The sequence below is a fragment of the Heteronotia binoei genome, chromosome 6 (genome assembly GCF_032191835.1).
Source record: "Heteronotia binoei isolate CCM8104 ecotype False Entrance Well chromosome 6, APGP_CSIRO_Hbin_v1, whole genome shotgun sequence".
Taxonomy (NCBI): Eukaryota; Metazoa; Chordata; class Lepidosauria; order Squamata; family Gekkonidae; genus Heteronotia; species Heteronotia binoei.
This window is the reverse complement of record NC_083228.1, coordinates 2,572,274-2,640,157: the sequence shown is the minus strand read 5'-3', so window position 1 is coordinate 2,640,157 and position 67,884 is coordinate 2,572,274. Positions and strand designations below refer to the sequence as shown.

The following is a 67,884-nucleotide window of genomic DNA, read 5'->3' as shown; positions in this document are numbered from 1 at the left end:
CCTCAACCCCCCCCCCCCGCCCCAGATATTATACCCAATATTTTGCCATTTCCTTTGCCCTGGTTAGTACTCGAATGGGAGACCACCAAAGAAGCCCAGAGGCTGCAGCAGTGGTCTGCACTCTGCCTTGAAACCCCTTTGCGGTTGCCACGTCGCCTGCAACTTGATGACATCAGGACTGGCCTTGAACTATCTGGCACCCGAGGCAGGGCCAACGTCTGGTGCCGCTTCCCCCCTGCACTGATAACCAGCTCCCAAAAACAGATGAATTGTGGGGGGAATGAAAACACAAAACTTGAAGTTGCTCCCTGGCCTGGTAGCCCAGCTGCAAGCCGGATCTTCTCAGATCTCAGGGCCTCAAGCTGAGACTGTGGAGTGCCTCTGCCAGCCTGAGTAGACAATGTGCTGGATATTCTTAGAGACAACTATTATTTGGCAGAGTTTGAAATTAGCAGCACAGCAAAGAATATGCAGAGAACATGTGTGTGTTTAAAAGAATATGATTGCTTTACTTAAAACTTCAAGGGAAGGGTAAACTGGGAAGAAAATAACTGACATGAACTTCCTACATCTTTGCAGCTAGAGAACAAAACTAGGTATGGCTCCTCTTCTCCAAACTTAGACAAAGAGGGGAAGAGAACCGTAAAATGCAGAATAGCCAAAGCATTGATTTCCAATCACAACACTCAATTCCAGGTGATTCAACTAAGACCTCCTACAGACTTTCATGGGCTTTATCTTTAGCTAACAAATAGGTTATAGTAAACTTCCTGTTGACTAACAAAACAAAAGTTAACTCTATGATTACTGAAATGTTGCTGACTTGCTAATTCCAACACAATATCTGAGACCCTGGAGAGCGGCTGCCAGCCTGAGTAGGCAACTCTGGCCTTGAGAAACTGGGGGCTAATTCAGTATCATAGGGTGCGGTCACATGTCACATTAAAAGCGGGTGTGTAGCGCTCAAATTTGAACCGCTGAATATTGATTCGATGCAGGGCTGTTCAGACCAGCATCCAAGAATGCGACTCATTCTGTTGTTGAGCGATCAGACATCCAATACTATCACGCTCTTTTCTTGGCGCATGCGTGATCAGGTGGTGATTTCTGGGAGGGGGGGTCCATTGAACATGCGCCCAACTGTTTGGAGGTGGGAAATCAAACCTTGCTTCAGAGGTGTGTGTGGGGGGAAAGTTTCTGGAATTAACGTTGCCGATTCAAACCAGGGGACTGCCAGGAATTACTTTCCTAGAAATTGGCAGTGACAATGATATCTGGAAATCCTCCACATTGAAAAAATAGATTTTTTTTCCTGTTCTGAATAGTGGGATAACGTTTACACCCTGATCCTGTGTTGATTGGAGAAGCAGAAGCATCACCTCAGATTCCCGGATAATCTGGCAATGCGCATGTCTGCTGGGGCTGGTGGGAGGGGCGGTAAACATTCCAAGGGGCAGTATCGCACGTGAGCTGTCCAAACAGGAAAAAAACGATCTTGTGCTACTTTTTTGAAAAAGGGTCGGACTTTCTGCACTATCAAATTAATGCGGCATTGAGCCGCAGCAAGCCGGGATGACCCTGGATGACGCTTGATTGCCAGATGTGGATGTCTGGACGAACATATTTAATCTGTCAGCGAGATGGAGCTGTGTCGCCACTAATGGTACGTCTGACTGTACCCATAGAATCGGAGTTGGAAGGGACCTCCAGAGTCATCTAGTCCAACCCCCTGTACAATGCAGGAAACTCACAAACACCTCCCCCTAAATTCACAGGAGCCTAATTGTTGTCAGATGGCCATCTAGCCTCTGTTGAAAAACCTCTAAGGAAGAAGAGCCCACCACCTCCCAAGGAGGAAGCCTGTTCCACTGAGGAACCACTCTAACTGTCAGGAAGTTCTTAATGTTGAGAACGAAACTCTTTTGATTTAACCAGGCAGCTTCATGTGTGTCTGATGGGGGGCGGGGGGGATCCACGATTGAAGTATTTATCCCATATTTGCATCACAAGTAGGGAAAGGAAACATCTGGGCGAGGGGAGGCCCTCTTCCAAGCCTTCCGTTTCTTTCACTATTTTTCTCTCAGCCCCACTTACCTTTGGTAGATGCTGGAAGAAATGGGGAGCAGCAAGGCAGGGAAGGGAGCAGGGCTTAGCCCCCCTCTCCTCCTGTACGCATTCTGCTTTGTTTAGAAATAGTCCACCCACCGAGGGGTGCCAGCCTCCAGGTGCGGCCTGGGGATCCCCCAGAATTACAGCCCATCCCCAGACTACAGAGATCAGTCCCTCTGGAGGAAATAGCTGCATTGGAGGGTGGACTCTGGGGCACTCTGCCCTCCCCAGGCTCCATCCCCAAGTCTCCAGGAATTTCCCAACCTGGACAATCCAACCCCGCCAATGGCCAGGCAACCTGGCAACCCCACCCCCACCCCCGTTTAAGCACGAATAAATAGATTCCTCTCTAATTGCATAAGTGTCCTCAAGTAAGACTACACAAATGTGTCAAAGGGGGTTGTGGAGGGAGGTTCTCTGTGAGGCGGGCGGGGCCTCGTCTAGGTACAGAGATGGCCGCATCGTCCTGCTAAATGGAAGTGGACATCTTACTCATCATTCTTTGTACCCTTCTGTCATCTTGCCTTGGCTTTGCTGAGCTCCTTCCTGTTTGGTGTAATGGTTAAGAGCGCAGACTCTTATCTGGGAGAACCAGGTTTGATTCCCCACTCCTCCACCTGCACCTGCTGGAATGGCCTTGGGTCAGCCATAGCTCTGGCAGAGTTTTCCTTGAAAGGGCAGCTTCTGGGAGAGCTCTCTCAGCCCCACCCACCTCACAAGGTGTCTGTTGTGGGGGGGGGGAGAAGATATAGGAGATTGTAAGTCACTCTGAGACTCTGATTCAGAGAGAAGGGCGGGCTATAAATCTGCGGTCTTTTTTTTCCTGCTCAACAGGTCAGATGAAACAAAACACATTTTCTCCAGTTCCAAATTTGGCAGGCAGGCTCCCTCGCTGCAGTGAGGCTAGGATGCCAAGGGGCGGGGGGGAGAGACAGTTTGGTCTCTCTTATCTGGGAAAACCGGGTTTGATTCCCCACTCCTCCACTTGCAGCTGCTGGAATGGCCTTGGGTCAGCCATAGCTTTCACAGGAGTTATCCTTGAAAGGGCAGTTGCTGTGAGAGTCCTCTCAGCCCCACCCACCTCACAGGGTGTCTGTTGTGGGGGAGGAAGGTAAAGGAGACTGTGAGCCACTCTGAGATTTGGAGTGGAAGGCAGGATATAAATCCAATATCATCATCATCTTCTTCTACTACTACTCTTGTTTGAGAAACTCCTGGAGATCATAGGGCCCAAACCTGGGGAGGGTGGGGTTTGGGGTGGGAGGTGAGAGGAGAGGAGAGGAGGGACCTCAGAGGGATAGAACGCCTCTAGTCTACCCTCCAAAGCAGCCATTTTCTCCAGGGAAATTGACCTATGTAATCTGGAGACCAGCTGTAAGTCCTGGATCTCCCTGGCCTTCACCAGCTGGAGGTTGGCAACCTTAGGTGGGGAGTTAATCTGGAAATGAAAAATGAACCAAATAACTAGACAGACAGGGCACACAACAACACATCTTCTAAAACCCAACCAAACAAGGGTCGTTTTGTAGAAAAATAGGTGGCGGAGCTCATTAGCATAATCCTTAGCATATCCCCCTCCCACCAAAAGCAACTGGATGCAAGAAAGGAGAGCCCTGGGCAAGCAAAACTTGCTTGGGCTGGCTAGAGATCCAGCCAACCCAAGCAGGCCTTTCTCACCTGGGGCTCTCCAGCGCCACCTCCCCCAGTCAAAAGGCCAGGAAGCCACTCGCTGCCCAAAATCACATAAGAAGTGAAGAAAGGGTGGTGCAGGCTTCTCCAGGGGTTAATGCTGGGGGTGTGGCAAAGTCCCTGGGGGCTGGCTGCCTGCTCTCCTAATCCAGGGATTGCTATGCAACCGCACCTCCATTCGATGGACAAGGTACGGTAGGTGGAGAGGAAGAGGGGGAACCCTCAGAAAGATTCAGGAGCTGTGCTACTGTGAGCTCCTGCTGAATCTGAGGCCTGCAACCAAGTATTGTCAACAGAAAACAGAGGAATAGCTGATGCCCTTGTTAATCTGCGGGGCTCTCCGAAGTACATTCAGCAGCAGCTGGTGAATATGATCTTGGCACAGCCCAGCTTGGCAGTTGGTGTCACAGCTGTTTCTTCCACAAAGAAAAGGGATGAAGGGGGGGGGGAATCTGCGGTGCACACAGGGGGTGGGGGTGGGATCAATATCTATTTATTTTTTATTTATTTATTTTATTCGATTTATATCCCACCCTACCCCACCGAGGTGGGCCCTGCCTGTCTTTCCTCTTGAAAGCCCCAGGAAGCTTCCTTCTAAAGGAGATCATGCTTTCCTTGTACCGAGAGACAGTTTGGTGTAGTGGTTAGGTGTGCAGACTCTTATCTGGGAGAACCGGGTTTGATTCCCCACTCCTCCACTTGCACCTGCTAGAATGGCCTTGGGTCAGTCACAAATTCTCACAGAGCTCTTCCTCTCAAGAGCAGTTTCTGTCAGAGCTCTCTCAGCCCCACCTACCTCACAGGGAGGGGAAGAGAAAGGAGACTGTAAGCTGCTCTGAAATGCCGAGTGAAGGGCAAGGGATGAATCCAATCTCTTCTCTCCTCTCTTCTTAAGGCCAGAGCAAATTATTACTGTGGAAATGTTTTTTCACTGTTAGCAAGGATGGCAGCCCCGGAAAGATGACATTGCAGTTATTTAAAGACGGAAGAGCTGTTGCTCATAATGGCGATGGCAAAGGCCTCCAAGCCCGGCAAGCCAATTAGAGAGCTGCCTTAAAGTGCAGTCAACACCCACAGGCTGCGATTCCAGGAGAGGCCACCTCTGCTCCCTGCTGCCCCCCCCCACACACACACCTGCCCACGCTAATGTGATTTACTCCTGTTTGCTGAGGGCAGTAACGGTTAATGTGGAAGAACAAGCCGTGTTTGGCTGAGGCAGTAGGGAATGCTGCCTTTTGTGAAAGCAGAGGGCACACGAGATTCACATTAGCAGACTCCGGCTTAATTGGGGAGAAGCTAATGGAGCTGCACTTCCCCTCCCCCCACCATCAGGGCACGTCAGCAATACCTGCAGAAGAAGGCCGAGGAACGTCATGATGACTTTGCAACTTGAGTCGCTCCACAGGATGTCTGCCAAAAGGACATCAGGACACCTCTCTGGCCACCTCTCTGCAACACTAACAATGCTGGCGAGTCTTCTGCTGCTGTTGAGCACCACAGCCTCCTGTGCTGCACTCATGGGCTTCCTCCTCCATTCATTTGTGCAGGGAGCTCTTCACAGGAATCCTGCCTAGCACTTACTGGCTGGTTGATTGATTGATTTACATAATCAAACAGTCCTGAAACATTTAGAAAGGATGGCTGTGATTACTAAGAGCCAGCATGGGTTTCTCAAGAACAAGTCATGTCAGACTAACTTGATCTCTTTTTTTCAGAAAGTGACTACCTTGCTGGACCAGGGGAATGCTCTAGACATCATTTATCTTGATTTCAGTAAGGCTTTTGTTTCCACATACTATCCTTGTTGACAAATTGGTAAAACGTGGTTTGGATCCTGTTACCGTTAGGTGGATCTGTAATTGGTTGACAGATCGCACCCAAAGAGTGCTTGTGAATGGTTCCTCATCCTCTTGGAGAAGACTGACAAGTGGAGTGCCTCAAGGATCTGTCCAGGGACCTGTTTTGTTCAACATCTTTATCAATTATTTGGATGAAGGAATAGAAGGAATGCTTATTAAATTTGCAGATTATATTAAATTGAGAGGGGTTGCAAATACAGTAGAAGACAGAAACAGGATGATCTTGACAGGCTGGAAAACTGGGCTAAAACCAATAAAATGAACATATATGAACATATGAAGCTGCCTTATACTGAATCAGACACTTGGTCCATCAAAGTCAGTATTATCTTCTCAGACTGGCAGAGGCTTTCCAGGGTCTCAAGCTGAGGTTTTTCACACCTATTTGCCTGGACCCTTTTTTGGAGATGCCGGGGATTGAACCTGGTACCTTCTGCTTCCCAAGCAGATGCTCTACCACTGAGCCACCGTCCCTCCCCTTTTAATAGGGATAAATGTAAAGTTCTGCATTTAGGTAGGAAAAATCCAATGCATGGTTATAAGATGGGAGAGACTTGTCTTAGCAGTAGTATGTGCGAAAAGGATCTAGGGGTCTTAGTGGACCATACGCTGAACATGAGTCAACAATGTGATGCAGTGGCTAAAAAGGCAAATGCAGTTTTGGACTGTATCAACAGTAGTGCCCAAATCATTTGAAGTGATGGTATCACTTTACTCTGCTCTGGTAAGACCTCATCTGGAGTATTGTGTTCAGTTTTGGGCATCACATTTTAAGAAGGATATAGACAAGCTGGAACAGGTCCAGAGGAGGGCGACGAAGATGGTGAGGGGTCTGGAGATCAAGTCCTATGAAGAAAGGTTGAAGGAGCTGGGGATGTTTAGCCTGGAGAGGAGGCGGCTGAAAGGTGATCTGATCACCATCAAGTACTTGAAGCGCTGTCATATGGTGTGGAATTTTTTTTCTGTGGCCCCAGAAGGTAGGACCAGAACTAACAGGTTGAAATTAAATCACAAGAGTATCCGGCTCAACATTAGGAAGAACTTCCTGACTGTTATTCCTCAGTGGAGCAGGCTTCCTCTTTGGGAGGTGGTGGGCTCTCCTTCCTTGGAGGTTTCTAAACAGAGGCTGGATGGCCATCTGACAGCAATGAAGATCCTGTGAATTTGGGGGGCGGTATTTGTGAGTTTCCTGCATTATGAAGGGAGTTGGACTAGATGACCCTGGAGGTCCCTTCCAACTCTATTATTCTAGGAAACAGAGAGAGGCTTTGGGAGAAGGGAAGGGTAAGGGAGGATGAGAGAAAATAGTTTGAGGGGGCTGCTACTGATGAAAAGGAGGTTTTGCAGGCCCTACCTAATTCCAAATTGGGCCCCAGACTACTATGATCACTAGAGCTGCAGAATGTAGGTAGGGACAGCAGAGGGGGTATCACTACAAGCCTGAAGTGTCAGGCATGTAGACAAAGCAGAAATCCACCCCTCCAACAACCCCCCCCCCCCCAGAGCAGGGGATTAAAGGAGAGGTACAGGGGAAAAGGAGAGGTCCTTGTTCAAGAGCCAAATGCAGTTTCAAAAAAACAGTTTGAAGTTCATTGCTATAGCGAAGAGATCTCACACAAACTAACTCGTAAGTCATTTATTTAAGCCAAATGATACAGGGAACTACACATAAATATGGTTGCCACTCTCCAGGTGGGTACAATAAGGGGAGTTGTACACAAATGGTAACCCAACAAGGCAACCAACCCACAAAAAAGCTGCAGTGTTACACGCACTTATTGACATATGCTATCATTATCACAAAAACAAGAAATTTATTAAGATATGACGACTCACTAGCCACCTTCAATTGAGCACCGTATATGGAGCCTAAGCCTCCAATGTTTCAAAAAGCTCAATGAAGATGTATAAAGTCCTTCAGCTTCTCCAAATGGAGTGTGTGTTGTTTCCACGAAGTTCACAAGAAGTCCCGAGTCTGGCTTTGGACGTACCAGCGCAACAGTACACGGGTAGGGATCTGTTTCTCGAATGCTTTGTCTGCACATGCGTACTACAGGGACTGATAAACCAGATATCTCAATCGTACAAACTTGCAAACAGTCAGTCATCAATGGCTGGCATTCCTTGTGATAATGATACCATGTGTCAATAAGTGCGTGTAACACTGTGCAGCTTTTTTGTGGGTTGTTTGCCTTAGGACTTTGTTGGGTTACCCTCCAGATGGGGCCTGGAAATCTACCACACTTAGAACTGATCTCCAGACTACAGAGCTCAGCTCCTCTGGGGGAATGATGGCTGTTTTGGAGGGGGTGAGGTGGGAATCCATGGTATTGTACCCTGCTGAAGCCCCTCTCCGAACCCTTCCCTTCCAGGCTCCACCCCCAAAGCCTCCAGGTATTTCCCAACCCAGAGCTGGCAACCCTACACATAAATGAAGATACATGTAGAAAATGAAGACATTAACAAAAAGTATTTCCTGCAAACGAAACATGCACTAGTGGTTTTATTCTGCACAGGGATCCCATGCTGGGGGAATCTTCCCTTTTGGAGCTTGAAAATCGCCCAGGGGGTTTCTGCAAATGCCCCCCCCTTTTTATACAGCTCAGGCCTTTCCTTTCCCTGTGGCCTCACAGGTCAGTCCTGCAAGCTGCTCCACGCAATCAGGGGCCCGAAAGGAACACATCAGCTGCAGAGCAAAAGAAGGGTCAGGACAACATTGCGAATACGAGGCGGCTTTATGCCTGCAGCTGTCTAGTCCCAGCAGCTAGAAGGCTCAGTCTTGCTGGGGGTGGGGAAGTTCAGAGCCTTTGGACGGGGCTGCCAAGTGGTTGGGGGCTTGGGGGGGGGGAAACTGCAAAGGCAGGGCATGCCCAAGTCAGCAAGTCTGTGTAGCTCTCAGCTGTCCTGCCATCAGGTATGACTGATGCTCTGCCTCCTAACTGGTTCCAGGTACAGAGAAGGGTACAGCTGATGTTTGCTCTTCCAGTCTAATCCCTGAGAATATTTTTTTAATATTAAAAAAAACATTTCCAGTTGTCGTTATAATTGTGGTGTTTCTGGTAGCAGGCAGGTAAGAGTCATGATACAAGCAAGATGTTCTCTAAGTGCCAACAGGTGTCTACTCAAAGATCTCCCCCTCCAAATCTCCAGTTGGCACAAGGGTGTTATCCCAAAGCTGCAGTACAGAATAAACCTGCATGGTCTTGGAAGAACTGCATTAGGAATGAACCAGACCGAAGAGAGGTTAATGAGGGTCTCATTACTTGAGTGGAAATGTGGGTTGAGGTTGCATTTCATGTCTTCCCTAATGAGAACTCAAGCCTGGAGGAGACCAGACCACTGCAGTGCACAACCTTTAGGCAGCAGCCTGGCCTCCTTCCCTATTTGTTCTACAGGTTAACTTCTTAAAGATTCTTGGGGATAACGACTGAAGGCAGCTTTGGAAATTCATGCTGCAGTGTTGATGCCTCCTGGTTAGAGCTGTAGCCTGGATTTTAATTTTAAAAAACTAAAGTAGTTGAATCAGTTTAAAAAAAAAAACAAAAAACCTTAAAGATTGTCTGCTTGATATGTTGTACTTGCACGACCTTTGTTTATACGAGAGGAGTTTAACATGTCTTAATCTAGCTTCTGACTGGCTTTCTTACCTTTTGCTAACTTCCATCACCTGCTGATGTCTGTGCCCTTCTCCTGTGTGTCAGTGATGCCCTTCTGGTGCCAGGGGCTGCACTGCCCAGAGGCAGAGACTAGCATAGTAGGTGGGGGCGTGGCGATTGAAGGAAGTCCTGTGGTTGCAATGTCTCCCTCAAGACCATTTGCTGCTAGTAGTATCTACATTCTTGCAGTTCCCTCTTATTGCTGTCTCTTTTCCTTGGCTTGTTTTAATGCATTACCAACTGCTGTTGTTTTTGGAAGATTTTCTAACATGCTGCATTGTCAAAGAAATTTTTCTGTGGTCCTGAGGTGCCACAAAACCCAGCACTCTTTTTCTTCTCATGCAAACTCTATGGCAGTGTAAGAGTGTCCCTGATAACTCCCTGTCTTTTAACTTTTCCCAACCACTTGGAGGACTCCCACTCACTCAGTCTTCTGTCTGGAAATGAAAATCACATCTCTCTGGCAGTTACCAAATATCTCTTAATTGCACTAAGAATCTGGGCTCATTAATTTGGTGCTTAGTGAAATATGCAGGGATTCTGTTGCTATTTTAATTCAATGTTTTAAATTATGTATTTAATATTTACCTTTTCCTAAAGTGCTAAATGTTTCTAATTTAACTTCTTATGTATTTCAACCATGATTATATTACTTTGTCTAAAAGCCTCTGTGCTATGTAGACTTTCTTGAATAAATGAATGCCCATCTGAAATGCAGACTCAGCAGAACTGGATTCAGCTGCAACGTCTGGGCTCAGCTAAGAAACTGGGCTGCTGCCTACCTTGGACCACTGGGTAATGGATCACAACAACAGCAAAAAGAAAATAAAATTCACATTTAGCATGACAAGAAAAAAAAAACACCGGTAAAACATCACAGGGTTAAACAAGACCCAGTTCAAAGTCCGAGCCCCTGTCCCTCGTTGGACACCACCCAAATTCCCTTAAGAAATACGTTTAAACAACCAAAACAAATCTTATAAAACAGACCAGGCAAGGACACTTTTGTGACATTTTATAAATACAATACTCAGGCAGACTTAAATATGTGCCAGCACACAGGACCTGTCCTGGAGAGGCATCACATCTTATTTTCCTCAAAGAGAATCTGAGCGTAGACGGTCATTGTCTGGATGCCTTTCTCCTTCTGGTAGGGCTTGATGAGTTCCAGTTCAGCATAGGTCAAATTCTCCTCTGCAATTCTGGGCTACAAAACAAAATTAGACAAGTGTCCATGTGCAGGAATTCGACAGGCTGCCTTTTTGCACACCCAAACATTAGCATGTGGACACACATAAAGCTGCCTTCTATTGAATCAGACCATCAAGGTCAGTCTTGTCTACTCAGACTAGCAGCAGCTCTCCAGGGTTTCAGGCAGTTGCTGTCTTTCACATTGCCTCCTACCTGGTCCTTTTAACTGGAGATGCCTGGGATTGAACCTGGGACATTCTGAGTGCCAAGCAGATGTTCTACCACTAAGCCACTGCCCCTCCCATGTGACTCAAGAATAACAGTAAGGCCTGCCTAAACTGCAGACCTTACAGACATGTCCCTCCCCCTCCCCTTTATAATGCCTTCACTTCTCCAACCAGTAACTACAGAAGAACCCGGTTTGAGGTGAAAGGAGATAATAAAACCAGAGCAAAAAACATTTCACAAGTTCAGAATAAAGCGAGATCACCCATGTACCTCCTTTAGGATCATGAATGAGAAAGAAGCACTAAATACAATGCAGCATTCCAGGACCAAGCAGGGGGATGCAACTGTGCAATTGGCTCACATGCCCAGTCCTGAACTTGCACCATACCAAGTGGCTTGTGGCAGTCTGGGATTGTAACATATATTTCATTTGTGAATTCATTCATACTAAACGACAGAAGGATTTGCTTGTCCTTCCTAGCAGAGAGATGGAGGACATTCTATACACATCTCACCACTAAGGAAATGTCCAGGTTACTTCTACATACTTTTCCTGGAAATTCTATCCATTGTGGAAGTGATTCTTGGAACCTGTGTAGTGGTACATAAGAAACTAAAAAGAGCCCTGCTGGATCAGACCAGGGAAGGTCCATCCAGTCCAGCCTCCTGTCTCATACAGCGGCCAGCCAGTTCCTCTGGAGGGCCAACCACAGGGCATGGAGCAAGGCCTTCCCCTGAGAAGAGCATCAGAAGAACCCTGCTGGATAAACAGATTGCTTACCTGCAGGCCTCTTATTCAGCAGGAGCTCACAGAAGCATAGCTCCTGAACCTTTCTGAGAGTTCCACCTCCTCCTTCTTACCTTGTCCATTGAATAGTAGGTGCAGCTGCATAACAATCCCTGGATGAGCTCCACCCCCTATTTTTCTACAAAACAACTCCTGCTTACCTGTAACTGATGATCTTTGTGGTCATCTGTGCATTCACACCTATGGGATATAGTCCACCTTCCTCGATCTCAGTTGTAAAGCCAAAAGGATTTTTATACCAATATGCTGTCGAAGGCTTTCATGTGCCACCAGTACGCTGATGACACCCAGCAATATCTACTCATGGATGGCCGGCCTGACTGTGTTCCAGAGAACCTGGACCTGGCATTACAAGCCGTGGCTAGATGGCTCAGGCTGAGTAGGTTGAAACTAAATCCAGCGAAGACAGAGGTCCTTTGCTTGGGTCGCCGTGGTCCAGGAGGGGAAATTCCCCTACCAGCTCTTGACGGTGTGCCACTGACAATGGCGCACAGGGTCAAGAGCTTGGGGGTACTACTGGAGCCTGCCTTAACCACGGAGGCCCAGGTAGCAGCCACTGCTAAGTCCGCATTTTTTCATCTTAGGCGGGCGAGGCAGTTGGCTCCTTTCCTGGAGCAGGACGATCTGGCAACAGTGATCCATGGAACGGTCTCCTCAAGGTTGGATTACTGTAATGCCCTCTACATGGGGCTGCCCCTGTGCCGAACCCAGAAGTTGCAGCTAGTGCAGAACGCCGCCGCTCGGCTGTTATTAGGGCTCCCTAGATGGGAGCACATTCAGCCGGGCCTCCGGGGACTGCACTGGCTGCCAATAATATACCGAGTCCGGTACAAGGTGCTGGTTATTACCTTTAAAGCCCTATATGGCCTAGGACCTGCCTACTTAGGGACCGTCTCTTCCCATATGCCCCCCAGAGAGTGCTGCGATCCAGCTCTAGAAATCTGCTTGTAATCCCTGGGCCAAAAGAGGCCCGGTTGAAGTCAACTAGGGACAGGGCCTTCTCGATCACAGCCCCTTGCTGGTGGAACCAGTTACCGGAAGAGGTCAGGGCCCTGCGGGACATTGGACAGTTCTGCAGGGCCTGTAAGACAGTCCTCTTCCGGTTGGCTTATAACTGACCGGCATTGAAACATTGAAATATTCTGATGGAAGACTATAAGATAGCACACTGAGACTGAATGATGTATTGATATATTAGTTGTTTTAATTATGTAAATTATTGTATTTTAATTCTTGAATTTTATTGTTAGAATTTTTATGTTGTGAACCGCCCTGAGCCCGCTTTGGTGGGGTAGAGCGGGATATAAATCAAATCAAATGAAATGAAATAGCCAGAGTTCATTAGTTGTTGTAGATTTTCCCGGCGGTTGTGTGGCCGTGGTCTTGGCTTTGTGAGACCTGATGTTTTGCCAGCAACTGTGACTGGCATCCTCAGAGAGGTATAACCCAGAAAACTGGAGTTCTTGGTTATACCTCTGAGGATGCCAGTCATGGTTGCTGGCAAAACGTCAGGTCTCATAATGCCAAGACCACGGCCATACAGCCCGGAAAAATCTACAACACCTAATGATTTCTGCACTCTTTCCGGTGTCATGCACAGGGGGTCTACCGCACATGTTCATTGGAATGGGCACGAGGACCCCAGTTCCTTCTGACTGCCAAAAGAAAACGCCAAGAAGAGGCCCAAGAGCATCATAGAACTGGAAGGGACCTCCAAGGTCATCTAGTCCAACTCCCTGCACAATGCAGGAAACTCACAAACACCTTCCCCTAAATTCACAGGATCTTCATTGCTGTCAGATGGCCATCTAGCCTCTGTTTAAAAACCTCCAACCACCTCCCACCACCTCCCAAGAAAGGCTGTTCCACTGAGGAATCACTCTAACGGTCAGGAAGTTCTTCCTAATGTTGAGTCAAAAACTCTTTTGATTTAATTTCAACCCATTGGTTCTGGTCCTGCCTTCTGAGGCCAGAAAACAATTCCACGCCATCCTCTATATTGGCGTTTCCCATTAGCAGGGTCACGACCCAGTGCCATGGAAGCCTCAGTACCAGGTCACAAGAAAAGCCCACCTCCAGAAAAGCCTGAGCTCTGCGTCCTTCCTTCCCAGTCTCTCTGTTGTGCAGAGAAAAGCTAGCCTTGAAGACTGACACAGGCTGCAAAGCATGAGACCTGTTTTGCTTCCTTCCTTCCTCTGTCTCTGTGTTGAGCAGAGAAAAGCTAGCCTTGAAGACTGACACAGGCTGCAAAGCCTGAGCTCCGTTTGGCTTCCTTCCTTCCCCTGTCTCTGTGTTGTGCAGTGAGGAGGTGGGCTGCCTCTCTTTCCTTCTACCCCCCTTCCAGTGTTTGAGAGAAAAGCTGGGAGTCCACTGGCATTTTAGATGCATGAAATGTTCTTCAAGGTATGAGCTTTCATGTGCCTTGCAGTATGTTCTTTTGGGGAGATTTCCCCAGGAGGCCTGGGCAGCAAAGAAGGAAGGATTTTTTTTTCAGGAGGGGCAGGGAGTGGGCATTCCAGTAGCTATTTTTTTTTTTTTTACCAAATGACCCCTGGGCAGAATTGTTGCTGGCTGGGGTTATCTGATGGCGAGTAAAGCTTCCCCCCCCCCTTTGTCTTTCTTTCTTTCTTTCTTTCTTTCTTTCTTTCTTTCTTTCTTTCTTTCTTTCTTTCTTTCTTTCTTTCTTTCTTTCTTTCTTTCTTTCTTTCTTTCTCTCTCTCTCTCTCTCTCTTTCTTTCTTTCTCTGCAAGTGATGCTCTGTCTGTATTCTTGGTGCTGGGGGTGGGAAGCAACAGTGAGAGGGCTTCTAGTGCCCTGGCCCCACTGGTGGACATTCTGGTGCTTTTTTGACATTGTGGGAGAAAATTTTGGACTGGATGGTCCACTGACCTGATCCAACATAGCTTCTCTTATGTTCTTTCTTTCCATGGTCGTTTTCGCACTTAGCGTTTGCTCCCCTTATTCCACGGCGCAATTATGTCCGGCTCATTTTCCTCGTTTTCGCACATGGACTCATTTGCGGAGTCACTTTCCATGAAGCCCCGGCTCAAATCGTTTTCCCACTGGCTTCGACTTGAGTTCGATGCCCTGTCAATCATTTTTTTTTTAAGCACAAGTCTGGTTGCGTAAGGACGTAATAACGTAACATCGAGCAGTCACAGCTGTTCCTTCCCCTTCTTTTCGTGGACAAACCGCATCACGTGTGCTGCTTCTGCTTATGGATTGGCTGCAGCTGTAGGATCCTCCATAGCCCTTTATGTATTAACAGAAGCATTCACAGTGGAGAATCCTAGCACTAGATTCCCCCCCCCCCCAAATTCTGAAGTTGCGAAATATCGCAATAACGAAGAGAGAGAAATCGAGGGGTTTGTGTGTGTGTGTGTGTGGCAGCTTCTTCCTTTCCCAGCCTCGCTCCCTCCCGGGTGGTGAAGCTGGGATTTCCTCCGCGCTCTTCCCCCTCCCCGGCTGGCGCTTGCAACAGGGACCTGACTGATTCCTGCCGCCAGAGCTCCCCCCCCGCCCCATTCTCTCCTTCCCCTTCTGTGGTGCGTGTGAAGAGCGAGCTTGCGTCTATTTTCTAACCGAGCGGAATGTAGCCAGGGAGAAGAATGCAGGACTCCAACTTCCCATTTTATACATGGCGATTTTGTGCAGGTCCAGAAATCCTGGTGGCACAGCTGAGGGAGGCATTGCCTTTTTAAAACACACACACATGAACGCTTTGGCCCGCGCCGGCACTAGATTTCCCCCCCACCCAACAATGTATAATGTAGTTGCGAGATAACGCAACAGCGAAATAACGCAACTAAAGTCAATAATAATAAAAAAAAATTCTAACGAAACCAATTGAAGTGGCAATTGAGGCTATTCCAGGAGGGTTTTTTTTTTCTATTTGTTAATTTTGAAATATCGCTATTACGCAAGAAATATGAAGTTTAAAAAAAAATGGCCGTGCGGGCACTTTTGGGAAGCGCCGTGAACGGCTGATGATTGGCCAAGGGGGTGGATGGGGTGGGAGGACGGAAAGGGAGAGGGTGACGCCCACAAAGCAGTCGATCCAGCGTGGATGGATTTCCCACAGCAAACTCCGAGGAGTGGATCCGGTGTGGATCCGGAGGTTTTCAAAAACTCCGGAAGCATGTTGAAAAACATACTCTGGCGTGAAACCCCTGAAGCGCTGGAGCAAACCGCAGCGCCGGAGCAACAGGTGCGAAAACCAGGAAAAGATCCGGAGGTAAATGGGGTGCTACGCCGGAGTAAACGCTAGTGCGAAAACGCTCCATGTGTTTCTTTCCATGTATTTAATTTTCTTCCCATTTCATTCTTTCTCTTTCCTTCCATTTTTACTGGATGAAATTTTCTGTTCATGTTCTGTTGTTGCAGACATAGGAGTTGGCACCCTCAGTTGTAGCCAGCTGGCCTTTCTATGAGATTTCTGTGTGAGTGAGCGAGAGTGAGAGGTGTGGGGCAGAAAGAGATTATTGGAGATTACTGCTGTATATCTCAACAGCACTGGAAGTGATGGTACTATGAACTTGGCACCATTTTACTGGTCCTGCTTTTAACAGCTGTCTGGGGAAGGAAGGTGGGTGGTGTTCTCAAAAAAGAACTGGAGGGATCCTCATGCCCGTTCCAGTGAGTATGCACAGTGGCACTGCAAAGGGCACAAAAACCCTTTTGGCTTTACAAATCAGGATCGGTGCAGGTGCACTATATCCCATGGGTGTGAAAGCACAGAGACAACAGAGGAGAGCCCTGCCATAACAAGGCAACAAAAATCTCCCCCTCTTTCTCTGCAGCAAGGCAAAAAGCTCATACCTTGAATAAAACTTCATTGGTCTTTAAAATGCTTTCTTTGTATCTCTCTGTGGGATTGAGGGAACTGGCAAAGGAAGCTCTGGCTCTTTTCCTCCTTCCCCGGGAGACAAGGAGAGGGAGGAGTCTCAGCCAATAGAAGAAAGAGAGGCTTGGTACAGTAACTTTGCTGTGCGAATGAGAGCCTGGCAAAGCAAGGTCTCCTCCCCACCTTCCTCCCCAAGACAGGAGCCTCAGCCAATGGAGAAAACAGAAGCTTTGCTCTGTAGCTCCTGTGTGATTGAACAAGCCTGACAAAGCGAGCTGAGATGCAGAAGGAAGCAAGAGAGGGAGAAAGAAGCAGGCAACTGAGTTGCTTGTGGGCCTGACAGGAGCCCTCCGGGGGCCTCATCCGTCCCCCGGGCTGCATGTTTGACACCTCTGGTTCAAACCATACTTGCGGTATACATCCACTATATTTTAATGCATTTCTGTATTCGTATTTGAACAGAGTAGACTTCAGCTTCTTTCTACAGGAAAATGTTGTCATTTTAATCCATGCTTTAGAGGAGACCAATGGAACATTACAACAGACTCTAATTGACACTGGAAAGGGCAACCACAGGGCATGGAGTAAGGTTGTGAAACTATTCACAATTAGGAGACCTAATGACATTGACATCAATCTCCAATTCTGATGTTTATTGCCTTTGCTGTTTTTCTGTCCAGTCAACCCAAACCGACGACTACCAGACCCCAGCTTGTGATTCTTTCAATCTGCTAAAAACATTTTCACCACTCTGCATACTAATTCACTGCCCGCTCTCTATATATGTGGGACTGCTAATGCCATCCCATACTATCGTCTGATGAAGCACACGGAAGCTTCCATTCTCACTAAAACTTTCTTGGTCTTCAAGGTGCTCCCGGACTCCAGCTTTGTTCTGCTGACCCAGGCCTTCGTGGGTGGTCTCCCATCCAAGCTGACCCTGCTGGGCTTCACAGATCTGACAAGATGGGGCTCGCCTGCGCCTTCCAGGGCAGAGCTGAGAAACAGAGGCAGTCGGCCTCTGTGCAAGGACCCTGGCATTCCTTGGTGGTCTCCTAACTGAGGCCGACACTGCTCGGCTTCTGAGATGGGATGAGATCAGGCTAGCTTGGGCCATCCGGGTCAGGGCTGGCTGCCCTCCCCTCCTGCTGCTGCTCATGTCTTCTCTACAAACATTCCTGGGAACGAGTGCACGGCTTCCCTTGGTTGCCAGTTGTCTGTGCCCAACTCCTCAATGCTCTTCTTCCCCTCCTCCATCTAGTAGACTGAAGACATTTCCCTGCTTCTGGGCTTTTTCAGACTTAAAAAATAGGGAGCTAACTTGATGGACTCCTTTGGAGAAGGACTGTGGTTCTTTTCACACCAAATAAAACCACCTCCACTCTTTAATTACATTTCTTATTTCAATTTCATTTAAAAAACCTACCTTTGACTCCTACAATGGCCCCGTAACACCCCGCTCATGCAAATTTTAGAGCTAAGATTTATGAAATCATATTGTCCAGGTGTATTATTACATTATCTAGAAATTGCATTGTTTTCTAGGGTAGATTATCTCCTTATTCCTACTTTATTCCATTAAGTTTGGATATGAAAAATAACACTCGATTCCTCCAATGCAGGTCACTGGGCAGCAATGGCTGATGTGTTACTTTCATACATTTTTATGATGTTCCTATAGTAAACATAATTTAATAAAGCCAAAACACACTAAATAAATAATTGCATCTAGAAAAGCAATAAAAGCAAATAAAATTAGTACTTTCATAAGTGGAAAAGGTACTTCAATTACTGCTACCAGCAACGGTGCTCCATAAAATGTGTAGAATAATTTCCCTTATGCATATTTCCAGTATGTAATAATTTGATTGAAAATATGAAGAAACACACAGGAGGTTCAAAATTGTGGAGCGCACAGAGTTCTCCACAAAGGCTGTGTAATAACTGAGCATAGACAATACTTCTCTCCCAAGCCCTTCTTTCCAGGCAGAGAGTGGGGAAGGTGTTCAATTACATTGGGTGGGGATAGCGTCAGGTGAGGTCGCCATGTCGGTCTGAAGCAGCAGAACGAAGTTTGAGTCCAGGTTAAGACAAAGTTTTATTCATACTATAAGACCAACTTTGTCTTAAAGGTGCCCCTGGACTCAAACTCTGTTATATTGGAGTGAGTCTGTGTAGCTGAAAACAGAGCCTTTAACGAGAAATTAAGAGAAACTTGATCTGCAAAGAGGGACAACCTCTTTCCAGAATAGTAGTCCTTCTTGGACACTAAATAACTGCAACTGAAGCAAAAAACACAGGGGGAAATAAAGTGCTGGGCAACTTTTACATGCTGCTGCGTTGGGTATAAAAGCTTGGGACAAAATGTCTTCTCTCTGCTGCAGAAACAGGCTGTCAAAAATGGAAGATTTGCGGAAATGCTGCGGGCAGCCAACATCATCATCTCTTTAAACACTGCCTGGCAGTTATCACATTATGCAAAGAGAAGTACTAGAACACCTCGACCATGGGGAAGAAAAAGAAGACATTGGATTTATATCCCGCCCTCCACTCCGAAGAGTCTCAGAGCGGCTCACAATCTCCTTTATCTCCCTCCCCCACAACAGACACCCTGTGAGGTAGATGAAGATACTGGATTTATATCCCGCCCTCCACTCCGAAGAGTCTCAGAGCGGCTCACAATCTCCTTTATCTCCCTCCCCCACAACAGACACCCTGTGAGGTAGATGAAGATATTGGATTTATATCCCGCCCTCCACTCCGAAGAGTCTCAGAGCGGCTCACAATCTCCTTTATCTCCCTCCCCCACAACAGACACCCTGTGAGGTAGATGAAGATATTGGATCTATATCCCGCCCTCCACTCCGAAGAGTCTCAGAGCGGCTCCCAATCTCCTTTCCCTTCCTCCCCCACAACAGACACCCTGTGAGGTGGGTGGGCTGAGAGGACTCTCACAGCAGCTGCCCTTTCAAGGACAGCTCTGCCAGAGCTATGGCTAACCCAAGGCCATGCTAGCAGGTGCAAGTGGAGGAGTGGGGAATCAAACCCGGTTCTCCCAGATAAGAGTCTGCACGCTTAACCACTACACCAAACTGGCTCTCAAAGTAATGAAACAGTGATGATTCCAGCTCCTCCTGCCAACAAGAAGTGTGTGCAAGGAAAGGATTGTTTATTTTCAGTATTCACAACACTTAGAATATTCCCCAGCTGTCCTCCAGGATTTTTTGCTCCAATTGGGATAATCCACCCAGTCACTCCAATAAAAATACTATATCCCAAAGGAATAATCCACCCAGTCAAATTGATGACGGTCCCTGAAAACAAAGACAGCATCACATCTCTTCCTAAACCTCTGCAGAGAATCTGCCCATGCCTCCTCCAGGAGATTTGAAGAAAGAAATGTGGAACTGGGTGTCATCAGCATATTGATAGCCTATTTTAAAACTACAGATGATTTCTGCTGAGGGCTTCACGAAGAGGTTGAACAGCATGGGAGATAAGAGTGAACCCCACAAGGGAAGTCCCACGCTGTAGAAAACATTTCTCCTCTACAGTTGCCTTCTGAGTTAAGGCTTTATGGAATGAGAGAAACCAATCCAAACCACATCCCTTAATTCCAGCTTCTACATCCAAAGGTCTCAACAGGATGGGCCGGTCCACTGTGTCAAAAGCTGCCAATACAGCAAAGGAGGGGGGGAGGGGCCCTGCTAGGTCCCGGCTTGCATTTGTTCCTCCTCTGCCAGCAAGCAAGCAGCCGGGGCCCTGGCCGGCCAGCCCAGGGAATCAAGAGGTGCTTAGTGAATTTGTGGGGTTTACTTTTGTTCTTTATTTAAATTGTGAGGTCCGTTTCCCTGAGGAAGGTAGTCTTCAAGAACACGGTGCTGGCTATACCCTCTACTGGTCGGGTAAGTCAAAGGCTGAGAGCCGCCTTTCTGGCGTTGGCTTCATGGTCAGGAACTCCATTGCCTCCAAACTCGAAAACCTGCCAACAGGTCACTCAGATCGCATCATGTCCATGCGCCTCCCACTTCAAAACAAGCAGCATGCAACACTCTTCAGTGTGTATGCCCCAACCCTTCAAGCAGATCCTGCAGAAAAGAACAAGTTCTATGCTGATCTACGCAACCTCGTACGGAAGACCCCTATAGAGGACAAGGTGATCATCCTTGGCGACTTCAATGCCAGAGTAGGTAAAGACTCGGAAGCCTGGAAAGGAATACTTGGCAAACACAGCATTGGCAACTGCAATGATAACGGGCGCCTCCTGCTAGAATTCTGCACAGAGCACCAGCTCACCATCACCAACACTATCTTTCAGCAGAAGAACAGCCTGAAGACAACCTGGATGCACCCACGGTCCAAGCACTGGGACCTTATCGACTACATTCTGGTGCGCCAGAGAGACCTTCGAGATGTCTTACACACCTGAGTAATGCCCAGCACGGAATGTCATACGGATCATCGTCTTGTACGCTGCAATCTCCGTCTTCCTTTTAAACCCACACCCAGGAGAGGAGGTATCCCTTGGAGGAAGCTTCAGGTTGGCAGCCTTCAGTCAGCCAAAGTTAAAGCTGCCTTCCAGGCAAAACTCCAGTCAAGAATTGAGGACCCCAGATGCCCCACAGACCCTTCTCCAGAAGCACTCTGGGAACACCTAAAAACTACCATCCTGTTGATCTCTGAAGAAGTCCTCGGGTTCTCCACAAGGAAGAACAAGGACTGGTTTGACGAGAACAATCAAGAGATCCAAGAATTACTAGCGAAAAAGAGATCTGCCTACCAAGGACATCTTGCTCAGCCCTCCTGTCCTGGGAAAAAAGCAATCTTTCGCGCTGCATGTAGCAACCTCCAGAGCAAGCTTCAAGACATTCAGAACGAGTGGTGGACCAAGCTTGCAGAGAGAACCCAGCTGTGTGCAGACACTGGTGGTTTAAGAGGGTTCTACGAAGCCCTGAAGGCAGTATATGGCCCATCATATCAGGCTCAGAGTCCCTTGCGTAGTGCAGACGGCCAAGTGCTCCTCACAGACAAGGCATCCATACTGAACCGGTGGTCGGAGTATTTTCAGGTTCTCTTCAGTGCCAACCGCGTAGTTCAAGATTCAGCAATCCACCTCACCCCACTTCAACCAGTGAAAACAGAGTTGGATGAGATCCCCACCCTAGAAGAGACTGTTAAAGCCATCAAGCAACTGAAAAGTGGCAAAGCAGCGGGAGTTGATGGAATCCCACCAGAGATCTGGAAACATGGGGGCATAGTACTACATAGCACACTTCACAAAGTACTTGTCACCTGCTGGGAACAAGGCAAACTACCACAGGACTTTCGCGATGCAATCATCATCACTCTACACAAGAACAAAGGGGAAAAGTCAGACTGCTCCAACTACCGGGGGATAACCCTGCTCTCCATCGCAGGCAAAATCCTTGACAGAATACTCCTGAACAGACTGGTGCCCACCATTGCAGAAGAACTCCTCCCAGAGAGCCAGTGCGGCTTCAGAGCTAACAGGAGCACCACCAACATGGTATTTGTTCTCAGGCAGCTCCAAGAGAAATGCAGGGAACAGAACAAGGGTCTATATGTGACTTTTGTTGACCTTACCAAAGCTTTCGATACCGTTAGCAGGAAAGGCCTGTGGCAAATCTTGGAACGTTTAGGATGTCCCCCAAGGTTCCTCAACATGATCATCCAGCTACATGAAGACCAGCGAGGCCAAGTCAGACACTGCAACAACTTCTCGGAGCCCTTCCCAATAGGCACAGGTGTAAAGCAAGGCTGCGTTCTCGCGCCAACTCTCTTTACGATCTTCTTTAGCATGATGCTTCAAAGAGCCGCAGTAGATTTAAATGATGACGATGGTGTCTACATCCGCTATCGTACCGATGGCAGCCTGTTCAACCTGAGGCGACTAAAGGCTCACTCCAAGACAATAGAAAAACTTATCCGAGAGCTACTATTTGCTGATGATGCTGCACTCGTCTCCCACTTGGTATCAGCTCTGCAGCATATGACGTCCTGCTTTGCAGAGGCTGCCAAGCTATTTGGCCTAGAAGTTAGTCTGAAGAAGACAGAAGTTCTCCACCAGCCTGCACCCCAGGAAGATTATCACCCTCCCTACATCACTGTGGGTGAATCAGTTCTGAAGACAGTCCAGCAGTTCAGCTACCTGGGGTGCATCATCTCCTCAGATGCCAAGATCGACAAGGAGATTGACAACAGGCTGGCAAAGGCAAACCGTGCATTTGGCCGACTGCACAAAAGAGTGTGGAGCAACAAGCATCTGAAAAAAGGCACAAAGATCAATGTTTACAAAGCGGTTGTGATGACAACCCTCATCTACGGCTCCGAATCGTGGGTTTTATACCGTCATCACCTGCGACTCCTTGAGCGCTTTCATCAGCGCTGCCTTCGCACCATCCTCAACATCCACTGGAGTGACTTTGTTACCAACACTGAAGTCCTCAAGCGGGCGGAGGTTACAAGCATCGAGGCACTGCTGCTGAAGACGCAGCTGCGCTGGGCAGGGCATATTTCTAGGATGGAAAACCACCGCCTTCCCAAGATTGCTCTGTATGGCGAACTTTCCACCGGCCATCGAAATAGAGGGGCACCCAAGAAGAGGTACAAGGACTCCTTGAAGAAATCCCTTGGCACCTGTCGCATCAACCATCACCAGTGGTCTGACCTAGCCTCAGATCGCAAAGCATGGAGGCACACCATCCACCAGGCTGTCTCTTCCTTTGAGAACGCACGCATAGCTGGTCTTGAGGACAAAAGGAGATTGAGGAAGAATCGCACTGCTACAGCACCAACCCCAAATCAGACTTTTCTCTGCAGCCACTGTGGCCGGATCTGCCTGTCCCGCATTGGTCTTGTCAGCCACCAGCGAGCCTGCAGCAGACATGGACTACTGCACCCTTCTTAAATCTTCGTTCGCGAAGTTAAGCCGAGAGAGAGAGAGAGATTTAAATTGTACTATTTGTTTGAATTGTACTTTGCTTATTTTCTGTAAGTTGCCCTGGGGCCTTCTGGGGAGTAAAGTGATCCAAAACTGCCCAAATAAATGAACAGCCCAGCTGCTGCCAATTTGGGGCAGAGGCACCTTCTTCAGCATGGTTGCAGGTGCTTTTCCTCTCCCCGTGTGAGTAACTCCAAGAGAGGGAGGGCTGTTTGGATGTCTTGCCTGAAGAGCCACGACTTTTCTGTTCTTCTTTCCAAAAAACTGGATGGAATGTTATTTTGAGTTACAAGCAAAGAGAGAAAGCAGGATGCTAGATGTGGAACAGCTTCTGTAAGAGTGAGCTTACTGGGGAAGTGCCAGCTGAAAGAGAGGCCAGAGAGAAGGCAGGGTTTGCTCTGGACTTGATTCTCCATCAACACTTCCGAAAAGAAAGCAGAACATTTTTTTGTGGGGGGGAGAACACCCTGAAAAATGTGAAAATGTGAATGCAGGAGACTGCATTGCAACTGCAATGTATGAGTATGGTTTCCTTTAACAGAACTGTCTCTGATGCGCATGCCCTCTAATGTTGTGGGTGATATAGTAGCGGACCTCCTGGTGGAAGCAACCTGTCCCCTTGCATCAGGCTTTCTGAAAAGAATCCTGCCTTCTCCAAATAAAGGTGTAAACGTCAACTGAATTGCCCAAGGAAAACGTTGAGTACTTTGTGTCCCATTAAAACAAAGGGTCCAGATGTGGCAGTTTGAGAACATCAACATTCAGGCATGATGGTCTACAGCTGTAATGTGGCTGTGGCTGAGGGCAGATGGACAAGATATGCTGTGACAGTTAAGGTGACAGAAGGCATCCCTGTGATGGACAGACAGAGTGCGGGGAAGATGGGCCTTCTCCAGAGAGAGAGAAGCTTCCTTGGTAGGTGGTGGGCTCTCCTCCTTTGGGGGCTAGGTGGCCACCTGACAGCAGTGCTGATCCTGTGAATTAGGCAGATCCTGAGAAGGAGGGCAGGAAGGGCTGCATCAGGGCTTAGTTCCTGTGGCCCTTTCTTGCATGTTCCAGGAAATGCTGTTCATCACTTTGGGGTCAGTCAGAAATTTTTCTCCAGGTCAGTTTGGCCAGGGATCCTGGAGGGGGTTTTTGCCATCTTCTAGGCATGGAGCGGGGGAGGGGAGGGTGTCGGTCACTATTTATTTATTTAGTTCCATTTATATCCCGCCCTCCCTGCCAAAGCAGGCTCAGGGCGGCTTACATATTCATGCATATGCATGGTATAACATACAATAAATAGGATAAAATCATAAAACAATTTAACAACCATAAGGCATAAAAATTTCCATTTCTACATTTCGGTGCTGATCTTACAATCAGATTTATGTTTTCTGTAAGCAAGTCTTAGATGGTCCTTTCTGCTGCTGCCAGAGGTGGGCCAGATGTTTTCTGAGAACTGTAGTGGCCAGCAATCTAGTTTGCAAATGCATGGTGGAAGAGTGCTGTCTTACAGGCCCTGTGGAACTGTATAAGCTCTCACAGGGCCCTAACTTCTTCCGGCAACTCATTCCACCAGTGTGGGGCCACCACAGAGAAGGCCCTGGCTCTAGTAGTCATAAGCCTGGCCTCCTTAGGGCCGGAGATTGAGAGGAGATTTTGTGACCCAGACCAAAGTGCTCTCCGAGGAACATGTGGGGAAAGGCGGTCCCTAAGGTATGCATGTCCCTGGCCATATAGGACCTTAAAGGTAAGAACCAGCACCTTGAAAAGAATCTGGTATGCAATAGGCAACCAGTGCAGTGCCTTCAGTCCAGGCTGAATCTGCTCCCGTAAGGGAAGGTCCAATAGCAACCTGGCTGCCGCATTCTGCACGAGTTGAAGCTTCTGGGTTTGAGACAAGGGCAGCCCCATGTAGAGGGCTTTGCAGTAACCCAATCTTGAGGTGACCATAGCGTGGATCAAGTCATTGTGTTCAAGGCAGGGGACCAACTGCCTTACCAGCCGAAGGTGATAAAAGGCTGATCTGGCGGTGACTGCCACCTGGGCATCCATAGAGGGATCCAGAAGCACCCCTAGGCTTTTAACCTTGGATGCTGGCATGAGCCACGCCCCATCAAAGGTCGGTAATAAGACCTCAATTCCTGGACCGTCACGACTTAGGTACAGGACCTCCGTCTTCATCGGATTCAATTTCAGTCGACTCAGCCTGAGTCACCCTGCCACAGCTTGAAGTGCCATGGTCAGGTCTTCTGGGGAGGAGTTGGACTGGCCGCCCATCAACAGATAGAGCTGGGTGTCATCTGTGTACTGATGACATCCCAGCCCAAACCTCTGGGCAATCTGGGCAAGGGGGCGCATGTAGATGTTAAATGACATCGGGGAGAGGACTGCTCCTTGTGGCACACCACATACAAATGGGTGTTATAGAGACAGTTCCTCCCCTATTGACACCCTTTGTCCCTGACCCTGACGGAAGGAGGAAAGCCACTGTAAGGCCAACCCCCGTATCCCAGCATCGGCGAGGCGGCGGGTCAGCAACTGATGGTCGACCGTGTCAAACGCGGCCGATAGATCTAAAAGCATCAGTACCGCCACGGCACCTCTATCCAGATGCCTCTGGAGGTCATCTCTGAGAGCAACCAGAAACGTCTCTGTCCCATGACCTGGGCGAAAACCAGACTGGAAAGGGTTTAGCACAGAAGCGTCATCCAGAAAGCTCTGTAACTGCACCGCGACCACCCTCTCAATGATCTTGACCAAAAAAGACAAGTTGGACACCAGCTGATAGTTTGCCAATGTGGCCGGATCCAAAGGTGGTTTCTTTAAGAGGGGGCAGACTACTGCCTCTTTAAGAGGTTGAGGGGAGGTCCCTTCAGATAGCGACCGATTGACAATTTCTCTAAAGGGAACCCGTAGTCCACCCTAGCCAGCCTTCATAAGCCAGGATGGACATGGGTCCTATGCATGGTTGTGGGGTACTAGTGAATTTCCTGCACTGTGCAGGGGGCTGTACTAGATGACGTTGGAGGTCCCTTCCAACTCTACGATTCTGTGATTAAAGTTGTTTAACTAAAGAGTCAGCAATGCTGCCTTGCTTGCACACTTCCCTCTTGCCACTCAACATGCTAACGAAGCAGTGTCAACCCTGTGCGACACTAGAAGGGGGGTGCAGATTTTACCTTTCAGATGCGGTAGTTAGCAACTTTCTGCCCCAGTATCCGTGCTGTCAAGAGACAATCTGAGGAGAAAGTATCCTCACGTTTACGAAGTGAGTTGCCATACTTGTGATTAGAGAAAGAACATCAGAAGATGGATCAGGCCAGTGAGGGTCCATCCAGTCCAGCACCTTGTCTCACACAGGGGCCAACCTGTTCCTCTGGAGGGACAACCACAGCCTGAGGTCTCTGGGTAGGCAGTGGATTCCAGTCAAAAGCTGCCTCTTAAGCACATGGAACACAAGAGAGGAGAGAGATCCAGCAGCAAAGTGGAGAAGCCTCTCGTCAGCAATTAGCTCAGCTGTGACCCCTGGCCAGGTCATTGACCCCCACAGCTTCTTTGAGGTTCACATGCAGCTCCTCTTCCATCTTGAAACTTTTGGCAGATTCAGAAACCATCTTGGGTTTTAACAACTGCTGATACTTCCACTGGCAGGCCATCAGCATTCTCTGAACTCACCATGGTCCGGTCCATGCAGAGGCTTCTCCCAGCTGGGCCAGCAGCAGTGCAACGAAGAGAGCCCCAGCTCCCCAGGAGCCCCCAGTGGTAAGTGGAATGTTTGGGGGTGCTCTTCCCCCCCCCCTTTTGCACAACCCCTCCCCCCAAAACAAACAAAAAACCTGGAAAAAAATTACACAAACTCAATATCACCATAAAATTTCCTTATCCACATTCATTTCATCAGATGACAGTATCTAATACTGTAATAGCGAAATCGAGATACCTTTGCATACTTAAATCCTGTGACTGTGAAAGGCAAGACAAATCTTTTGACAAACCTGAAAAGAGCCCTAGGTTTACAGAAAAATCTGAAATCTAAAAAAAAAACCACCCCACATTGAGGAATTTAAAAAATCCCCAAATGATTAAAGGAGCACCTGTACCTTTAAGAAACAGATTCCCTCTGTGGCTGTTGCTAGGCAACCACAGCATTCCAAGCTTGGCTCGGTCAGCAATGGGCCAGTGGAGGGGGCAGGGCCCTTTCCAGCCCTGTTTTCGTCTTTGGAGGAGAATTCTTTGGGGTCAGGTTAGGCTAGAGTTGTCAGATCCAGGTTGGGAAATCCCTGGAGATTTTGTGATGAAGTCTGAGGAGTGTGTGGTTTGGGGAAAGGAGAGGCCTCAGCATGGTATAATACCACAGAGTCCACCCTCCAAAGCAGCCATTTTCTCCAAGGAGACAGATGTTTAGTGTTCAGTTGTAACTGAACTGGTCTTACCTTCAGGGGCAACAGAGAACAATTCTGCACCATCCTCTATAGGACAGCCCTTCAAGTACTTGAAGATGGTGATCCTATCACCTCTCAGCCACCTCCTCTCCAGGCAAAACATATCCAGTTCCTTCAACCTTTCTGCATAGGACTTGTCCTCCAGACCCCTCACCATCTTTGTCACCCTCCTCTAGACCATTTCAGCTTGTCTATATCCAGGGGTCATTTTGTAGAAAAACAGGTGGTGGAACTCATCCAGGGATTGTTATGCAGCTGCACATAGTATTCAGTGGACAAGGAGGTGGAACTCTCAGAAAGGCTCAGGAGCTGAGCTCCTGTGAGCTCCTACTGAATCCGAGGCCTGTCTATATCCATCTTAAAATGTGGTGCCCAAAACAGAACACGATACTCCAGGTGAGGTCTTACCAGAGCAGAGTAAAGTGATACCATCACTTCACGTGATCTGGACATTATACTTCTGTTAATGCAACCCAAAATTGCGTTTGCCTTTTTAGCCACCACATCATACTGTCCAGTGTATGGTCAACTAAGATCCCTACATCCTTTTTGCACATACTACTGCTAAGACAATTCTCCTCCATCCTGTAATGATGCTTTGGATTTTTCCTACCTAAATGCAGAATTTTAAATTTTTCCCTGTTAAAATCCATTTTATTTGTTTTAGCCCAGTTTTCCAGCCTGTCAAGTTCATCCTGTATCCTGTTTCTGTCTTCTACTGCATTTGCTACCCCTCCCAATATATCATCTGCAAATTTAATAAGCATTCCCTCTATTCCTTCATCCAAATCATTTATAAAGATGTTGTTGAACAAAACAGGTCCCAGGACAGATCCTTGAGGAACTCCACTTGTCACTCCTCTCCAAGAGGATGAGGAACCATTCACAAGCACTCTTTGAGTGCAATCTGTCAAATGGTATAGTTGATGTTGTTGTCTAGTGATTGTGTTGTCTGGATGTATGTGGTAGCAAAGTTGGCATCTGAGTTTATTGCAAGCTTTGGTACCAGTGTCCATGTTCAGATTAGATGTTGTATTGTTGTGGATAAGGAGTTGTTCGAGACTGGGGGGGCTGTATGTACTAGAAAAGGTTTGCCCTGCAATACAAGCAGCCCCGTGGCAGAGTGGTAAAGCTGCAGTACTGCAGTCCAAGCTCTCTGCTCACAACCTGGAGGAAAAGTGTAGATGACTGGGGAAGGCAATGGCAAACCACCCCGTAAAAAGTCTGCTGTGAAAACGTGATACGACGTCACCCCAGAGTCGGAAACGACTGGTGCTTGCACCTTTACCTTTTTACTTGTGAAAGGGAGCTGTCATTATCCAGGAGAAATTTTAAGTCACTGATGATGTGCTGAACTATTTTGAGTTGAGAGCTGTATGTGACCACTGGCCCATCTTGCAACAGGTTTTCTCTACCTGGCTTTGTTAATCTGTCCCCTGACTTCATCAGGTGGATACTTCTGTTCCAAAAAAAGTTTGTTGAGATCCCTTAGATGAGAATCTTGTCTGAAGGTCTGGAGCAGATACAGCTGTAGCATAGAGCCTGGCTGTATACGATGGATCATTTGGTACATAAGAACATAAGAGAAGCCATGTTGGATCAGGCCAATGGCCCATCCAGTCCAACACTCTGTTTCACACAGTGGCCAAAAAAACCCAAATGCCATCAGGAGGTCCACCAGTGGGGCTAGAAGCCCTCCCACTGTGCCCCCCCCCCTCAAGCACAAGAATACAGAGCATCACTGCCCCAGACAGAGAATTCCAACAATAAGTTGTGGCTAATAGCCACTGATGGACCTCTGCTCCATATGCTTATCCAATCCCCTCTTAAAGCTGGCTATGCTTGTAGCCACCGCCACCTCCTGTGGCAGTGAATTCCACCTGTTAATCACCCTTTGGGTGAAGGACTTTCCTTTATCCGTTCTAACCCGACTGCTCAGCAATTACATTGGTATGTTTAAGATGGTTGCTGGAGGCATGTAGGTATGTTTGTCCATCAGCAGGTTTCTAATATAAGGTGATGATTATGCATCCATTGTGCATTCTTACAGTAGAGTCCATAAAATGCATTTCTTGCATAATTTAGGGAGTTTAAGTTATATTAGACATTATGGCAGCCCTAGAGCCAAACTGACCAGGTCCTCAGTGGGGTCACTCAGTGAGATCTTCTCCTTCCCTGCATCTTTTCAAGTGCTAAAACAGCCCTGGTCAGCTGGTTCATCTGGCTCCAGCAGGCTTGCAGACACAGGGGGGTTAGATTCCCTGGTGGCTCGGCTCATGCAGAGAGAGACATTCCCTACCCTACAACATTTGAGTAAAGGGCCAGCATCATGAATGTTTACCAGCAGTCAACATGGCTGCCACAAGCTGGAGGGATGCCGGGCCAGCCAGCTAGAGTTTCCAAGCAGCCTTGGGGAATCCACACCCAAACTAACTGTGCTAATTTCAGGGAGCCGGCAAATTACCAGGCTGAGCAAACTTCCTCCACTCCACATTCCACGCTAAGCTGAGCATCTGGGGAAGGGCCTGTGCTTGGCATGCTGAAGGTCTTGGGCTCGATCCTGGCATCTTTAGTGAAAGGACCAGGTGGCAGGTGATGTGAATGAAGACCCTGAAGAGCCGCTGCCAGTCTGAGTAGGCAGAACTGACCTTGATGGACCAGGGGGCGGGGGGTCTGATTGAGACTAAGGCTGTTCCAGGTGTTCATTAAACTCCCCTTAAAGCCCTGCTTAAGGCCACACAACAGAGGGAAGGCAAAGAATTAAGAGGAAAAGATAAGCCTCTGTGGGTTTACTCACCAGCATGACTTTCCTTTGTGGTTTCAGAAGCTTAGGCTTTGGGAAATTGCTGGATATTGGTGCTGTAAAAAAGAAGAAGAGAAATTCCTTTTTGCTTCTACGTCCTGGGCTGCTTCTTTGGGGCACAACAGAAGGCAAACTGTGCTCCAGTTCAAACCACGGCCTGTGCTCAGGAATGTGCTGCCTTGGCTAGCAAAATACTTTGTCGGCTGTAAAAAGCAGGATTTTCCAACCACAGCATTCTGTGCAAAGGATATGTCCTGCCGGCCAAAAACAAGGGGAAAGCGGATGGGGACATACAAGCGTTCTGAAATGGGGCCAAAACGGGCTTCCCAGCACAAAGTCCTAGTTGGCAAAGGAGAAGCCTGTGCAAATACGTGTCCTGGCAGCCTGTTTCCAGTCTCTCAGCCAGCTGCCGAAGCCACATCTCCCAAAACCCAACAATACCTGTCAGCAGCTTGACACGAGAGAGTGGCTGCATTTGCTCATTTCACGTCTACTGCCTCCCCTGATCTGCTGGAGGCAGCTGGGTGATCCTCTTCCTGCCTCAGGGTCACGGCAAAGGTTACTGTCTTCCTCCTCTGACACATTTAGTGGCTTCTCAACCAGCAAACCCCAGGCAGGAAAACACGAGGCTCTGATCCAGACATCTGGCAGCTGCCCTGGGCCTGCCTCCAGAACCGAGCAGTGATGAAGACTCTAAACACTGAAGCTGCAATGTGGGAAGGCTATCCATAGAAAAACATAGGAACACAGAGCTGGAAGGGACCTCACGGCTCATCTAGTCCAACCCCCTGCACAATTCAGAACCAGTGCTCCCTCTAAGCTGAGTTAGCATGAGCTAGATTTTTAGCCTCCAGCTCTCACATTTTTGTCTTAGCTCAGGAAGGATGGCATAGCTCACCACTTCAATGCCAGTAGCTCATAAAATAGAATTTTTGCTCACAAGACTCTGCAGCTTAGAGGGAACATTGTTCAGAACTACCTCCCACCCACTCCGTGACCTCTACTCTATGCCCAGAGGAAGGCAAAAAACCTCCAGGATCCCTGGATGAAAATGCCTTCCTGATCCCATCATGGTGACTGGTGCTACTCTGGGCCCACAAGAATCAGGAACTGGCTCACCCCTCGGACGATCTGCCTCCTCTTTGACAACAAAAGGTCAAATCATGATCCTTCAACTTGCCATTCTACAGTCAGTGAAAGGAGACTGCTGGCACCACCACAGCCACCGATATTGTGAGACGTATCCCAAGGTCCAAAGAGAAAGATCTTAGTTTCCGCAATCCATGGACCATTTGCTTTCTAGGCCAGTTTTAAGTTGGACAATTAGTTTCCTAATACATCAAAGGTAATTACAACTAAGTAATAAATGTCAAACAAGGAAGCAGTGCCTTCTGGAGGTTTTCTCTGCAAGTGACCCGGCTTCAGTCCTTTCAGCTAACAAGACTAGTAGCCAGGGACGTTTGGTTTTCATGGCTAAGAGATGTTTAGAGGCCTGTCTCTCATTCAGTGGCAGATTTGAACCTGTCAGGTCCTCGTTTTCCGAGGAAGCAAATGGGGTAGCCTTGAACAGCCATCGACCAAACATACCCCACAGTGTTTGTACCCATTCGTTCATTCACTGCATTTACATTATTTATTAATTTTTATTTACTAGGCTGCCCATTCCCTACAAGCAAGGCTCAGGGTGGCTTACATCAGTTTGCTAAAATACAAGACATAATTTTAAAATACATTGAAACAATTAATCAAAAAACAGTACTAAACAATAATATATTCTGTATCTAATTCCAGTGCCCAGCAGCCTCCTGGGTGGAGGAGAGGTGGGAGACTGAGGGTGCCAGACCATTGCTCTCCTCGATCAAATACCTGGCGGAACACCACTGCCTTGCAAGCCCTGCAGGAGGGTGAGAAACCCGTAGGACATGGATGTCCTTGGCAGAGAGTTCTACCAGGCGAAGACCAGGGCCCAAAAGGACAGCCGGATCTCTCTTGGGCCAGGGACCACCAGAAAGGTCTTATTACTAGAGCATACGCTCTTCCAGGGACATATTGAGAGAGACAGTCCCGAAGACGCGGAGGTCGCTGACTGCTAATGGCCTTAAAGGTCAAAACCAGAACTTTGAACCGGATTTGGTGCCCCACTGGAAGCCAGCACTGGTTGGATATGTGCTGTCTGAGAGGTCCCTGTAAGGACCCACATGGCTGCATTCTCGATCAGCTGGAGCCTCTGGGTCAGGGAAAAGGGTAGAGAGAATTCCAGCCATCTATCCTGCCCTTCTCCCCAAAGCGGCTCACACTCTCCTCTCCTCCCTTTCAGCCTCCCAAACACCCTGTGAGGCAGGTGAGGCTTCCCTGGCAGAGTGGGGATTTGAACCTGCCTCTCCCAGATCTGACGCTCTAACCACTGCACCATGTGTTATGAATGGGGGAAACCCCATTTATGCCACCCCAAGTTCCTTTGATGAAAAACAGGATACACATGTAATAATCACTTGATGGTCCATCAGCCAACTTTGAAGCAGGCCAGCCACAAATGAGACAAGGTTTCTTCATAGCCAGGCCCACAGGAAAATGCTTGCTCCCATCTCTCCCAGCTGGCCACCCAGCTGGCCACCACACACCTTTGGCAGGAATGGCAGGAGGCTGCTCCACTTTCTCCTTCTTCCTTTTGACTTTGATGGGCTCCACCGGAGACACGCTAGTCACGCCATTGCCCGTCTCCCCTAAGCTAACAAGAAAGAGAGCCTGGTGAAGGAAGCATGTGGGAAGCAGAGCCACACTGAGTAACTTGTCCAGGATGCCGGAAGTTCTTAAAGACATTTCTCTTCACTTCTCAGCAGAAGGGGCAACTGGTTTCACCTGCATTTGTATCACCTGTACAAGACTGCAGTTCATCAGAGGGAAGCAGATTCAGAATCCAGCTGCTCAGGCCTCAGATACAGGGGGAGCTCACAGGAGCACAGCCCCTTAAACTTTCTGAGAGTTCCACCTCCTTGTCCTTTGAATAGCGTGTGCAGCTGCATAACAATCCCTGGATGAGTTCCACCACCTATTTTTCAACAAAATGACCCCTGCCGCTGCTCATTTCTTATTCATTTCAAGCATTTTCCATCCATAATAGCTAGAATGGATAAAATTTGTTTGCTTTTTAAAAATAGAAAATCCAGATGACGTTGCTAGTTCACTCTATTTCACTGTTTCCTGCGCAATTTTCCATCTTTCTTCAGATCTTATTAGTGGCCATTTTTTGAACTTAAATTGCAATTCCGGTGCTAGCCTGTGGACTGGCAAAATGCTATGAAGGCTGGTGTGTGTGTGTGTGTGTGGCACTGTCCCTTTAAATTTTCCTCCGTGCCTCAAACATATGTTGCTTCCTGGCTTCATCAGTTGCTTCCTGTTAACTGGAAAGGCTTCTCCTGAATCAGCACTTTCTGCTCCCTATGAGGGGAGGTTTTTTTAATGCTATTTGCAACCCACTTACATCTTTCACCGATTCCACAGTAGCAGTTCCACTTCCCTGGGCTTCTGCTTTCCCCGGCTCAACCGAATGATCCCCCACCAATTGCTGCATGGCCACATTTTGATCTGCAGCTCCCTCCAATTTCCCCTGATTTCCCCACCAGTTGCTGCACGGCTGCATTTTGACTTGCATCTCCCTCCAATTTCCCCCCGCGGGTCAAAATTTCTCAAGATCAGGAAGATCTGTGAAAAACTGGAGGGAGAGGTGGGTCAAAATGGGGCCGTGCCACAACTGGTGGGGGAAATGTGGCTGCGCAGCAACTGCTTGGGAATTGATCGGTTGAGCCGGGGAAAGCAGAAGCCCGAGGGCGGAGCAAATGCTACTGTGGAATCAGTCTCTGTATTATTTTTCATGATATTAATACATAGTGTGGGGGAGGTATTTGTGAAGTTGCTGCATTATGCAGGGGGCTGGACTAGATGACCCTGGAGATCTCTTCCTATGATTCTATAATTGTGATCATGGAAAGTGGACTGCCACAGTCCTACAAGAATGAACATGCATTGACTAATTAAGAATCTGAAGAAAGACAAAATTCAAAGTGAGGCAGGGAGAAGGGGGACCTTGTTGAATTAGGCTTTTGAGTAAACATATAATAGGATCTTAACTTTGGGGAGTTGGATTGCCTAATTTTAATGAGGAATATAGACCATGGTCAGAAAAGCATCTAGAGGAAGCAATCCTGAATGTGAATCCCAAAGCCCCACCCAGTCCGACACACAGCGGATGGAGGCCAAACTACTGATGGACTGAATGGTTTAGGAAGAGTTTAACTGTGATAGAAAAGGCTGCTATAAGCCATTTTCTTGGTGATTCCTTGTGTTACCAGCTAAAGAGACTGGAAGAGTACTCTCCAAATGCCTCCCCCTTAAAATGGAAACAAGTAAAACAGTCTGAATGACCTATTAAGAGAAAGATATTAATGTCACAGAAATTAATGTCACTGCCCGTAAGAGAAACTTGTTTTCCTACCTGTTCTGGGAACGCTTCACCAAGTAATGTTTTACTGTAGGAGTGGGGGGGATAGGGGAGAGGAAAGAAGAGAGAAATAAATGTATCAAGAAACATATCGCAAGATGTATCCTCCACTTTTAGTCAAATTTCTAGGTGACAGGTTGACATCTTGTCTTTGCCCCTTAGAGGCCCATGACAGTTAGAACTGCATGTCTGGAAGTCAGCAAAAACTCAGCGGTAGGCTCTGAAGAAGTCCCCAGGTAGCAAGCAACGAGCACCTGTGATGCTGCCTTGTATTGAATCAGACCTCCCCCCCCCCCGGCCCCTCAAGGTCAGCAGTATCGGCTCTGTCTGGCAGAGGCTCTCCAGGAAGAGAAAGGTCTTTCCCAGCACCTGCTGCCAGATCCTTTACCTGGAAATGCCAAGGGCTGAACCTGGGACCTTCTGCATGTCCAGCACAGGTGCTCTGGCACAGCCCCTTTCCATTTTGTGAAGCTACGTCATATGAATCAGACCATCAGTCCACCAACATCAGTATTCTCCTCAGACCGAGAGTGGCTCTCCAAGGTCTTTCACAGGATCCTTTCAACTGGAGATGTCGCCAGGGACTGAACTGGGGACCGTCATCATGCCAAGCAGAGGCTCCACCACTGAGAAACACCCTTTCCAGAAGGAGGACTTCAGGCAGGTACAAGCATGGGCTGAACTGGAGCTCCGCTTTCTCTCAGGGTTCATTCACTCTACCTCCCCCCTTAAGCAGAATCTGAAGATGTGAACTGCAACTCATGAAAGCTCATACTGAAATGTCTCTAAGGGGCCACCAGACTTCCAGTCTCTTTTGCCACAAAAGTGTAACGTTGCTACCTGTTGTAACTCTCTGGCCTACTGCAAATCTGTCTTCCTCCCCTCTTGGGCTTGCGGTTTCTGGAGGCTGAAGAGGAACTTCCCCGGGAGGCACAGTTTCCAGTATTTGGGTGGCCAAAAAGGCTGCCTACTCTTGTGCTCGGCAAAACTACAAGAAACCGTTGGGCCTACTCAAGAACAGTCTTTCCACACTGCACATCTTCTTACAATCTGAAGATTAGGGACCGTCCTTAGGGATCTAAGGACCATCTCTCCCCATATATCCTTAAGGACCGTTTCTCCCCATATATCCTTAGGAACCGTCTCTCCCTATATATTCCCCAGAGGATACTTCGATCTGGGTCACAAAATCCGTTGGTAATCCCTGCGCCGAAAGAGGCCAAACTGAAAGTCACCAGAGTAAAGGCCTTCTCGATTGCAGCCCCCCACCGGTGGAATCAACTGCCAGAGGAAGGGCGGGTCTTGCAGAACCTTGCCCAGTTCCGCAAGGCCTGCAAAACCACTCTCTTCCAGCGGGCTTTTCATTAACATGGAGTCTACATTGTAGAAGAAATACCATCGCCATTGAAAAACTGAAATATGCATAAAATCAAGAACTAACACCAAAACGGATTTTGATTGTTTTAACTATAAAATGAATAATTTATAGAATGTATGATTTATAATCTGTATTGTTTTAAACTGTTTTTATGCTGTGAGCCACCCTGAGCCTGCTTCGGAGGGGAGGGTGGGATACAAATCAAATCAAATCAAATCAAATCAAATAAAAACACAAAATTTAAGGAGCTGGCTTATTTCAATTGAGCCCACGTAATGGGACTTCTCTCCTTGAGAGGGGAACCCAACAGTCCTACTTTGAGAGCAGCTCCCTTCTCTTCTCTGTAGGACAAGCAGCTGTGGGGATCAGCCGGGTCTCCCAAAAGAACCTCTTCACCAGGAAGAGCAGCTGAGGGCCAGAATGGAGTCCCTTTGCCCCTGGTCCTTGGGACTCAGAGAAGGCGGTCTCTTCTCTTCTCTCTCTCGGCAGCCAATGTGATGCACCAGACAGAGTACTGGAATGGGGAGAGCTGGGCTCAAACCTCTGCTCCATCACCAAGCTGACTGGGTTCACCCCATGTACGTGGCCCTGAATCTCCTGAAGGAATGCATGACCACTAGTGTTCTCACATTAACTAAATACAATCCTTTCTGAGAAGCCTCCCAGCACTGATTTATTTAGGATATATTTATCTTGCCTTTCCACTGATGGCAGCTTCCAAATCAGAATTAAGGACTAAAAGAGATGAGCTATAAATGTAATTGGAAGACCCAGGACACCTTATGGTGTTTCCATGTCTCATTCATTCTCCATGGAATCATGTGGCCACAAGTCTTCTTCTAGAAACAGAAAATTCCATGTGGATAATAATCACATCCATCACTAACTGGGTTGCTACCTGAATCGAGGAAAGTCTAAACACATGAAGCTGCCCTGCACTGAATCAGATCATTGCTCCCTCAAGGTTATTGCCTACTCAGACTGGCAGAGACTTTCCAGGGTCTTAGGCAGATGAAGTGCCTGGTCTGTTAACAGGGGATGGCCCTAGGACCTTCTGCATGCCAAGCAGATGCTCTGCCACTGAGCCACAGGAAGCAAGCTCTGCAATACAGTCTGCAAATTTTCATCAGAAAAGGTCTGTATTCTAGAAACCTTCTTTTTCTTTAGAGGATCCTAAATTACAAACAATGAAATCCTATGCGGAATTTCTCCAACTCTTAAATCCATGAAAATCAGGCCTTAGAGAAGAGTAACCATGCACTGGATTTTGCTGAATGACAGGATCTCATCTGAACACAGACCTTATCCAAAAGGGAAATATTATATTTTCTTGGAAGTTCATGCACCACTCCAAGCTTGAGACGAACTTCTGGCTGATGTGCGCTTCCCAGAACTTCCCAGGAGCTGCCTTTCTCGTTTTTCTCCACTCAAGCCAAGTATCCATCCTGATTCCCAGCCCCAACACCCTTCCTTCCCTCTTTTCTCTGGGGCTTCCACCCAACGGCACACGTGCATGACCACTAGTGTTCTCACATTAACTAAATATAATCCTTTCTGAGAAGCCTCCCAGCACTGCCGTCAATCATTCCTCCTCACGCCCTCCCAAAGGCAAAGACTCTCTTAGCCTTCTGCTGCTGCCACTTACCTCGGGATCGTCTCTTGTTGATTAAGGTCTGGCAGAGAATGGCCAGAGTGAAGAGCAGAACGCTGACAATGCCTATGGAGCACACAGACACTGCGCAGATGTACATATCTGGAAGGCAAACAAAGAACAAGTCAGACTTTGCCTTGATAGGTTCCTAGGAGGAAAAACAGCAGCCCTACAGCTTGTAATTCAGCCCTTGGCTCCCAAACATCAGCAAATGGGGAATCAAAAGAACACTACATATGGATGCGGCCTCAAGTTGCAACCAGCTTATGGCAGAGCAGGCAAGGGAGAAGCAGAGCCCTCCACAGCCCAGGCACAGGACCGCCATCTTGGAGGGATTCAGTTTCAGCCAGCTCTGGTGCAGCCATCCAGACACGGCTTGCAACACTCTGCGCAGCTCATCTAGGGCAGAGCCCAAGTGGCCATCCATTAGCACACAGAGCTGCATATTGCTGACAACCCAGCCCATACCTCTGGATAATCTGGACAATGTTAAATAACACTGGGGAAAGAATCGCTCGCTGCAGCACACCACAGTCTAATGGGTGTTGCAGAGAAACAACCCCCCAAGTGCCACCCTCTGTCCCCAACCTTGGAGAAAGGAGGCCAGACACTGTATGGCAAGCCCCCATATTCCCGTGTTGGCAAGGCAGTGGGAACACATAGGAACATAAGAGAAGCCATTTTGGATCAGGCCAATGGCCCATCCAGTCCAACACTCTGTCACACAGTGGCCAAAAAAACCAGGCTCCATTAGAAGGTCCATCAGTGGGGCCAGGAGACTAGAAGCCCTCCCACTGATGCCCCCCACAAACACCAAGAATACAGAGCATCACAGCCTCAGACAGAGAGTTCCAACAATACACTGTGGCTAATAGGCACTGATGGACCTCTGCTTCATATGTTTATCCAATCCCCTCTTGAAGTTGTCTATGCTTGTATCCACCACCACCTCCTGTGGCAGTGAATTCCATGTGTTAATCACCCTTTGGGTGAAGAAGGACTCCCTTTTATCTGCTCTGACCCAACTGCTTAGCAATTGCATTGTGTGTCCATGAGTTCTTGTATTGTGAGAAAGGAAGAAAAGGACTTCTTTCTCTACCTTCTCTATCCCATACATAATCTTGTAAACCTCTATCATGTCATCCCTCAGTCAACATTTCTCCAAGCTAAAAAGCTCCAAGTATTTTAACCTTTCTTCATAGGGAAAGTGTTCTAACCCTTTAGTTGTCCTAGTTGCCCTTTTCTGGACTTTTTCCAATGCTATAATATCTTTGAGGTGTGGTGACCAGAATTGTACATAGTACTCTAAATGAGGCCACACCATCAATTTATACAGGGGTATTATGATACTAGCTGATTTGTTCTCCATTCCCTTCCTAATAATTCCCAGCATAGCATTGGGTTTTTTTATTGCAGTTACGCACTGTCTCGACATTTTCAGTGACCACAAGATCTCTCTCTTGGTCAGTCTCCGCCAGTTCACATCCCATCGACTTGTATTTATAGTTAGCATTTTTGGCCCCAATCTGCATTACTTTGCACTTGGCCACATTGAACCTCATTTGCCTCGTTGACGCCCACTCACCCAGCCTCAACAGATTGAAGTGCCTCACAATCCTCTCTGGTTCTTACCACCCTGAACAATTTAGTGTCATCCACAAACTTAGCCACTTCACTGCTTACTCCCAACTCCATCATGGTCAATCGTATCGAACACTGCCAACAGATCAAGAAGTATCAGCAGTGCTGATCCACTTCGATCCAGATGTCTCCAGAGATTATCCATCAAGGCAACCAACACCATCATCTTGTGAGCCAGGCAAAAGCCAGACTGGATGTTAGTGTCCTCCAAGAAAACATGGAGAAAATAGCAAATTTGATACTGGGCGGTAGTTTGTAAGGACCACAGGGCCCAAAGATGGTTTTTTCAGGAGAGGACGGACCACTGCCTCCTTCAAAGCCCCTGAGAAAGACTCTGTTGATAAAAACTTCAAGACTTCAAAGGTTAAGACATCTAGAGCTGGAACTGAGTAGTGCATAGATCCAAGTGGGCAGCCGTGTTGGTCAGAAGAGTGCAGCAGATTTTGAGTCCCGTGGCACCCGAGTATGGCATAGTATACCAAATTTGTGACTTGTGCAAATTGTGAAGAGGCTGGCAGGTAAGGCACCACCCTCCTTCCTCCTCACAAGGAGCCCAGGGCTGCCTCAAAGGAAGGCTAGTGGTGCGGGGTTCTACTGGTTTGAGTCAGGGTGCACATTCTAGCATCTATGTAACAAGGAGCAAAGAAACAAATGTACACTTAACCTTCAAAAAACTTCCAGGCCTTGTGGTTCTTCTTAGCGGCAGAGTCATCTGAAACTTCAGAGGAAATCACTGCAATGAGCACACACACAGGATCAAAAAAGGAGCATTGGTGGACTAGTCAGACACGTTACACTGAAGCATCCCCCCAAAGCCAAAAGATGCAGGCACAAGCCCTCTTTGTCACCTGCAGGGGCTGGGACTTGAGCTTTCTCAGAAGCCACACCCTCTGGTTCAGAAGCATCTTCCCCTAATCCCACATGGGGGTAACTGTCGCTACTTGCTGGGAATAAATATATATATATATATATATATATATATATATATATATATATATATATATATATATATATATATATATATATATATATATATACACTCCTAGGCCTGGTTGGTACTCTCTGGCACAACTCAAAAAGTGCTTCTGAAGCTGAATCAGCTTCTGCTGGTGCTCTCTGTTCCCTGCCCACCTAGGCTGAAGGCAGGGAGGGCTGATATGTGCTGTGGTGGCACGCTTATACTCTTAATTTTATAGGATGCATCCTTAAAAGGTTGGAAACAGAAGTCCAGAGGAGGCAGTTTGAGTGCACATGCACTGTGATCTAAGGACAGTGGCCATGCAGTCAGGCCGCTCCTGCCTTGTTTTTACATCTGTCTTAATCTGTTTCTGGAAAGTGTGAAGTCACAATCTAAACTTCCCTGTCCATCTCTGCCTGTTTCTATCCACCCGAAGACAGTCTCCAAGGCCGTGAGCATCGTGAGCATTCAAGAAAGCATTGGCTACACCAAGGTATTCACACAGTTTCAGCTTACCTGTTCATCTAAGCTGGCTGCAAGAAAGAAGGAGGCAAACACTCATTAAAAACAGACTCAGGGGAGTTAGTCTGAAGCAACAGAACAAAGTTTGAGTCCACTGGCACTTTTAAGACCAATGAAGTCGTATTCCAGGTAAAAAATTTTTGTCCACATGCAACAAAGTTCATCTAGCAAAGTTTAATTCTGGGTAGAAGCTTTCATGTGCATGCAACAAAGTGCATCCATAAGAACATAAGAGAAGCCATGTTAGATCAGGGCAATGGCCCACCCAGTCCAACACTCTGTGTCACACAGCGAGCCAAAAAATTTTATATATATAAAATATACACATATATACACACACTGTGGCTAATAGCCACTGATGGACCTCTGCTCCATATTTTTATCTAACCCCCTCTTGAAGCAGTCTATGCTTGTAGCCACCACCACCTCCTGTGGCAGTGAATTCCACATGTTAATCACCCTTTGGGTGAAGAAGTACTTCCTTTTATCCGTTTTAACCTGACTGCTCAGCAATTTCATTGAATGCCCATGAGTTCTTGTATTGTGAGAAAGGGAGAAAAGTACTTCTTTCTCTGCTTTCTCCATCCCATGCATTATCTTGTAAACCTCTATCATGTCACTCCGCAGTCGACGTTTCTCCAAGCTAAAGAACCCCAAGCTTTTTAACCTTTCTTCCTAGGGAAAGTATTCCAACCCCTTAATCATTCCAGTTGCCCTTTTCTGGACTTTTTCCAGTGCTATAATATCCTTTTTGAGGTGCAGTGACCAGAATTGCACACAGTATTCCAAATGAGACCGTACCATCGATTTGTTTTCAATTCCCTTCCTAATAATGCCCAAGATTGCGTTGGCCTTTTTTATTGCAATCGCACACTGTCTTGACATTTTCAGTGAGTTATCTACCATGACCCCAAGATCTCTCTCTTGGTCAGTCTCTGCCAGTTCACACCCCATTAACTTGTATTTGTAGCTGGGATTCTTGGCCCCAATGTGCATTACTTTGCACTTGGCCACATTGAACCTCATCTGCCACGTTGACGCCCACTCACCCAGCCTCAACAGACCCTCTTGGAGTGCCTCACAATCCTCTCTGGTTCTCACCACCCTGAACAATTTAGGTCAAACAAAGTTTAATTCTGGGTATCAAATTTTTTGGTCCTAAAGGTGCCACTGGACCTTTAACTTTGTTTCATTAAAAACAGTTACACATCTCTGAGATTATATACAAAGAAAGGAAGTTTGTATTTACACTGGAATTCAGAGCTCTGGATCCTTGGAGGCTCTTTCACAAGTTCATAAAACTAACACAATCACAACCAATACCCCCTCTAAGCAGTGGAGTCTTGTGAGCAAATATCCTACTTTGTGAGCTACTGCATAAATTAACTTGCTCTGGGGCCATTTTTCCTAAGACAAAAATGTGTGAGCCAGAGGCAAAAAAACTGTGAGCTAGCTCACACTAACTCAGCTTAGAGGAAACACTGATCACAACAGTTATAAACTAAGCAGGCTGAGACCACACCAGACACAGTGGACACCAGTTTACAAAGAGGTATTCCCACAAGTCTGTTTCGTTGTTCTTTGATGCAGGTTGTTAAAAGGGCCTCTCTAAAATCTGAGCTGAATGCAAACATGCTTAAAATCAAGTGCCTCTATAGAATTATATAATCACCATTACTGTATAGGAAAAGAACGTCATAGTTTGAGTGAGGATCCTTTATATCATGACACTCAAATTTAGGCTAGAAGCCTTCCTGAATTGTGCCTAGTATTCCAGTGGTGGTGGAAAGTGCTTCTAAGGCTCAGCCAACTTCAGGGTCTGAGATGCTCTGCCATTGCCTGCCTCTGTGTAGCAACTCTAATCTTCCTTGGTGGTCTCTGGAATCTGAAGAGGCTGGGCTATGCAGGTCAGGGCAGTACTCCAGCAGGACACTAAAATCCCAGGTGGCCGAAGCTGATGCTAAAAATAAATGGTATTACCAGGTAGGCCTTTGAAAAGACCAGATCAAAATGGTGCTTCCACTTGAAAAGTGCTGAATGCATTCTTGCTTCTATTCTGTTCCAGCCACAGTTCAGCCTGGCATTGATGTTATGAAGCAAAACATTCTATGTTTCAACCTCACACAAAATCCGTTGCCTCCTCTGCTTGCCTGTGAGCTTATCTGAGCTTCTAGGATTGTGTTTTTTAAAAAGCCTCCAACCTTCCCCAAGGGGTTTGACCTTTTGACCTTTCCTTTCAGTTTCCTCCTCACTTGCCCCCTCATCCCAGACAAGTTACTCCTTTTAAAGTTAAAAGTGGTTGTGTTGGTCTCTTTGGGCAACTGCCTACTTATACAAATATTGAACTCAACAACATTATGGTCATTGTTCCCACGTGGTGCAATCACTTTTCCATCTCTCACCAAGTCTTGGGCATTACTTAGGACCAAGTCCAGGATCGCCTCTCGCCTGGTAGGTTCTGTGACCATTTGCTCCACAGCACAGTCATTGAGAGCATCTAGAAACTCTTTCTCCTGACTTGAACGCATATCGGCCCAATCAATGTATGGGAAGTTGAAATCACAGTTATTTCATCTAACTGCTATCTTTAATTCTTTTATCATTTTATAATCATTCTTTATCTTTTGATGTGGTGGGTGATACAAACTCCCAGAGTTAAGCTTCCTTTTGGGCCCGCTGTTTCGACCCATAGCATTTCCAGAGGTGAATCTAATTCTCCTACCTTCTCAATCTTACTGTACACCCTCTCTGACATACAGAGCCATCCCACCTCCAACCCTTCCGATATAATTTATATCCAGAAATCACCATGTCCCACTGATTTTCCTCATCCCGGTTTCTGAAATGCCCACAATGTCTCTGTTTCCCCACTAAGCATCCCAACTCCCCATCCGTTTTCCTTTTTTGGTGGGCATGAGCAGCAGGTTTGACCATTATATGAGATCAGAATCTCCTAGAAGGATGAAGTTAGGTACCAGTTGATTGCCACTCAATATCATTTACCCCACCACAAACAAAGCCAAGCTGGAACTCTAACTTGTAGCAAATAAATAAGGTTATCCCTTATGTCTAAGAAGCCATCATTTGTCTAGACAGGAGGTCCATACAATTGCTTCATATGCAGACTCTGTAGCACCCAGATTTCCTCCACACTCAGTGTTGGTTTATCTCAGAAATGCACAGCATGTTAATAGCTATTTGGAAGGCGATATTACAGCTCAAGAAATTTGTATGTTCTGGACTAACTTTGACTTATTTCTGGATTTATCTGATATGCAGACAGAAACAACAAGACACGAAGGACAGATTGCAGTTGGAGCTGGTATTTTCTCACCTTGTATTTCAGTAGATGCACTACCATTAGACCATGCCGTCCACTTGTTCCTGTGCTTGCCAATCTCCTGGACTTTGCAGATATAGTGTCCCTGATCCATTTGCTGGAGATTCAAGATTAAAAATTTGTACACTGTTCTATGTCTTTCTTCCAGGAGGAGCAGCCTCTGCTTATAGAAATGACGTGTGTAGTTTCCATAGTACTGGACTACTCCATATTTAGTCATTTTGATCATCAGATACTCTTGGGTAGGTGGGAGGGCAAAGACCCAACGGACAGCTAGCAGGCTCTCAGTCCGTCTCTTCTGAGAAACATGGCAAAACAGGGTTGCATTTTCTCCAACTGCGTACTGCACTCTGGGTCCTGGTGAGACAGTCACATTCAAAGCTTCACAAACATCTGTGAAGGGAAGAACACGTCAGTGGATCCAAAAGAAATATCCCACTGACTAGAAGGGCAATGAGAAAGGCATGGGCATTACTTTTTTATGGAGTCAGGAGAAAAGAGGCCTGACTCAAAATCTTCTGCTGCTCTTTTTATTTCTAGGACTCCAGCACTCATCTTCCAACATGGAGTATCATGTTGGAACCATTAGCAACAAAAGTAAAAGCCAAATTAGCTATCAATTTTGCTTTATTATGATTTGTATCATTAGAAGCATTTTGCATTGATTTGCAATGGCTTCATGTAATTTTTACTTCATTTCTCTATGTGGCAGTAATGCCAATGGAAAGACTGCATATAAATAATACCTGCAAAGTAACTGGTCTTCTTGGTAAAATCAAAATGCGATTCCTCCTTCCTCCCAGAAGCTATTGAAACCCTTGCTAGAGAAAACCTTGACAGATTTTCTTCGGCTTCAGGAGCCACTAGATGAATTTTTTAAACTTCAGGATTTCCTATTTTAGTAAAATTTTTCAAATTATAACTACTATTAAATTCTAATCCTAACATCTTCACATTTTATTGTCACACAACAAGCATACCTCTAACCTATTCTGCTCAATTTCTCATAATTCCATTACTGTTTTTAAAACCTTAACTAAATTGAGTATTGGGGCCAGTAAGAAAGCAACAGGTGAAGAAATGAATTCATCCAACACAACAGATCAGGCTGACATATAAAGATGCCGTAATTTCAAGCACATGCGTTTTATGTCTGTGGCAAACTGGGCCTGTGTCAGCTGGCAGCCCCGGTTCTGCCAAGCCCTCCTGGGATTCTGTTCCACTCCACTGCCTCTGGGTATTGCTGCCCCCGCGGTTCTGTCTGGGGCTCTGGCAAGGCGAAGCAGCCTCCTCACCTCCCTCCTGTGTCACTAGGAACCCACCTTGGGGGCTCCCCTGGAGAGTTGCAACTGGCTATTTTGCCACTTTTCTCCTCCTTAGGGATTCCCTGCCCCACTCCTAGCATTTCCAAGTGGTTGGGGGTGGGGAACAGAGTGGGACTTCACTCCTTTAACCATCAAAGGATTTATTTAAAATGCACAATACAGGTACATCAGAAATGAATGGAAGAAATAAAACAACTAAGGCAGAAACCCTCCATCCATCTCTCTCCCTGCCTTAAACTCAAGCCCTATCTGGGTGGTGCACAGAGCAGGCACCTTACTTAGTTACTCTTGGGGTAGGCTGGTCAAACATATCCCCCCCCCCCCCCGCAAGATGGCCATCTCTGGCCCAGGAACAGGGCTCTGCCCACTGCAAGCTCCAACCGAGGACTGCCTGGCTTCCTGCCCAAAACTCATGAACGTCAACAGCTAGGGTGGCCAGACCGTCCCGGGCGCCCGGGAATGTCCCGGTTCTGGCCCCCTATTCCCGCCTCCCGGGCTGGCTATACCGGGACCATTTAGAGGTCCCGGTTTAGCCAGCCCTGGAGGCGGTGGGCCGCGGGCGCCGGCGGGGAAGGCGGCGAGTGAGGGAGGGAGCGTCCCTGCGCGTGCGCAGGGACGCTCCCTCCCTCCCTCGCCGCCTTCCCCGCCCGCGCGCGGGGCCCGGCGGCGGTGGCGGAGGCCTCTCTGCGGCCTCCGCTGGTCGCTGGAAGCCCTCCAGAGACTCTGGAGGGCCTCCAGCGACCAGTGGAGGCCACGGAGAGGCCACGGAGCAGCCGGCGCTGGTCCCAGAAGGCCTTCCGGGACCAGCGCCGACCAGCGAAGGCCTCTCCACGGCCTCCGCTGGTCGCTGGAGGCCCTCCAGAGACTCTGGAGGGTCTCGAGTGACCAGCGGAGGCCGTGGAGAGGCCGCGGAGCAGCCGGCGCTGGTCCCGGAAGGCCTTCCAGAGATTCTGGAGGGCCTTCCGGGACCAGCGCCGACCAGCGAAGGCCTCTCTGCGGCCTCCGCCGGTCGCTGGAGGCCCTCCAGAGACTCTGGAGGGTCTCCAGCGACCAGCGGAGGCCGCGGAGAGGCCACGGAGCAGCCGGCGCTGGTCCCGAAAGGCCTTCCAGAGACTCTGGAGGGCGTTCCGGGACCAGCGCCGACCAGCGGAGGCCGCGGAGAGGCCGGCGCTGGTCGCTGGAGGTCCTCCAGAGACCAGCGGAGGCCCTCCCCGGCCTCCGCAGCCGCCGCCAGCCTCGCCAGCAGCACCAGCCGCCGGGAGGAGAGGCCGTCACCCCGCCCTGGAAGAAGGTAAGCAGGGAGGGTGGGGGCCGAAAGCGGGGGGGGGCTGGCGGGAGGGGGGGCGGTCTTCCTTCCCTCCCCCCCTCCCTTCCTTCCTTCCTTCCTTTCTTCCTTCCTTACTTCCTTCCTTCCTTCCCTCCCTTCCTTCCCTTCCCTTCCTTCCTTCCTTCCCTCCCTCCCTCCTCCCTTCCTTCCTTCCTTCCCTCCCTCCTCCCTTCCTTTCTTCCTTCCTTCCCTCCCTCCCTCCTCCCTTCCTTCCCTCCCTCCCTCCCTCCCTCCCTCCCTCCCTCCTCCCTCCCTTCCTTCCCTTCCTTCCTTCCTTCCCTCCCTCCTCCCTTCCTTCCCTCCCTCCCTCCCTCCCTCCTTCCTTCCTTCCTTCCTTCCTTCCTTCCTTCCTTCCTTCCTTCCTTCCTCCCTCCCTCCCTCCCTCCTTATGTTCTTATGTGACACAGAGTGTTGGACTGAATGGGCCACTGGCCTGATCCAACAGGGCTTCTCTTATGTTCTTATGTGACACAGAGTGTTGGACTGGATGGGCCACTGGCGTGATCCAACAGGGCTTCTCTTATGTTCTTATGTGACGCAGAGTGTTGGACTGGATGGGCCACTGGCCTGATCCAACAGGGCTTCTCTTATGTTCTTATGTGACACAGAGTGTTGGACTGGATGGGCCACTGGCGTGATCCAACAGGGCTTCTCTTATGTTCTTATGTGACGCAGAGTGTTGGACTGGATGGGCCACTGGCCTGATCCAACAGGGCTTCTCTTATGTTCTTATGTGACGCAGAGTGTTGGACTGGATGGGCCACTGGCCTGATCCAACAGGGCTTCTCTTATGTTCTTATGTGACGCAGAGTGTTGGACTGGATGGGCCACTGGCCTGATCCAACAGGGCTTCTCTTATGTTCTTATGTGACGCATAGTGTTGGACTGGATGGGCCACTGGCCTGATCCAACAGGGCTTCTGTTATGTTCTTATGTGACAATACTGACTTTGGTGGACCCAAGCACTGATTCAGTGTAAGGGAGCTTTGTGTTTGTGACTGGAGTGGACAATACTGACTTTGGTGGACCCAAGCACTGATTCAGTGTAAGGGAGCTTTGTGTTTGTGTCTTCTGGTGCAATTTTGTTCTCAGATCCTGTATTTACTTCATCAGTATATGGGATAAGGCACTTTCTCAACTGTGCTGCATAATGCAGCCTATTTATTTTGTCCTGTTTGCTCTGTTGGCTCTATCTGCGCCACCTTCATCACTTTCGGGGTGTGGATCCCCCAGTGGGGTGGTCTCCCGACTCCCTCCGCCGGCTGTTTCTGATAGCCCTGCGCCCCCTCTTTCATTTGATATGTGTCCCGTGCGGGTGCCACCCTCCCGCCGGGAGATGCCGCAAAATGAGCCCCCTTGAGGCTTATGCGGCAGGGCTCGGGGGAAGCGAGCTAGACTGCTGTTCTTTTGAGGGGTTATAGAGTGTTTCGAGCCCGTCCCTGTGGCATCGGTCCCATCATTGTAGGGCCCAGGGGGCCGGCGCAGCGGCCCGCTGAAGCAGCCTGTCGGTCACTTCCGGGTTCCTGTCCTGCATCTTGACCTGTGTTATTAGTGACAGGCTGCTTCGGCGGGCCGCTGCGCCGGCCCCCTGGGTCCACAATGATGGGACCAATGCCACAGGGAAGGGCTCGAAACACTCTATAACCCCTCAAAAGAACAGCAGTCTAGCTCGCTTCCCCCGAGCCCTGCCGCCATAAGCCTCAAGGGGGCTCATTTTGCGGCATCTCCCGGCGGGAGGGTGGCACCCACACGGGACACATATCAAATGAAAGAGGGGGCGCAGGGCTATCAGAAACAGTCGGCGGAGGGAGTCGGGAGACCACCCCACTGTGGGATCCACACCCTGAAAGTGATGAAGGTGGCGCAGATAGAGCCAACAGAGCAAACAGGACAAAATAAATAGGCTGCATTATGCAGCACAGTTGAGAAAGTGCCTTATCCCATATACTGATGAAGTATATACAGGATTTGAGAACAAAATTGTTTCCGGCGGTGATATTTGGGGGATTTTTGGGGACGTCACAGGAAGTGCTGTGAAGTCACTTCCTGTTTCCGGCAGTGGCATTTGGGGGAAGTGATGTCACAGGAAGTGATGTCACTTCCCGTTTCCGGCAGGTGACGCGGGGAAATGATGTCACAGGAAGTGGTGTCACTTCCTGTTTCCGGCGGTGGCATGACATCACCGGAAGTGACGTCACTTCCTGTTTCCGGCGGCGCACGCGCTTCGCGCGCACACCCCTGCCTCCCCCCTTCCCCCCCAAGGTGTCCCTGGCTGGCCTTCAGACATTATGGTCACCCTATCAACAGCAGTTCCCGCCCAGGAAGTGGCTCCCCCTCCTGCAGCATTCTAAGGCAGAGCTCCTCTCACCTTGAGGGACTTCCTGTCCTCTTTAGAGAGTTAGACAGGAGGGGACGGGGGGGGGAGGGGATGAGACTAGGCTAAGGCCTGCCTAGAGTTTGGGAGTCTCCTCCCGCCCAACTCACAGGCAGTTAAACCCCCACACAAAATGGCGGTTCTCCACAGTGTCCCATTGCAGAACTTATTCTTGGAATAGCACTGGGCCCACAACAGAGAACTGCTGTCTTTGGAAGGCAAGGCCAAAGAATGTAAATGACCATTCAACAATTCCTCAAGACAAAGCCATCCAGTTTCTACCTGAGAAATTACTTAAATGTTTGAAAAAATTACTGGTAAGGAAGGGCTGGAATCTGACCTAACAAGCCAGCCCACGATTCTAGGGTGGTATTTTGTGTACTTCAAGACTGAAACCTACAAAAAGATCCTCATGCCACGGTGGAGAGTGTGATTAGGGCCCCCACTTGCCCACTGATGGTGCCACAGAGCCTTAGCCACTTACTGGAAGTTCATATCACAGAGGTCCTGATGATTCCTAGAACTACTAGGAAGTGACAAAGGTAGGTCAAGAAACTCCATAATCAAATTCCAATAAGTGGCCAAGGCCTTATTTTATTTTTTCTCCTGGAATTCATCCCTCTAGTTGCCAGGAACTGTGATCAATAGCCCAACATGTAAGCCCCTGTCTCAGCTAGCATTTCAGCAACAGTTCGGATTCTACAGGTTCTATTCCATCATCCCCTTCCCTTCACTCGCTCATTCTGTTGTCATACACCAGAAGGCAAGGCAGTGTATCCAAGACATTGTAATTCAATAAATACACATCTCAATTTTAAATTTATCACATCACACTCCTTTCCATCCCCATTTAATTCTTTCCCCACTTTTTGCAGCAGCTTCAAGTCTCAGTCCTATGCCTTCCCTATAAAGAAGGCTCCAAGTGGCCTTCTTGCTTATAGCAGGTGATATACCCATTTGTTTGTTAATAATGTGGCTGTAACTCTGACAACATCATCTTCATCTTCCCTTTTCCTGTGTCACTCTGAAACCACTCCCACAGCAGCTGTTAGGTGACTCCCTTCCTCTTCCATTATCCTCCTAGTGTAACTGTCAAATCATTCCCCTGACTACTGGAGAGAATCAACACATCAAATTTCAGCACTTCTTATAATTTGAAATCCTCCATAAAAATTCTTCCCAATTAAAAACTATAGTTATAATGAACTTTTTAAACAAATTCAACTATCATGCGCACAAAGAGATAACCAAATAAACAGCTAAACCTGAATGCGAAACAAGGAGTACTGAAAACCCAAAAAAAAACCTGAAAGGAGAAGCACAAATATACATCCGATGATCCTAAATCATTCTTCTTATATACACAAAACTACTTGTTTCTTTACACCTTATTTCCAAGATAAGCCACACTATCCTTATATTTTATGTCACTGGGATTGTTCCTGAAATGAAAATGATTCATTAACAGAAATATGCATATATCAGTCCAAAAATGTAACTGACCACCCACACTAAAACTGAACAATGAACAAACACACCTGACAAACAAAAATATATATATTTATTTATTTAATAAAATTTCTTCACTGTAAAACAGGGCTCAGGGCAGTTTACATCTGTCAAGCACAGTTATTTGCCTCCTAAGATGGCTGAGGTATTGTCAAGTAAGAGCCCTGGTTACCCTCCATCACCTACAACCCCTTTCTCACGTCCCTGCAGCCATCTGGCAAAGGATGTTTAACTAGCGGAATTGTCTGGCTGTTTTGTTTCTCTGTGCTCTAACTCCCCCGTTTCATCTCAGGCACTTCTCAGGCCTTATCTTGGTCACGGGTTGGTGTGAGACAGCTATTGCTAGGTAGAGGGAAATTACTGCTTTGCCCTTTGAACCCCAAATTCCAATAGTGTGTTTGTAACTTTTATGATACCCTATATAGCATCCTGCAACTTCTGATTCCTCAGTCTTCTCAAAGACAATGTTCTATGTGCAACTTGGAGTTAAATAGAGAAGGTCACTTTGATTCAAAACAGAGGACTCTATTATTGAACTACTCATGCTTGACATTTTGAGAAGACTCCCTTTATGTGGGGGTCTAATCGAATTTGGAAACTTTAAACACTATGGCAGAAAAGGTCCCAGATAACGGAGAGGCTCCCGCAGGCGGGGATCCAAATTCCGTAGCAGTACCCAGGCCTCCCCCGTGGCACGTCCTGGATGCCAGGAGACAAGTCGGGAGAGGCTTGCCGCTGCACATACAGCGCCTGTTCATCACTCCTAAATATTGGGGCCCCAGCCAATCAACCACCCTGATGGACGAGAGGCCAGGGCGCTGGGAGGCAATCCTGGAACTTCCCCCTTTGAGAGTAAGGTCAGAAGAAGAGAACTCGGGAACCTCCGAAGCGTGTGGAGGTGATGGCAGAGAGGACTGGGGCACAGACCCGATCCCAGATGAGGAAGAGGAAGACCAAGACTCTGACCCTTGGGACTTCTTCCAACTCATCAGATTCCAGATGCTGGAAATTGCCCAGAATCTGAGGGATGAAATGCGGGCACACAACGACTTTGTGGTCCGCGAAATGAGGGCGCAGATCAACAAGGCGCTAAACCCACCGGCACAACCTGTGGGACAACCAGTGCCTCTGCAGGCACCACAGCGCCCTCCCCAGCAACCACCTCCACCTCAACTGCCCCAGCCACTGCCGCCAGCTCCACCAGTGGATTACGGGAGAGGACGGGAGCTGACGGCCATTTTCAACGGTGATCCTGAGGAGGTGGAATACTTTACCATCGAAGCGAATAGCTTCATGTACTACTGGGGCCAAACTTTCCCAGATGAATTCAGCAGAGTGGATTACCTAGGCTCCATGCTGAAAGGGGAGGCCAAAAGATGGTACGTGAGCCTCTATGAGACCCACAGCCCCGAGCTAGACACAGTGGCGGTTTTCCTATGGGCCATACTCATACAGTATGAAGACCCCCTTCAAGAGACCCAAGCGCTAACTGCCTTCCACGACATGGAGCAAGGATCCCAGTCAATGAGAGAGTACACAGCTGACTTTCCAGCCAACGCAGCAAAGGTGAGAGGGTGGCATGAACAAATGAAAATCAAGCAGTTCCAGAGGGGTTTGAACATGAGTGTTCTGGATCGAGCCCTCCAGCAAGCGCAACCCACAACTTTCATAGTTTGGGTGCAACTGGCAGGGGAAATGGAAACTAACATGAAGAGAGCGGCTCTCCAGAGGCAGCAGCAGAAGAGGGGAAAGGGGGGATGTGAGCCTTGGCCAGGGGCAAAGTCAGAAGTGAAAAAATCAGTTACAGAGGCCGGGGGATCTCAAAACCCCGGTCCCAAAAAATGTTTCCGGTGTGGAGATCCAAATCACCTGGAGGTGACTTGCCCAGAGAGGCCTCGAGGCCCCCCCTAACCTTGAAGACCAGCGCTCCCAAAGCAAAGAAGCCGGCGAGCCGCCCACAGGAACCAGCTAAACGGAACATCGCCGTCCAAAGCCCAAGAAAAGAAGAGATCATCCTTATCGCTGAATTGGGAGAGGAATCCTGAGGAGAAGAGCCGGCGGGAAATGAGAGCGACCTGCACTGAGCAGCGCCGAGCTGCAAGTCCTGGAGCTAACGGTGCCACTACAACTTACTCAGGAAAGATCCTGAAGCAATGTGCTGGCACCCTAGACTGCTGGCGCCGGACTCAATCCTTGTGGGGAACCAGAATCACCACGAGGTGGAAGAAAACTTAGATGCTAGAGTAAAAAGGGGGGTGCTGTACTTATTCGATGGAAGCATTTCCCCAAATCACATGAGTGGGTCGCCCAAAATGATGTAGAAGCCCCAACCCTGATCAAGCAATTCTATGCCAAATTCCCGCAAAAACCCCGAGGGAGGGCCTAAGGGGGGGGGCAGTATGTCAAGCACGGTTATTTGCCTCCTAAGATGGCTGAGGTATTGTCAAGTAAGAGCCCTGGTTACCCTCCATCACCTACGACCCCTTTCTCACCTCCCTGCAGCCATCTGGCAAAGGATGTTTAACTAGCGGAATTGTCTGGCTGTTTTGTTTCTCTGTGCTCTAACTCCCCCGTTTCATCTCAGGCACTTCTCAGGCCTTATCTTGGTCACGGGTTGGTGTGAGACAGCTATTGCTAGGTAGAGGGAAATTACTGCTTTGCCCTTTGAACCCCAAATTCCAATAGTGTGTTTGTAACTTTTATGATACCCTATATAGCATCCTGCAACCTCTGATTCCTCAGTCTTCTCAAAGACAATGTTCTATGTGCAACTTGGAGTTAAATAGAGAAGGTCACTTTGATTCAAAACAGAGGACTCTATTATTGAACTATTCGTGCTTGACAACATCATAAAAACATATTCATATATTTGCAGTTAAAACAACAGAAGTACAATAGATGACCTAATTTGATGGCACCAAAAATGTCCAATTGTGCCACTGCCTCACGGGAGGGATCCAGGGAACAAGAATGCCAGAAAGATGGAAGCCGTCGCTGTTCTTCCTCAACCAAAAGGCTGGCAGAATGTCTCTGCCTTACAGGCCCTGTGGGACTGCATTAAGTTCCTCAGAGCATGGATGTTGCTCGGCAAAAAGTTCCACCAGGGTGGAAAATGGCTTAACTCTGGTCAAGGACAGCTGGGTGTCTCTTGGTCCAGGGACCACCAGTAACTTCTTATCTGCTGTGCACAATGCTCTTCAGGGGGGTAGGGATACAGCAAGAGGTGATCTCGAAGATATGTGGATCCCAGACTGTTAATCCCAGACTTTGAATCCAATCCAGTACTCCACCTGGAGCCAATGCAGCTCACACAGCACATGTGCCATTTGCAAAGTCCCCATAAGGACACATGCTGCCTCATTTTGGACCAGCTGGAGTTTCTAGGTCAGTCCCAAGGGCAGTCCTGCATAGAGTGAGTTCTAGTACTCCAGTCTGGAGGTTACTGTGGATTATTGCGCCTAGGACAGGGCAAGACATGTAGGGGCCAGGGGAAAATGCCAGCCTGGTAATATTTGTGATCTGGGCCTCCACTGATAGGGAGGCATCCAGAACCACACCCAGGCTCCTGACAGTTGCTGCTAGTATTAGGGGCACACTGTCAAGAGCTGGGAGTTGGCACCCCAAAACCAAATCCCCCCTACCCAGCCACAGAACACCTGTCTTGGCAGGATTCAGTCTCAGCCAGCTCTGTTTCCTCCAGCCCACCACAGCCTCCAGCTCCTCAGCTGGGTCAGTATCTGGCTAGCTGCCCATCAACAGATATAGCTGGATGTCATCGATGTACTGGTGACACCCCAGCCCCAAGCTCCGCCCCAGTTGGGCAAGGGGGAGCATGTAGATGTTGAAAACATCGGAGAAAGGATTGCCCTCTGAGGGGTGGTTAGTTGATACCCTCTCTCCAGCACCAGTTTGGAGAAATGAAATAAGCCATTTCAAGACTAACCCCTGAACTCATATGCCGGCAAGGTAGCGGGTCAAAAGATCGTGGTGGACCATGTCAAACACTGCTGTGAGATCAATCAGTAACAGTGGCGCCGACCCACCCTGGTCCAACTGTCTGCAGAGATCATCTGTGAAGGTGACCAATGCTGTCTCCATCCCATGGAATGGGTCCAGTATCTTCCAGGAAATTCTGGAGCTGCTCTGCCACTGCTCTCTCAATTACCCAGAAATGAATGGTTTAAGACCGGGAAGTAATTGGAAAGACCCAGTAATTGGAAGGCAGTAATTGGAAGATCCGTATGACCCAGAGTTGGCTTCTTTAAGAGAGGTACAACCACAGCCACTTTTAGTTCCTCCGGTAGACCCCCGAATCCAAGGACAGGTTGATTATGTCTACCAGGAAACCCTGTATTCCCTCACAGATGCATTATTTGATAGAGTCTAAACCTATTTTGTATGTTTTAAAAGTGTTTTCAAGTCGTAATTGCCTTATGGCAAACTCAGCAAGGGACTTTCAAGGCAAGTGAGAAGCAGAAGTGGCCTGCCATGGCCTTCCTCTGCAGAGCCTTCCTTGGTGGTCTCCCTTCCAAACACCAACCCTGCTTAGCTTCTGCGATCTGAGCGGGCTATTACCATGCTGCCTTCCGGCCAGTAAACCAATAATACACACAATTAATTCACACATTCACACTTGAATTTTGAATAGTGATAAACATAACACTTGTTGACTTTCACCTATCAGTGTGAACAGACACCACGGAAGTTCTAGGAAGACATACACCCCAGTTAAGTATACACAATACTATATCCCTTCACCTCAAATAGTCAGTATGAGAACCAGATCTCTACTTTCACAGACACAATTTCTCACAAGGCTTGTTCTGGTCTTGGAGCCGTTCCCCCCCCCACCCGGCGGTTCAGTCCGATTTTGCAGAAACTGCAACTTGCCCCACCTCTTTCCCAAGGCAAGCAAGATCCTCTGAAAACTGGTTGCTGTTTGCCGCAGGAAAGAGGCGGGGCAAGTCGCAGCCCTGCAGCAGTTTGTGCAAAATCGAACAGAAGCGCCTAGGACAACCCTAGTGAGAAATTGGTTAGACTCGTGTCATTTTCCTCCAAGAATCTCAGGGTGAAGCACTGAAGAAATCCAATCAATTTTTTCTCTTTTAGAGGGAGTGAGATGCTTCCTAAGGCAAAGTTTTTAACCCTCAGAATGTTTTCCAACAGAAAGACTGGGAATTTTGGGGAGCACAATATCCCCATACCTCTTACACTGTACATAAACACGTTTTCAAAATTCTTTTAAAACTTTAAATAATTTCAGCTACAATTAATATGCTACAATGTGTTTAATGATGATACATTGCTAAAGAATTCAGAGGTTTCAGTGTTATAAAGCTAGCTTAATACTCAAACATGCCAGTAAGTTTCTATAAATTGTGTGCAAATATCCAAAGATAAGTCCACAGACAATTGCTGTCTAATATGCCATACATAAAAAGTCTGCCGTGAAAACGTCGTGATGCAACATCACCCCAGAGTCGGAAACGACTGGTGCTTGCACAGGGGACTGACTACCTTTTACCTTTACACCATACGTTCAAATATTGATAAAAGTTCTAAGATCTTTTCCATTGATTTACCAGAGTTCGTAAAAATGTATGTATATATCCGCCATCACGATTGTTTTTATTTTGTCTTGTCTTATCCTTTCAAAAATCTTATTTGGTTGCTGGATTTTAAACTTTTTTTTTCCCCTTTGTCCTTTTTTCTGTGTTTTTTTTTAAGAAATAAAAAATAGCCAAACAAGCCTAGACCTACCTATTGTGATTCTAAGAAAGAGTTTCTGTCCAAATAATACACCTACTTTTGTTTACTGCAAAATTAGTTTTCTATCTTCAATTTTGGATTTACCCCCTACCTCTCAGATGGCAAAACTTGTTATGACAACATAGGATGCAGCAATTGGGAACTATTGGGTATATCTGCAATTTTTCTGATAAAAAACAAAAGTGAAGGTATTTATACTTTTAAGTTCTATAAATATATCAAGTTCTACAATTTCCACTGATAATAATATAAACGATGTATCTTACACACTGGTCCATACTATAAAGCCAAATGAGTTTTTGCTTCTATTTGGCAAAATTTGGTTGTTTGGTTTTTTTTCTACCTCAGTGTACAGATTCCAGTGAAAGAGGCAACTGAAGGCAGGCTATTTGGATAAAAGGAGAGAGGAGCGGTCGAATTCCTCTATATTTTGGCACAGATCCAAGGAGAGTATAATTACTTGGCCCTGCCACCTTTGGCTTTCAAGTAGCCCATCAAATAGCTTAAGATGCACACCTGAGATACTCTTAAGAGCTGTTGGGAACTTGTTGCTCGTAGACAATGTAGGGCCAGTCTCCTCTCACACAACGGCTGTCCCCTCCCCGCCCCGTGCACGCTAAGGCCGCTGCTGGAAGGGGATGTGGGCAAGTGAGAAGCACCTTGCTGTTACATCCAGAGCATCCTGCCTCTGGGTGCAGCATCAGTTGCCACCAAGTGTGGCTCTTGGGGCAAAATGGAAGTGGACCACTGAACATTCCCACCCCACACGCAGAGAAACACACACACACTCCACCTGTTTTTGAGCTGGAATACTGGGTAACAATGGGAGAGTGGGGCTGAACCCCCTTCTCTCCAGCATGCTTTTCCAACCCCAAAGGGTTCCCCTGCCTGCGTGCCCACTTTCAATCAATCAATCAATCAACATTTTATTTATATCCCGCCCTCCCCGCCGAAGCAGGCTCAGGGTGGCTAACAACATCAAATACAATAGATTATACAAACTTTGCAGAAGACCGCAATTTGGAGCAGATAAACAAGTCAAGGAAAAGCACATCTGCCCCCTCCCACCACTCCCAGCTGTATTTCAGTCTTTCAAAACAGCTCCTGCTCTTTTGGCTCATCTCACTTGGCACCTGTCCACATCTGGATGGTGTGACAGGGCTGGATCTAGGAGGGAGCAGACGGGGCACTTGCCCTGGGCGCTGAGGAAAGGGGGTATGGACTCCATTCTATTCTATGGGCCCATAAGGGGGCGTCATTTTTAATTTTGCCCCCCCCCTCAAAAAAACATGTAGATCCCGTCCTGTGGTGTGATGGCAGACAACCCAAAGGGCTAGGGTTGCCAACTCCAGATGTGGAAAATGCTGGGATGTGGGGGTGGGGCCTGGAAAGGAGGAGGTGTGGGATGCAGAGGGAGCTCCCCCCCACCCCCGCTGCCACCCTCTCCCCCAGGGGAACCGAGACCTCGCCGCCTGCAGCTGGGCTACCCCTCCAGGCAATCTCCAGGCCCCGCCTGGAGGCTGGCAGCCGGAGCCCCTCCCTGCGCGGAGGGGCCTGGAGAGGGAGGCCAAGCCCGGGCGCCCCTCCCTGCTCGCCCACTGGTGCCCGGGGACCCGGCCGGGTGCCGAGCCGCCTCCAGCAGCAGCCGGGGAGACGCCGCAGCCAGCCCTCCCCCGACGGCCCAGGCCCGAGGGGCGCTCCCCTCCCTCCCTGCAGGCCCAGCGGCTGCCCGGCCGAGGGGGCTCCGAGCGGCTCTCTCTTACCCGGCCACCAGGGCGCTCCGGCCAGCAGCGCCGCCACCGCCACCGCCACCAGCCGCCGCATCGCCGCCCGGGAAGGGGCCGCCCGCCGCCTCCGCCTCCCCCTCCTCGCGCTGCTGCCGCTGCCGCTGCGCCTCCTGGCCCGCCCGCCCGCCCGCCCGGCGGCGAGGGAGGGAGGGAGGGAGGGAGGGAGCGAGCGGAGGAAGGCGGGAGGCCAGCGGGGAGGGCCGGAGGAGGAGGCCGGAGCTGGGAGTTCCCGGGCGCCGCCGCCTTTCCTTCCCTCCCTCTTTCCCCGCAGAAGCGCGGCGGAGAGACTCTTGCCGGGGCGCCCCTCCCCTCCCCTCCCCGCCAGCTCTGTGCTCTCCGGGGCGCGCGGCAGCCCCAAGGCGGCTCACAAGGCAGGCGAGGGAGGCCGCCCAGGCTCTTTCCCGGCCGCCCCGGCCCGGCCGCTGGAAACCTTTCGTTTGCCCTGCTGCTGCCCGGCTGGCCCCGAAAGCACCGCCTGCTCCACGCTCTCCGGCAGAGAGAGGACCTGGGGGGCACTTGCTGGTCTTTTTTGGCCGGAGATGCTGCCCGGGAAGATGCTGGGTGGGACCTTCTGCTGCCAAAAGAAGATGCTCGGTTGGCTTCCCCCCTGCTCCACATGCATCTGCTGATGTGACCTTGAGTCAGTCGCGTGCACTCCCAGAGCTGTTCCTCTCAAGAGCAGTTTCTGCCAGAGCTCTCCCTACCTCACAGGGAGGGGAAGGGAAAGGAGACTGCAAGCTGCTCTGAGACTCCCTCAGGCAGTAAAGGCTGGGGAATAAATTCCGTTTCCTCCCCTCCTGGAACCTGGGAGGAAACACCCCCAGATCCTGTGGAATGTCCCAACCAGGAGCGGGCAAGCCCATTGGTGCCCCTTTATGTGAAACAACTCCCTCCCACAGCTCTGGCTGCCATCTGCCCCATTTGGGCTAGCAGCCCACTTATCTGTAGTTCACCACATGCTGTCTGCTTCTTGCATACATGGCAATATAGTCACCATGTGTGCAACCTATGCAAGCAGAGCTCTCTCCATATCCTTCTTTCTTTTCTTTTTTCCAAAGCCACTATACCACAAGGCATACTCTAAACTTAGAAATCTTCTGGTGCAGCCTCAGGATAAGGAAACTCTGTGCAGAGGAGACACTGGCTGCTAATCATAATGTTTGGTTGGGGGACGGCACATTCCTCTTGCAAAACCCCATGCTTTTCATAATATAGCCCCCCCCCCCCCCATCTCTCATTTGATTTGTGAACAGACGGAGGCGGCTGTGCTTTCCTCTTCCAGGACACTGAGGATTGGAATTCCAGTCCACCCCATACTTAAAGCACTGAGTCACAAGCGCCATCTCTTCTGGCAAGTGACCCTCTGGCACAGGATACATTCCAGCTGGAAGAAGGAATGAGGGATTCTCTTGAACAACTCCCTCTCATGCCAATGCCATGTACTTGACTTCTCTGTCAAATCTCCCTCCAGTTCTTAAGAAAGGCATTTTCCAACTTTTAACTGCTGCAGACTGTTGATGGCATAAGATCAGACACCTGTCTGGATTAGGCATTTGTGGGTATTCTGCTAATGGAGTCGGGCTTGATGTTCATTTTAAAAGCATCTTTTAAAAATGAAATGAAAAAGGCACTATGTTTCTGTCATTTGGGAAACAAGAACAAATGGAAAAGCTAATGCATAAATAAATATGTTGATCCCCATTTCTTTCTGTGGGGTGTGATCATCTGGTCTAGAAAGCTCAAGTAGAGTTTGGAGGGAATGCAATCCTCAGTGGACAGGAAAATGACATGGAAGCTTGCCAGTCATCACAGTCAAATATCAGTTGATTTTCTCAGTCATCTAAATTTACTTTGACTTTTTAAAATTAAAATAGTGACCCTGTTATTTTACGTACAGCTGTTATTGAACTGCCCTGGTTGGTGAGGTTTTATGCTGCTTTTCTTGGTATGGTTTTCTGCTGCCATTTGCTTTTGCTGCTGCACTTATGTGGGTTTTCATGTGTGCTGTTTTTTACTGCTTTACTGCTATTTTTATATGTATTTTCCTCCTGTCCCTTTTCTGCTGTTATCTCCATAACTACCTCAGCAGTGCGCACAATCCGTCTTCCCACAGTCCACCTCTCCTTCTGTAACTGGTCACCCATAGATTCAGTAGCTTTTTCAGAAGCTGTTTATCATCTCTGTTATTAGCACCTGCTTACTCAAAGGCTGCTAAGCCTGGGTTGGGAAATACCTGGAGATTTGCAGGGGAATGTTGCCATCGTGATGTCACTTCCATGCGGTGACATCGTTGTTTGGGGCAAGAACCCCTCCCCCTCCCATTTCCTACCAGCAGAACGTGAGTCCCTGACAGCCCCAGTCAGGTATGGGACTCACAATTTAGCTGTTCTACTGCAGACCAACATGGCTGCCTTCTGAAACTTTGGGTTGCCACCTCTGGATTGGGAAATACCTGTAGAGTTTGGGGGTGGAGCCTGAGGAAGGGTGGGATTTGGGGAGGGGAGGGACTGATATTTGTTGGCTGGAGATCAGCAGGAATAGCAGGAGATCTCCAGACACCTGGTGTCAGCTTGTATACATTGAAGTTTGCTTTATGACCTGAACTGTTTATTTACTGCTAACTAACCCCATGCCTTTTGCCACACTAACCATAGTATTGTAGAGAGATGTGAGAGATGGCCGGGAGGGGGGAAGCCGGAGTGCCAGCAGGCCTTTTGAAGTGTAAAACATCCAGCCGTTCCCAGGCGCCTGGAGGAGACAAGCAAGGCCATTGCAGGGGAGGAGAGACTGCTATGTAGGTGGGAGATAACAGATAGGCGCCCTGGCTCTTCTCAACAGAGAAGCCCCAGTTTTATTGTGGGAAATTATTTTAAACCCCTATCCTTTGATGTGTATCCTTATATGCTCATGCTTGCACCCCTTTTGTTATTAGTATCAATGAACCTGCGTAGTGGAATGCATTGCTGTAATCAATAAACACAAACTTTGTTTTCAACAAAGCTAAGCCTGTTCCTTGTTGAAACTTCAATGTCCCTTCGCTGACACCTGGAGGCTGGCAAACCTAAACTATCTTGATTAATCTTTAAGCTAAAGTTTCTGTTTGTTAATTTACCTTTTTTAGTTCCTGATAAAATCCTGAAGAAAGATTATAATTTTTAATGGACTGATTATAGGGTTAAGTTGAAGACAGTTCAGGACAAAAACGGAAGCTGCAGTGTTGCCAAAAGAGCAGAGAATAGTTAAGAGACAACTGCCAAGGCAGAGTTAGTTCTCTCCCCTTGCCATTTTATGAAAATATCCAAATTAAGTATCATGAAAATTTTTATTATGGATAAAAAAATTCAAATATGAGATTATTATTCAAAATAAAGTTTTATTGTCCTTTCTTTATTGAATACTTGAACAAAAGTACATAAGGGAAACCATGTTGGATCAGGCCAATGGCCCATCCAGTCCAACACTCTGTGTCGCACAGTGGCCAAAAACCCCCAAGTGCCATCAGGAGGTTCACAAGTGGGGCTAGAAGCCCTTCCACTTTGCCCGCCCCCCCCCAAGCACCGAGAATACAGAGCATCACTGCCCCAGACAGTTCCAGTAACATACTGTGGCTAATAACCACTGATGGACCTCTGCTCCATATTTTTATCCAATCCCCTCTTGAAGCTGTCTGTGCTTGTAGCCACCACCACCACCTCCTGTGGCAGTGAATTCCACATGTTAATCACCCTTTGGGTGAAGAAGTACTTCCTTTTATCTGTTTTAACCCGACTGCTCAGCAATTTCATTGAAAGCCCACGAGTTCTTGTATTGTGAGAAAGGGAGAAAAGTACTTCTTTCTCTACTTTCTCCATCCCATGCATAATCTTGTAAACCTCTATCATGTCACCCCACAGTCAACGTTTCTCCATGCTAAATAGCCCCAAGTGTTTTAACCTTTCTTCATAGGGAAAGTGTTTCAAGCCTTTAATCATTCTAGTTGCCCTTTTCTGGACTTTTTCCAATGCTATAATATCTTTTTTAAGGTGCAATGACCAAAATTATAGATATACCTTGGGATACATTAAGTAGTAAACATTACCTCTCTACTTGTATTAGTAGTCTGAGATTCAGATTTTAATTAAATTTTGTTTGCAGTAGTTTAACCTCGACTTTTTAAGTTCTGGGGAAACAGTATTTGGCCACTTATAGAGTTTTTAAACAACCAAATAGTAAAATTTCCTGTTCAAAAGTTGCTTCCTAAACAGACTTTGAAAACATCCCTACCCCCCCCCCCCCACACACAAAAGAACAGCCAAGATTCTTAGAAATCCTGCTGTTTTGAAAAAGTAGTCATACATTCTTTCAGAACTTTTTCCCAGAAACTTTTCAAAAATTATGGAATTGTACTCAAATTTTCATTTTCATCCTTTCCACATACTATAAAATGGTAGGAAGACGTGATTCATTGTACCAGGAGTTGCCTTGAGCCATCCTAGAGCGAAGTGCTGGTTTGAAATTATTTTGGAGACCCTTTTGTCTCATCCATTGGAAATTCTGAAGGAAAACAGAAACACTGTTGCAGAACCATCTAGAGCATTGTACCTTGTGAGGTGTTGCAGAATTGTTCAGAGCATTGTGCCTTTTGTAAGAATGTGATTTATGGAGTACTCTGCTTGAAGAGAAATCGAAGCAAGAGTAACCAATGCCGTGTTTGCCAAGTACTCCTTTCCAGGCTTCCGAGTCTTTACCTACTCTGGCATTGAAGTCGCCAAGGATGATCACCTTGTCCTCTGTAGGGGTCTTCCGTACGAGGTTGCATAGATCAGCATAGAACTTGTTCTTTTCTTCAGGATCTGCTTGAAGGGTTGGGGCATACACACTAAAGAGGGTTGCATGCTGCTTGTTTTGAAGTGGGAGGCGCATAGACATGATGCGATCTGAGTGACCTGTTGGCAGGTTTTCGAGTTTAGAGGCAATGGAGTTCCTGCCCGTGAAGCCAACGCCAGAAAGGCAGTTCTCAGCCTTTGACTTACCCGACCAGTAGAGGGTATAGCCAGCACCGTGTTCTGTTTGGTGCCAGTTTGGTGTAGTGGTTAACTGTGCGGACTCTTATCTGGGAGAACCGGGTTTGATTCCCCACTCTTCCACATACACCTGCTGGAATGGCCTTGGGTCAGCCATGGCTCTTGTAGAAGTTGTACTTGAAAGGGCAGCTGCTGGGAGAGCCCTCTCCAGCCCCACCCACCTCACAGGGTGTCTGTTGTGGGGGAGGAAGATAAAGGAGATTGTGAGCCGCTCTGAGACTCTTCAGAGTGGAGGGCAGGATATAAATCCAATATCTTCTTCTTCTTCTTGAAGACTACCTTCCTCAGGGAAACGGACCTCACTGAGAGCTGCTATGTCGATATTCAACCTGAGAAGTTCATGGGCAACTAGAGCAGAGCGTCATTCAGGGCGACCACTGTCTACTGTGTCAAGCATGGTTCTGATGTTCCAACACGCAAGCTTTAGTCTTTGCACACTTTGTGAGGCAGGTGCATGCCTTTTCTTTGTTGTTATTTTTCGACCACAAGTAAGGATGCCCGTTGTCTGCGGCTAGCCAACTGGGGGGGAGGAGACGAGCTTTGTTTAGGCCACCTTTTCTAGGCCCCTCTCCATACGGAGCAAGCAGTGCTGTCCCTAAATAGGCCTGCTTGGTCGTTCAGGGTGCTACCGAAAAATGCTTTTGTCTCCGGGTCAGCATCAGGCGAACAATACCCTGAACCGCCTTCATGCAGGATCGGGACTGCGGCTTCCAGTGGCATCTTCCACCTGCCGTTTTGCCCCTTGCCCATTGCTGCAGGACTTGATGCGTTGTGGGTTGTGTGTGTGGATATGCCCTTCAGGCCTGCATAGAGGAATTTTTAGGTGAAGCGCAGTGTGCACAGTACTGGCTCCACCCTTTCACCATGGGGTCATCTGCCATGGCCCAGTAAGCCGGGACGCCGGCAGCAAGTCCTCCAGGTGGTAGATGTTACATTAACGAGCTCTGTCTGCCCGTGTCACGGCTGGGGCCGGGTCAGGCAAAGTCCAGAGGCAGTCCGAGGTCTGTAGCCAGTAAGCAGGAGGGTCCGAGGCGCCAAATCCGAATCACTGTAGAAGTATCGCAGGTCTGAGGTCCAGAAGCCGAGGTCAGGGAGTCCAGAAGTCCAAAGCCAAAGTCAGGGAGTCAGGAACCAAAGTCAAGCCGGAGTGGATGCTAGAATGTCAGGGAGATGACTAGTTGCTTCCACAAAGCTTCCTCCCAAAGCCCACAGCTATATAGCCCTCTGCTGGCTGTTGCCCGTTTGGGCTAATTGCTGGCTCAGGGAGGCAGCCAGGATCCTGTTACCACTCAAGCATCCTTGCTCTTAGAAGGGCCAGAATCCTCTCAGAACTCAGGGCTCAGGGAGCGTCTTGCTTGTGAGCGTGCCGCCCTCCTCCGATCCCTGAGGTCCTGCCGGAGGCGGTCACGCACACGAGCCACCCGAGAGGGCGAGGCAGGGGGGCTGGGATCTTCTCCAGCAGGAGGCAGGGGCACTGGTGCAGGTGGCAGGGGCACAGTTTCCTCATCAGACTCAACTTCCTCTGAAGGGTCCCCAGCACCCATGACACTATCCCCCCCCCCCAGGGCCCCCCTCCGTCGAGGGACCTGGAAGGTCGGGGTGGTCGTTGTGGAACTGGTGCACCAAGTCCGGGGCATGAAGATTGTCCTCGGGCTCCCAAGACCGGTCTTCTGGGCCGTATCCCTCCCAGTCCACCAGGTACTGGAGGCCTCCACGATGGTACCGGGAGTCCAGGATCTGGCGCACCTCATATTCTTCCTCGTCATCCACCAACACTGGTGGTGGCGGCGGTGGGGAAGGAGTCCGAGCTGGGTCAGGGGGTGCAGCCGGAACAAGGAGGGAGCGATGAAACACGGGGTGAATGCGGAGGTGGGGTGGCAACTGGAGCCTGAAGGCGACGGGGTTTATTTGTTCAACGACGGGGTAGGGTCCAATGAACCGTGCATCCAGCTTGTGAGACCGACCAGGCCGGCGCAGGTAGCGAGTTGAGAGCCACACCTGATCCCCCGGCTGCACTGGAGGGCCTTCTTGCCTCTTTCGGTCCGCAGCCCGTTTATATGCCTCCTTGGCTTGCTGTAGCTGCTCTCGGAGCAAGTCTTGGCTGGCACGGAGTTCTTGCAGGTAGGCATCGACGGCGGGGACATTCGTGGGTGGTAGGATCGCTGGAAAGAACCGAGGGTGGTACCCGTAGGTTGCAGCAAACGGGGTCATTTGGGTGGATGAATGGACCGCGTTGTTGTATGCAAACTCCGCTAGGGGCAATAGAGTGGTCCAGTCATCCTGCTGGTAACAGGTGTAACAGCGGAGATATTGCTCTAGCGTGGCATTGGTGCGCTCTGTCTGGCCATCTGTCTGTGGGTGGTAGGCCGAGGACAGGTGCACTCGAGTACCCAGGCTGGAATGGAGGGCTTGCCAGAACCGAGAGGAGAACTGAGGGCCCCGATCGGAGATCAGATGGGCTGGGAGTCCATGCAGACGAAAGATGTGTTGCAGGTAAAGCTGGGCCGTCTCCTGAGCTGTGGGGAGTTTCGGGCACGGAACAAAGTGGGCCATCTTGGTAAATAGGTCGACGACCACCCAGATACAAGTCTGACCCTTGGAGCGTGGAAGTTCCGTGATGAAGTCCATCGAGATGGTATCCCAGGGTCCTGAAGATGTGGGCAAGGGCTGCAGCAACCCTGAGGGTTTGGCTGGGATGTCTTTGGCCCGTCGGCAGACGTCACAGGAGCTGACATAGCGGGCAACATCAGCGCGAACTCGTGGCCACCAGAATTCCCTTGTCAGCAAGTGGGTGGTCTTATGCTGTCCAAAGTGCCCGGCGGGTAACGAGTCGTGGGTCAGGCGTAGCACTTCTGCCCGCAAGGGCCCGGGCGGCACATAGAGGCGTTCGCGGTGTAGCAAGAGGCCGCCTCGAGTCGTGAACTCCCCTGTTGGGTCATCTTGGAGAGCCTGGAGGTGTTGCTGGACCCAGGGATCATTGGCCTGGCTAGCCCGAATGTCCTCCACGAGTGCTGGTGAAGTGGAGGTGGCTGCAAATACTGAGGGCGGCAGGATTGGAGCAGCGGGCGCGGTCTCAGTTGAGGCAGGGGCGTATTCCGGTTTTCGGGAGAGCGCGTCTGCTTTCCGGTTCTGGGTATGGGGGATGTAGGAGATCCGGAAGTCGAAGCGAGAGAAGAATAGGGACCACCGGATCTGGCGCTGGTTGAGACGGCGGGTGGTCTGGAGGTGTTCCAAGTTCCGGTGATCGGTGAGCACTTGAACAGGGTGGCGAGCCCCTTCGAGGTAATGTCGCCAAACCTCAAACGCCGCCTTGATCGTGAGCAACTCCCTCTCCCAGATGGTATAGTTCCTCTCTGCAGCAGTGAGCTGCCGCGAGTAATAGGCGCAGGGCTGTAGTGGCTGGGACGGCTCCTCGCGCTGGGACAGCACTGCTCCCAGGGCCACGTTGGAGGCATCAGCTTCCACCGTAAAGGGAAGCTGGGGGTCGGGGTATCTCAGGAGTGGCCCGGTGGCAAAGCGAGTCTTCAGGGTGGAGAAGGCGTTATCGGCCTCTGGGGACCAGTGGAAGGGTTCTTTGGGGCGGAGTAGTTGAGTCAGGGGTGTGGTCAGGGATGCGTAGGCCGGGATGAATTGCCGGTAGTAGTTGGCAAAACCGAGGAACCGCTGCAGGTCTTTGCGATTCTGAGGAGCCTGCCAGGTCAGGACCGCTTCTACTTTTTTCGGGTCCATGAGGATCCCCTGCGGTGACACGATGTGCCCAAGGAACTCGACGGAGCGCAGGTCGAAGTCGCACTTCTCCAGCTTGGCGTAGAGACCATGGGCTCGTAGGCGCTGCAGGACCTGGCGGACGTGCTCGGCGTGCTGGGCAGGATTGCGGGAGTAAATTAGAATGTCATCCAGGTATATGATCGCGAAGCGGTCGAGCAGGTCCCGGAATATGTCATTCATGAACCTCTGGAAGACAGCGGGGGCATTGGTCAGTCCGAAGGGCATTACCAGGTGCTCGTACTGCCCGTATCGGGTCCCAAACGCGGTCTTCCATTCGTCTCCGGGCCGTATGCGCACCAAATTGTACGCTCCACGGAGGTCCAGCTTGGTGTAGATTTGGGCCCCCTTTAGGCGATCCAAGAGTTCAGGGATCAGTGGTAGAGGGTACCGGTCGCGG

The 67,884-nt window shown here is 48.7% G+C and overlaps 1 protein-coding gene across 1 annotated transcript; it reads right to left on the bottom strand.

The window, feature by feature from the left end:
• Positions 1–10,315: 10,315 nt before the first annotated feature.
• On the bottom strand, positions 10,316–44,974 carry VSTM4 (V-set and transmembrane domain containing 4; the record flags this gene model as incomplete). Its single annotated transcript, XM_060240998.1, has 7 exons — positions 10,316–10,520; positions 30,572–30,633; positions 33,199–33,305; positions 35,070–35,103; positions 38,099–38,206; positions 40,410–40,478; positions 44,560–44,974. Coding segments are annotated over 7 exons (921 nt in total), but the record flags the coding sequence as incomplete, so codon positions are not given.
• Between the last annotated feature and the right edge of the window lie 22,910 nt (positions 44,975–67,884).